Source organism: Durio zibethinus, chromosome 24 (genome assembly GCF_047325235.1).
Source record: "Durio zibethinus cultivar Kanyao isolate XHJ-2024 chromosome 24, ASM4732523v1, whole genome shotgun sequence".
NCBI classification, from domain to species: Eukaryota; Viridiplantae; Streptophyta; class Magnoliopsida; order Malvales; family Malvaceae; genus Durio; species Durio zibethinus.
In genome coordinates this window covers 5,620,239-5,692,327 of record NC_143185.1, presented here as the reverse complement: position 1 = coordinate 5,692,327, position 72,089 = coordinate 5,620,239, and the positions used below count along the sequence as shown (strand labels likewise).

Here is a 72,089-nt window from a genome sequence, read left to right as displayed (position 1 = left end):
AGAGCTTTTATGTTTGGTTAAATGAACTTATCTCACACAAAAGACTTTTACATCCAATGAATACTTGGAATCCAGGGATACTATTTTGGTCGTGCTTGCATCATCTTTTTATAAGCGCTATTAGAGCCAAGCTCTTGAACTCCTAAAAGCGGTCACACTTCACACTTATATAAGTAGATCCTATCAAGAGTGTTTCATAACTATAACACTCTAATATATTTATGTTATGTGTTTATTAAGAGTATAACATCATCCTTCTTTATGATTATGGGTAGCAAACACATTACTTGGGATGAAAACATAAGATTATAATGCTTGCAATCATATACAGATGATATACTTTATTTCATTGAACTCGATACTTGACATTATACCAAGTGTTGAGTTGAGTTTCTATAATGGTTGACTTTATAATATAAGCCTGAAACTCACCCCTAAATTTGCAATATAGCTATGTTAATTTTCCATACCACATGCATGGTGAAACTTTCATACTAATTTTATATCTTGAAAATTCATAAACCAATATCTCACTATGTATTTATATTCATTCTTTAAAAAATGCTCTTTTCATAGTAATTCAACTATTAAGAATATATTTTGTACAATTGTAATAAATTCTTTTAGTTCATAGTAATCAATTTATCTTTTCTTATCATAATAATTTCACATTGATCCATTTTATATATTTTTTTATATCCCAAAAAATTAATGTCATTGCCACCAAATTGGAACCATACATCATATAATTTTTTTTCACCAACTAAATTATTATTGTAAAGATGCTTCAACGTCTTGGTGGAACATGACATTCTTTTTGCTATTTTTCGTAGTCTCTTGTCATAATTAATTCAAGACTTAAACCTTATTATGTATATACACTAAAATAATTAACATGACTTTTGTTAACAAATTACAGATGTTGAAATACTAGGTGAAATATTAGGTAGAGGGACATAATAAGAAGCTATGTAATTTCTTCATGCAAAATGTATTGATGAAATTATATTCAGTTAATTGATTTCGATAATGTAAAATGTAATCAATCATTAAGTTTTATTACATCTTCAAGATTTATATAACAATAATTTTTTTGTATACCAATTAATCAAGTGATAAGATGAATAAAATTTCAAGAAAGGTGATGTTGTTACATGTCTGGAAAACTTTTTTCAAATTTTCAAGTTTTCTCAACCCCATGCATTAATATAGTTTGAGTGCCAAACGAATATTTAACCATTTTTTTAACAATGGTGGTGATTAAGTAGGAGTTGATTGTAGAGTCTGGGTATAGTCTTTAGGTAATGTTTGGCTTAGGCAATGATTTCAGGTGCTGATAATGGTTTGAATGTTTTAACTTAGGTGGTATTGAGTTGTGAATGTTTGTGTTTTTGTGGGTGCTTTTAGTGAGAGAGACGAAAAGTGATTTCAGTGAGAGAAAGAGAAGAGTTAAAAATAAATTAGGGTTTTTATTTTAACCTTTTATAGATGGAGGCAAAAAATTGGTTTTACCGTACTGAGTATTTTTTAAAAATTTTTAAAAATTTGCAATCTATTGAAATGCCATGTAAAAGTCACATTTATTATTAAAATACCATGAAAAAGCCACGTATGCTTTGTTACATGTCAAATAAGCTTTCCATCTCTATGTTAATTTGAGAAAAAGGAAAGTACTAACTTTTAATATTTTTGTAAAATTTTTGGAGAGAATGTTATAAACAAAAGATTTAGAGCTGAAATTTTTAAAAAATTATAATTTCAGCCAAAAGTTATAATTACCTCTTTTGTAAACATAAGAATGGAATCAAATTGAAGGATTAAATATGGCCAAACACAAAACGATAGGACCTAAAATGGACATAAAAAGAAATGGGAAGTTCAAAAATTAAATTCACAATTTGATTTTTGACAACTTTTTTCGATTTTCCTTTTTTAATTTTCTTTTTTCACTTTTCAATCAAAGAGATGTAGGCAATTTAGGTTACTTTATCCTGTCATATAGCAATTAGTAGTTCTTTTGTAGATTATGTCGGAGAAATGAAATGGAATAAGTAGTGTAGGTTTAATCATCACTAACTTTTCCTACAAAAAGGAAAAAGACCTAAGGGTGAGTAAAAATCGGTTTGAACCGACTAAATCAGTTAAAATCGAGTGAATTCGATTAAAACGGTTCGATTCATTTAATTTTGTTATAATCGATTTTTTAAATCGATTAAATTGATTAATTGGGTTAGTTTTTGATTTTTAAATTAATAACTAAACTGATCGAATTAATCAATTTTCTAATAAGTAAAAGTGAAAAAATTGAGATAAATATTTTTATTTATTTTTTTCTTGTAAAATATTGTTGAAATTATTAAATTCTTTAGTCATTTAATTTTAATGATACTTGAGTTTTAATTTTATTAAATTGAATTTGTGGTTAAATAATTATTCATAATAGAAAGAAAAATAATAAAAAAATAAATTATTTAACTGAACCGACCGATTGCTCACCCCTACAACCACCTAAGTTTGTCTATAGTATTGTGTCAATTTATCGCCCTTATTTTAAGGTTATGATATATAAAAAAAAATTAAAAAAATTATAAAATTTTAAAAAAATAATTAAAAATGATATAACATGTTAATAAGTCAACTAAAAAAATATAAAAATAAATTTATTTTATTTATCTAACAAATCAAAAATTTCAAATTACATATTTTATACTTGTTTTCATCTACTCTTACAAACAATAGCATTAAAATAAAACTTCAACTATAATTATGTCATAATATCATTTTAATAAATAATATTTTGTTATTTCTTCATTATTGACAAATAACAATATTACAATAATAATTAATACAAATTTTAGTATTCATCTTAATAGTTTTTTATTTGTTTAGTTTTAAAATATAAATATTTTATGTTGTCTTTTTTAATTTTAAAATTATTTTATAGTTATTTTTGTTATATATTTTACAATTTTATTTGAATGATTTTTCTTTCTAATCTTAAAAATTTATTAACATAAATCATAAAAATGAAAACTACTATTGTACTATTTTATTTGTATGATTTTATTCATAGATACTTTGATTGTAAATTTTGGTGTCTTTTTATTTAAAAAAATTCAGCATATTTGAAATGTCCCTCGATCAAGATGTGATTTTTTTTGCAACTACAAAATATTTTTACTATGGAGTAGAAAATAAAATTACTATACAAATATTTATGTTAATTTCTTAAGACTAAAAATGATATAATGATAGCTTTCAAATATGAGAAAAATCTTACTGTTCCTCTTACTTGTTTACATTAATAAATTTTTTATTATTTATTAATTATTTTTTTTATATATTTATAAAAATAATAATTAATTAAAAATTTACATTACTAACTTAATTAAATATATTATAATAAAATTTTCTTACAGTTGTTTGTCGTTTCTGTTATGTTTAAAATTACCATATTTTTTTCTTATCATGTTAAGACACTTTTTATACATGCCAATGATATGAATTTTATGTTTTTTCTCCCATGTTTAAGTTTCAATTATTATTTATTAAATTTTTTATATATTTACATGAATAATAATTAATTAAAATTTTACATTGCTAATTTAATTATTTACGTTATAATAATATTTTCGTACAATTGTTATTATATTCTAATAAATTTAGAATTGTCATATTTCTTTTTTACTGTGTTATGACACTTATTTCTCATTTTATGTTAAATGAGATGAATTTTACACTTCCTTTCACTTGTTCACGGTACCTATTTGTTTTTTAAATTTTATCTATTTTTTTATATATTTACAAAAATAATAATTAATTAAAATTTAATATTGCTTACTTAATTATTTATATTGCAATAATATCTTTTTACGATTGTTTTTGTCCTTTACGTTTGGAATTGTTATAACTCTTTCTTAGTGTATATTACAACACTTTTTACTCATTTTATATCAAATGATAAAAATTCTATGATTCTTCTCACTTGTTTATATTACCTATTTATTTTTTAACTTTTAGCTATTTTTTTATATTTACAAAATAATAATTAATTAAAATTTTACATTATCTATTTAATTATTTACATTATAATAATATATTCTTATAGTTGTTCTCACTTTTTATTACGTTTAGAATTGTTATAGCTTTGTCATAGTTTGTTATGACACTTCTTACCTATTTTAGAGTAAATGATACAAATTTTACGTTTTTATTACTTGTTTATGTTACCTACTTGCTTTTTAATTTTTAGTTATTTTTCTTGTATATTTATAAAAACAATAATCAATTAAAAGTTTACATTATCTACTTAATTATTTATATTCCAATAATATTTTTTTAAGATTGTTTTTACCTTCCATTACATTTAAAATTATCATAACTCTTTCTTACTCATTTTACGTCAAATGAAACAAATTTTATGTTCCTCACTTATTTGTTTAGTTACTTGTTTGCTTTTTAATTATTAGCTCTCTCTCTCTCTCTCTCTATATATATATATATAATAGTTAATTAAAATTTTACATTGTCTACTTAAATATTTATGTTATAATAATATTTTTTTACGGTTATTCTTATCTTCAATTACGTTTAAAACTATCATCACACTTTCTTAATATGTTGTGACATTTCTTACCCATTTTATGTCAAATAATACTACTTTTTATGTTTCTTCTCATTTGTTTACATTACTATTTTTTCAATTTCTAGCTATTTTCCTTGTATATATGTAATAACAACAATTCATTAAAAGTTTACATTGTCATCATAATTATTTATGTTATAATAATACATTTTTACTTTTTATTATGTTTAGAATTATTATAATTTTTTCTAGTGTACTACGATACTTCTAACCCTTTTTACTTCAAATGATACTAATTTTACATTACTTCTCACTTATTTACATTATCAATTTGATTTTTAATTTTAGCTATTTTTCTTATATATTTATAAGAATAATAAATAATTAAAATTTTACGTTATCAATAAAATTATTACCTTTTCAATAATATTTTTTTTGGCTGTTTTTACTTATCATAATATTTACAATAGTCATAACTCCTTCTTAACATGTTACGATAATTTATATCCATTTTATGTTAAATGGTACTAATTTATGTTTGGTTTTAATTGTTTACGTTACCGATTTATTTTTTAATTTCTAGCTATTTTTCTTAAATATTTATAAAACAATAATTAATTAAAATTTTATGTTACCAATATAATTATTTATGTTACAATAAATATTATTATGATTGTTCTTAATTTTTATTATGTGTAGAATTGTCATAATTTTTTTAGCGTGTTATGATAATTCATACCCATTTTACGTCAAATGATACTAATTTTACATTTTTTTCACTTGCTTATATTACCAATTTATTTTATAATTTTTAAGTATTTTTCTTATATATTTACAAAAAATAAATAATTAAAATTTTATATTGGTAACTTAATTATTTACGTTATAATAATTTTTTTTATGATTATTCTTACCTTAATCATGTTTATAATTGTCATTACCTTTTCTTAGTGTGCTACAACATTTTTACTCATTTTATGTAAAATTATACTAAATTTATGTTTTTCTCACTTTTTTACATTATCTATTTGTTTTTCAAATTTTAACTATTTTCCTTATATATTTACAAATAATAATTACTTAAAATATTATATTGACAACATAATTATTTATGTTACAATAATATATTTTTATGGTTGTTTTTATCTTCTATTATGTTTAGAATTATTATAACTCTTTCTTAGTGTGTTACTGACATTTATTACTCATTTTACATCAAATAATACTAATTTTACATTTCTTTTCACTTGTTTACATTATCAATTTATTTTTTAATTTTTAATTATTTTCCTTATACATATATATGAAAATAATAATTAATTAAAATTGTACATTGCAATCATAATTATTATATTATAATAATATATTTTTATGATTATTCTTATTTTTATTATGTTTAGAATTATTATAACTCTTTCTTAGTGTTTTACGATATTTCTTACCTATTTTATATTAAATGATACTAATTTTACGTTTCTCACTTGCTTAAATTATCAATTTGTATTTTAATTTTTAACTTTTTTATATATTTATAGGAATAATAATTAATTAAATTTTATGTTGTCAATATAATTATTTACTTTATAATAATATATTTTTACGGTTATTTTTATTTTTCATTATGTTTAAAATTATCATAACTGTTTTTTAATATATTACGACATATCTTACCTATTTTATGTCAACGATAATAATTTTATGTTTGCTTTCACTTGTTTACTTTATCAATTTATTTTTTAATTTCTATCTATTTCCTTTAAATATTTACAAAACAATAATTAATTAAAATTTTACGTTGTCAATATAATTTTTTATGTTATAATAATATATTATTATGGTTGTTCTTAATATAATTTTTTATGTTATAATAATATTTTATTACGGTTGTTCTTACTTTCTATTATTTAGATTTATCATAGTGCTTTTTAGTGTATTACGACAATTAATACCCATTTTAAGTTAATTGATACTAATTTTATGTTTATTCTCACTTATTTATGTTACTAATATGTTTTTTTTAGCTATTTTTCTTATATGTTTTTTAAAAAATAAATAATTAAAATTTTATGTTGGCAACTTAATTATTTGTATTACAATAATTTGTTTTTATAATTGTTCTTACCTTTAATTACGTTTAAAATTGTAATAACTCTTTCTTATTGTGTTATGAAATATTTTTCGGTTTTACACCAAATGATACTCATTTTATGAAACCTATTTGGTTTTCAGTTTTTAGCTATTTTCTTTATATATTTAAAAAATAATAATTAGTTAAAATTTTATGTTGCCATCATAATTATTTACATTAGTTTTTTATGACTATTCTTATATTTTATTACTTTTAAAATTGTTATAACTCATTTTTAATGTGTTACGATACTTTTTACTAATTTTCTGCTAAATGACACTAATTTTATATTTCTTCACACTTGTTTACATTATCAATTTATTTTTTAATTTATAACTATTTTCTTTATAGATACAAAAGTAATAATTAATTAAAATTTTATATTACCATCATAATTATTTACGTTATAATAATATAATTTTGTGTTTGTTCTTACTTTTTAATATGTTTAGAATTGTCATAATTCTTTCTTAGTGTATTATGATATTTTTTACTCATTTTATACCAAATGATATGAATGTTATGTTTCCTTTCGTCTATTCATGTTATCTGTATTTTTTTACTTATTAGATTTTTCTATATATAAATTATAATTAATTAAAATTTTACGTTGCTATTTTAGTTATTTACATTTTAATAATATTTTTTATGGTTGTTCTTACATTTCATTAAATTTAGAATTATCATAATTTTTTCTTAGGTGTTACGATATTTTTAACATATTTTATGTTAAATAATACAAATTTTATGATTTCTTTCACATGCTACGTTAATAATTTTTTAATTAATTTTTTTCTAAAATATAATTTATTTTACATTAATTTTCGTTCTTGGATTTTTTAAACTATTTTCTTATGTATTTATAAGAAAATAATTGATTTAAATTTTATGTGGTAACTTAATTATTTACGATAAAATAACTTTCTAATGCTTCTTCTTACATTCAATTATGTTTAAAATTTTCATAACTCATTTTTTAGCATGTTAAGACACTTCTATTCCATTTTATATAAATTGATATAAATTTTATTTTTTCTTTCATTTGATTATGTTAATAACTTTTGTTATTTTTATTTTAAAATATAAATTCTTTTAAATTAATTTTTTTTCTTTAAAAGAATTTTTATGTTAATATTTTTTAATTTCTTTATTTTTAGCTATTTTTGAAGATACCAATTACATTAAAAAATTTTTAACAAAGAATATTTTTAATTATTGTGTTTTTATTTTGAAGTAATTTCATAAATATGTAATAAAGTGAAAAATAAAAAACTATTACAAAAAGTGCAAATTATTTAAATTATATATAATATTTTATAAATTTTATTTTACAATTTCATTACTTGAGAAGCAGATTTTAGCCTTTTCTACTTTAAAATTTAATCAATAATTGATTTTAATTATATAAATATAATAATTATTGTTTGCTAAAAGTTAAAAAAACTTAAATTTACTATAAAAGTCCCCCAACTGCCTAATCAAGTAAATTCCCAGAAATGTTAGCAACGACTGAGGAATAGGGCTGTCAAGTGTTAATCCGAATGTGGCGGAGGCACGTGCCCTCTTTCACAAGTTGACAAGGTTAGAGTTCTCATTCATTGCTGACACATATTCATATTACAAATGATTATTATAAACTAGACAATTTATAACTTTTCCCCTTTTTGTCTCATTTGAGTTACTAAATATATCTAACACCTGAATATTTGAATCAAATATGTGAATGAAAGTATGAAACTCATGCATGCATCACCTAACTCGGCATTTAGTTTGGCAATAAAATCTGCAACCCTGAAGAAGGAATTGATAATTGCATTAAATTTGAATTTAAAACCTAACTCGATTGTTTATGAAATTATTTTTAAAAATTATTATCTGGAGATTTACATTTTAATATTTATAATTTATTTTTTTCTTCATTAGTTAAAATTGTTTTAACAAAAAAAATTTTTAATTGAAATTTTATATAATTTAAAACAGTTATAGTATATATCTTTGACCTCACCTACTCTTCCACTGAAACTAAATTAGGTGACAAACTTGTTAGCTATATCTAATATTCTCTTCGTGCTATCTAAAAGAATGGTAGGTAACTACTTTTATCTTCTTCTCTGATACCATAAAAATTTAAAATAAATTTAGCTTTACTAGATCCTTCACTTAATTGCTGTGGTCTGACAATGGGTTTAACTACTGCTGAGTATCAGCCATTGCTACTCGGTCTCGACTCCCATGCTCGGATACCCGATTTGTCGTCTGTTGCAGTCGAAGAGTTTCTGCAGCACAGGCCAGTTGCACTTCGATGGTGGCCAAGGCTTGTGGCGTGGGAGTCCAGGCTTCTTTGGCTCCTATCTGGGGCTTCTATTGTTGTTTCCATATTCAATTACATGCTCAGTTTTGTCACCTTAATGTTCACAGGACATCTGGGTGCTTTAGAGCTTGCTGGTGCTTCGATTGCTAGTGTTGGTATTCAAGGTCTTGCCTATGGGATTATGGTATATTCCTCTTGTCAATTTTTTTGGGTTAATATGTAATTTGACCCTTGAATTATATCACTTTTTACAATTTGGTACTTAAAAAAATTATATAATTTACTCCAAACATTAAGTTTGTTAATAATATACTGACATTACAAGAAAATCATAGCATTTATTTTCATTACTAATGTCTGTCATGACTTCATTTTACCTAACACCATTAGTAAATAGTGCAAAGTGTTTGATGGAAGCAAAGTTAAAAGATCAACTCATGAAATTTTTTTATAGGTATTAATCATGAAAAATGATATAGTTAAAAAAACCAATTTACATGTTAACCCTCTTTGTTTCTGTTTAGTTAGCTGCATGTCTACTTGTCTAATGCTTCCCACCTTTACTGCACATGAAAAGGAAATAGTAAAGGAGAGTTCCAAATGCATTTCACCTTTTTTCTTTTTATATCCTTTTTTATTTATTTTTTATAAGTAAAATTATTTAAATATCTTTTTTACAAGTTTTCGGATATCCACTATTTTCGAAAAGTAATAACACTTTTCAAAAATATATTTTCGAGAGGGGAAAAGTGAAATTTTATAAAAAAATTACAAAAAAAAGAATTTTGTTAAAATTATTATAAATTAGTGTAATGAAAAAAATTATTATTAAAAAATCATAAATTTTAAAATTAATAAAAAAATTTACTTTTACTTTTTTTATTTTAGAGAAAAAAATCTAATGAAGTTCTAATAAAATATTTTATCTCTTGATGTTATGAAAGGTGGTGAAAGAATTATTAGATTTGATTAACATATAAGAGTTGAAATTTTTTAAAATTGTATAAGTAATACTACTAAATACTACATAATTTTATCAAAATATAATAAATTAATTGGAGAAATCCATTGTGATAAGTATATAGAGAGAATTCTCAGGGAATTCAGTTTAATTAAAATTTTAATAATTGATATAAAAAATATTTATTAAAAAATGATAAATTTTAAATTTATAAAAAAATTTATATTTACTATTTTATTTTTAATTTAAGTAGGATCTCATAAGATATTATTTTTTCTTTAAGATAAATAGTAAAAGTAATTTTTTTATTAATTTTAAAATTTATGATTTTTTTCTAATAATAAGTTTTTTTTTTATTACACTTAGTTATGAATAATTTTGATAAATTATTTTTTGTAATTTTTCATAAAATCTTTATACCTCAAAGTATTTTCGATAAGTATTGACTTCTAGAACATGCATTGCCAAAAGTTATACAACTTGTGTGAATGGTATTTAAATAATTTCACTTACAAAAAATTTCAAAAAAAAAAAAAGAGATATATAAAACAAATGAAAGTGTATTTAGAATTCTCCAATAGTAAATAGCTATAAATTACAGAGCAAGTTCATATTAAATGGACCACAACTTCCAAGCTTTGTTACTTACATACTAATGGTTTTTTTTTTCTTTTTCTTTTTCTTTTTGGGGTACCTCAAAATACAGTTAGGCATGGCCAGTGCAGTGCAAACTGTGTGTGGACAGGCCTATGGGGCAAAGCAGTATTCATCAATGGGAATCATTTGTCAAAGAGCAATAGTCTTGCACTTGGGAGCAGCAGTCCTCTTAACATTTCTGTATTGGTTCTCTGGTGACATCCTCCAAGCAATAGGCCAAACCGAAAGCATAGCTCAACAAGGCCAAGTCTTTGCTCGAGGTTTGATCCCTCAAATTTATGCATTTGCCATAAGTTGCCCGATGCAGAGGTTCTTGCAAGCACAGAATATTGTAAATCCTTTGGCATTTATGTCCGTTGGGGTATTACTCGTCCACACTCTTCTCACCTGGGTTGTCGTCTATGTCTTGGACTATGGCCTACTGGGAGCAGCTCTCACTCTCAGCCTCTCATGGTGGTTTCTTGTTATCGTAAATGGGTTATATATTGTTCTGAGCCCGTCTTGCAAGGAGACTTGGACTGGCTTATCCTCTCGAGCATTCTCAGGAATTTGGCCTTATTTCAAGCTTACTGTTGCTTCTGCTGTTATGCTTTGGTATGTGTCTGATTATTGCAGCTTACTACTTCAATGCGTATTGTCTGTTTCTTTCTTTTTGTCACTAGTTTTTAGATATGGTACATTGTTCTTTGTCTGATTTTAGCTTAAAATAATGTAGTCTGGAGATATGGTACAACCAAGGATTGGTGCTTATATCAGGGCTTCTTTCTAATCCAACAATCGCACTAGACTCCATTTCAATTTGGTAATGTTAATGCCCTTGTTCTCTCCCTTGCAATTAGGTCTACCAATTCGACTATTCATATTTATCTATCTCATGTTAAATAGGTATAAAATATAAAAGTTATCATATCATAATTCATATCAAGCACATGATCAAACATAAAATACATTTTTTGGTTTTATTTATATAATTTTGGTTAAAATTTTAAATTATACATTTTTCATATCATTTATATATAATATCATTGTGTTATATTTATAATGGCCGAGTTTACTTGCAGTTTTGCTTCCTTTATGACAGCAAATCCTAATTGAATTCGTTTTCAGCATGAATTATTTGAACTGGGACATGCAATTTATGCTAGGCCTCAGCGCAGCCGCCAGGTTAGAAAGCTCATCAAAGATTAAAATTAGATATTTCATTACATTGACACTTGATAAATTTTCTTATTGTCACTGAATATGGTTACATTTTTATCAATTGGCCTTTGGCAGTGTTCGAGTGAGTAATGAGCTAGGGGCAGGTCATCCAAGGGTAGCAAAATTTTCAGTGTTTGTGGTGAATGGGACAAGCATCCTTATTAGTATAGTTTTCAGTGCAATTGTATTGATATTCCGGGTTGGATTAAGCAAAGCATTTACAAGTGACTCTGAGGTTATAGAAGCAGTTTCAGACTTGACTCCATTGCTTGCCATCTCTGTTTTCCTAAATGGCATTCAGCCTATACTCTCAGGTAATCATTGGTAAAAGAGACCAAACATATTCATTCAAAACAGTTCATGAAATGAACTCGAAATTTAATTTAGTTAGTTCGTATAGTGAACCTTAAGAAGTAGCATCCAACAAGTTTGGAGTTTGAATTACAATATCTATAACATTTTCTCTTATTTTCATACTACAGCTTTTTTTTAAAAGAAAAAAGGCTTAAAAAACAGTCATGAATTGTATGCATGACCTAAGGTTTTAGTTTTGTTTTTTTGGGAATTTCAGGGGTGGCAATAGGAAGTGGATGGCAAGCAATTGTGGCTTATGTAAACCTGGCTACATATTACATTATTGGTCTCCCAATTGGATGTGTTCTTGGATTCAAAACTAGTTTAGGAGTAGCAGTAAGTTGATTCTCTGCCCATTCTCTCCAAATCTCTTATAAAACTTCCCAATTAACAAGTAAATTTGTGATGCATTTTGACACTTTTCAGGGAATTTGGTGGGGAATGATTGTTGGAGTTCTTCTACAAACAGCAACTCTTATCATTCTCACTGCCAGAACCAATTGGAACAAAGAGGTAATCTAAATTGCAATAAACACTAACCAATAATGTAATTTATTTGAAGTGTCCAAATAAAAACTAGAAAGAAAAGAAAAAAGAGTAAAAGGACCCAGTGTGAGATCAAATTTTTGCCAATTTAATTGTATAGTTTTTACATGCAATACTACTTCTGTTTTTCCAGCTTCTGATTTGAGCCATTTAATGCAGCCTAACTTATAAATTATATGTAATGGACAAAAATCATGCAATGTATTTCTAAAATATTGGTCTTTAAGTTTCAAATTAAATATATATATATATGTAAGAACTTAAATTATGTAATGTTTGTGTAGGTTGAAAAGGCTGTTGACCGCTTGAAGAATTCAGCTAATGAAGAGACAGACTCGGAGACAGGAACATCAGGAACACATTAATTTCTTTGTTTTCGCATCCGTCTCTAACCTCTTCCTACAATTTTGAATTTCTAATTTTTAAGCTTTTTTATTTCTATATTTTTGAGTTAAGCTTTTATTTTAATATAAAAATTATAAAAAAAAACTTCAAATACTGAGGTTCTAATCTTAAACTTAACTATACTCATATTTTTGGGTTAAATCAATGCCTCGAGTATCTTTTCTTTTTCTTTCTCTCCCCTATCCTTTCTAGCACTTGTACATGAAATGACCTGTCTCCTAAATCAAATGTCATCAGTTTGATTTGTGTTTTTACTATTTACTATTTATTTTTTTTATTATAAATGGAATGTAAAAATAAGAAATAAATAGCAAAAAATAAAAACACCAATCAAACTGAACTTTACTTGTTTTTGATAAAAAAAAAAAAATAGAAAACATTAGAACCTGAAATGAAATTTGATGAACAAATAAGTGGAATCCAATAAAATGCAATTGTTCTAACTGTAGATAATAAATTGTCAAAGTTGAAAATTAATCTTTGTATGTTTTAAAGATTTAATAATCCCTTTGCCACAATTTCAACAAATTTAATTTTATAATTTTATCAAATGAAGCATTGAGGACATGGCATTATATGTGAATTTCTTTTGTCAGCTAGCTACATTATCTTTCTATCAGTTTTTTTTTTTTAATTTTAAAATATTATAGTCTTAATCAGAAAAATTAAAAAATTATTTAAGATGGAGTGACCAACTGATAAAAAAAATGTTCATGTGGCCAAAATAATGTAATATCAATAATTATATTGGTTGAATATTCACAGCATTAAAGCCGAGGCTTTGATTTAGTGATTAAAAAAAAAAGTTCTGGAATTTTAAAATTTTGAAATTAAATTTTATTATATGTATATTTATTTTAATTTTATATTATATTTATCTAATTATATTTTAATTTGTTAGTTGATTATTTAATAATTTTTTATATATAAATATAAAATATGATTATAATTATAACTTAAAGTCTTCCCCAAAGTTTTGGTGCATTACCTGACTTTAGGGACCAAAGTCAGCCATAAAAGTCCTCCATGTTCCCTTAAAACATGGGATTTAGAAGCTCAATTGGCTTTATAAATTAAACTTCCAATTTACGGAGCAAAACACGGAAACAGAACCAAAAGAATACCTAGTACGGAATTTCTTTTTGAAAAATTAAAGCCCACTGCCAAAATCCCCTTTCCAAATCCTTTGTAGTCTCCGTTCCCACCACCATCACACTGTCATTGCCAAACAAAGAAAAAAAGAAAAAAGAGAAAATCCTACCAAACATCCCACGACCATTGAAAAAAAAAAAAGGACTACGATCCAAAGCATCTTCCCAAAAACAACAAAAAAGACAACAGTTACGTAGATACCCATTTTTGTTCAGTCTCATTTAACTTAAATAAAATAATAATTATTATTATACATTTTCATTTATTTCTTCATATACCTTTCAACTTTTTTTTTTTGATTTTTTTTAATACAAAAATACAATGCATTTAATGCACTGAAAATCCTTTGCCACTGTCTAATTTTGCAAAAAGGAAAAGCCCAAAGTTTTCAATGGTGATTCAAAGTCCTTCTGAGCTTTGGAAAAAAAACAACAAAAACTTTGAAATTAGGAGATCTCAATTCTAAAAAATCTAATATTTGAATCCTAGATAACTTTATAAATAGAGTTCTTTTCTTGCAAAAATTTTAAGGGAATAAAACCCAAAAAAAAAAGACACAAAAAAAACACAGAAAAAAACTCAAAAAGAACAGTACAAAAGAGATAAAAAAAAACACAAAACTTAGGAAAACACTGTAAGAAAAAAAAAAAAAACACAGAGTAAATTTTTTTTAGGTTATTGGGTTACAACCATTAAAAAAACACACACAAAATAACAAAAAATCACAATCTCTTTCGAATGAAGGAACTAGTAGCAAAAAAAAAATGAAAATCTTGAATTGAGCATTTCTTTTTTTTTTTTTTTTGGTAAAACTAGTTTAGGAAAAATGTTTAGAGGATTAAGGTCATGTTTTATCCATAGAATTATCTTGCAAAAATTTTAAGGGAATAAAACCCAAAAAAAGAGAAAGACACAAAGAGACAAACACAAAAAAAAAGCCTAGAGAGAACACTATAAAAAAGAAGAAAAAAGCATAGAACCTATGAGAACATTGCAAGAAAAAATTAAAAAAAGAAACAAATAGTATTTTTGTTAAGGTTACTAGGTTGCAACCATTAAAAAAAAACACACACACACAAAAGAAAAAAAAATCACGGTCTCCTTCGAATAAAGGAACTAGTAGAAAAAAAAATGAAAATCTTGATTTAGGCATTTCTAGATTTTTTTTGGTAAAACCAATTTAGGAAAGATGTTTAGGGGATTAAGGTCATGTTTGATCCATAGAATTATTAATAATATAGGATGCTAATCATCATAAATCATGTTTAATTTGTATCTAAAGAGATGAATCAGGATTGTAAAATTGCAAAGAGAATTAATATCCTCTTGGCATAAGATAATCATCCACAAGTGGAGAAGATTATTTTTAATTCATAAATTAAACTTATATGTCCAATTATACTTTTAAAAATTATATCGATAATTTAAATTGTATAAATTTTGAAGAAGGATAATTTTGACAAATAAATAAATTATCATATTCTAATCCTTTTATACATCAAACACAAAATAAAATGATATTATTTAATCTAATCTTATTCATAATATTATCTTATCCTATTTTATCATAATCTTGTATATCAAGCATAATATAAAAGGATTATATTAGGAATTTTCTAGATATTTTTTTGAATTTTTTGGATTGACCAAAATATGGGAAAATATGAGTTTTTCGATGGTCATTTGAATTTTTTGACTAACGAAAACTGGAAAAACAGTTAGAATCTGGAAACAATTTAAATTGTTTAGCACCAATTAAAGTTTTTGGTGACAACACAGCGACAACCGACTGAAAATTGGGAATGCATGGGAGTCGATGAAGGAAAAAAATTTCTAAAGAAAAAGGCTCTAAAGGTAGAGAGGGGGAAAAGGAAAATTAAAAAAAAAATGATTTTCGCCTTTTATAATAAGCCCACCTAAATGACGTCGTTTTGGAACTTGGATCCACACCCGACCAGCTCCAAGATCTATGCATGGACTCACACCTAACCCAACCTGGTGGTGAGTTTTTCATTTTCATTTTTTTTAATTTAATTTTCATTTTTTGATTTGATTTGATTTATTTTATGTTATTATTTATTTATTTACTTATTTATTTTCTTTTTTTTTGGGTAAATAAATAAATAATGGTAAAAATATAAAATTAAAATAAATGGTAGATTTATTAAAATAAAAGTGAATAAAATCTTAAAAGTATAATTATAAAAAATTTGAATTAAGTTTTTTTTGCAAGAAATTATTTTTGTTACATAATAATAATAATAATAATAATAATAATAATAATAATAATAATAATAATAATAATAATAATATATTATTTGAATAAATATTCTAAAAATGTAATTTTTAAAGAAAATTGAAAGAGTTCAATTTTCTTAATGCAAGTAAGAAAATATTTTTAGATTTAACTGGTGAGTCAGAATAATCTAAAAATTATTTTTCACTAAATAAATATATATTTAAATAATAATTAAAAAATACAAATACAAATAAAAGCATTTCTTTAAATAAATCTCTTAATTATTACTAAAAATATATTTGTGGATTTCACTAAAAAGTTGGCATAATTAAAAAAATTAAATTATTTTTACTAAATAAAGATTTATTTAAATAATAAAAAAGATGAAAATAATAAATAGTAAATAATAACAAAAAGTAAAAAATAGTTACAATAAAAATTAATTAAATGTTCAATTAAATCTCTTAATTATCATCAACAAAACATGATTTTATTTAAGATTTCGTTAAAATGTTAGGATGATCCTAAAATGTATTTAAAATTTTTTGGATTTCATCGAAGAGTCGAGATAATTCTAAAATCAATTTAATAAAATTTTGGAACTTTGCCAAAGAATCGAGATAATCCTAAAATTAGCTTAAATAAATAAATAAAATATCCTATAATGAAATTTTGACAATTTTGTAAATAGTCAATTTTTTTCAAAATTCTTCTAAATAAATATTTTCTATAAATTTAGCAAAAGTGTTAGAGAATTTATATAATGTAAAAAATAATGATAATTTTTCAAAATAAAAATATTTTGGATAAATTTTTTTTTTAAAGGAGTTAACTTTAAATATTTTAAAAGATCATATCATTAAAATTAAAAGGATAATATATGTCTAATTGGTATTATTTTTTGAACAGACGACGTGAGGGTGTTGATACTTTTTTCACTCGTAATTGTACTCCTGGATCCAATCTTGATTTCGTAAATCAAAATGTCTTTTAGTAAATCTTAATTAATTTTAAGTTTTTTATTAAAAGATTATGTTTTTAGGTGGCCAATCACACCCTACAAAAAAAAGATTGGTGACGATTTTGAAAATTTTCATCAAGTCTAGCAATCGAGTTTCCTTGATGAAAAATCGTTATAACAGCTTTGCGACTCCATTGGAAACGCAAGAAAGTCAAGCTAAAAATTAAACATGTGTAATCCAAACTTTGATTTTGATGATTTTTTTTATATTTAATTTTAACTTCTTACCTCATCTTAGAATAAAAATAAGATTAAAATAAAAAAAGAAGGTAAAAATATTTAATGGTTTCATTTTGTTTTGTTATGTTATTTTTCTTGTTTTATATTGTTGCTAATTAGATTGTTGATTTTATTAATAATTGCTACATTCCTTCACACGTGCATATTTGCATTCATGCATGAGCTCTATACCCGGGCTTTCAAATCTATCTTTTTTTAGGAGGTAGTCGAGTATCTATGCTTTCGTGAGGTTATAATGCCTCCACTTAGGCTAATAAAATACTTCCACTCAAGTTAAACCCTTTCCATTAGCAACCCATTATGGGTGAGGATCGAGGGCCTTACTAGTCCAAAGTGGACGACAGTGAGGATCGATTTGAAAACTTTTTTAGCTTTTGTTAAATACCAAACCTTGTATATAGTGAACCTTAAGAAGCCAATCTTAGGTAGAACCATACCATTTTCGTAGATTATACCCTAAATTAGGACACAGAAGAGAATATTTATTTTAATACAATTACTAACCCTAATTTATTTTGATTTCCTTTTATTTCATGATTACGCATCATCATAAACACTTGTATATAGGATGTACTTGTCATTATGCCAATATTAGTCAGAAGTTCTTTTATTTTACTTTGGAAACACCATCATGATATTCTTAGCTACAAAGCCTGTCGTGTATGAAGAGGCTAATGTAATGATAACTTTATCATCAGAAACCCAAAGCAAAATGAAAAACTGTCTGAAAGAATCTAAAAAGGAAAGTTTGCCTAAAAAAATTAAACTGGGACTTCAACAAAATGATATCTCTAAGTTGGTCGAGATCCAATACCGTGTAATAACTCATAGGAAGATGGATTTTGAGGAAAAATATGATCATATTACTTTACTCCTTGAGGTGTTTATGAAAAATCAACTAATAAGGGCTTCAGTTTAGTTTTGGAACCTTGTTTATAGATGTTTCATGTTCAATGAGATAAATATGATCCCTACAATTGAAAAGTATACTATATTACTATGGTTGCTCTTTTTAATCTAAATAAAATCTATTAGTGAGGTCAAAAACTTGGATCTCGAAATAAACTTGCCTATATAATGGAGATCCTTACTCAGAATATAAACTCATATATCCTAATAAAAGGTAAAAGTGATTGCATCTCATGAAAAACCTTACTCGATTACATCGTTAAACACCTAGAGGATGAAAAGGCATGAGAATAATAGGCAATCTATGGTTAGTTCATTTTTTCAAAGATCTTAGGGCACATTAATTATCAGTAATTGATTTTCTTGAACAAGAAAGAGACAAGAGGAAGAAAAAAGAAGAGAAAGCATAGAAGAGATACAAAAAAGAGACAAAGAGGAAGAAAAAAGAAGACAAGAGGCAGAGGCAGATGAATTCCTGCTGGACGTAGCAGAATTTTAGGATATCGTCTTTTTTGGTCAAAGACCAAAGGGCATCATGTTAATAGCCCAATAGATTTTTAGAAAATATATTCTATTACCTTCATTGATAATAGCTAAAAACATTGTCCGTATATTATTATTTCAAATTCCTGAGTGGTCCACAGATTTCAAGGGTTGGAAGTGAGAAATACATGTTAAATGCACTTATAATGGTCTTCAAGTCTCCACAAAAGACTTTCCAAAAAATTGGTTATCAGAAGGTATCCAGATCAAGATCCTATCTCCTTTTTGCCTGAAACCTTGGCGTAGATATAAACAGATGGACAACAAAATCTATTTGTTTTTTTTATACTAACAAAAACTTTTAGATAATTAAATCACTATCAAAAAAATTGAGGGCGCTTCATAGGGTGTGCACAGTTACTTTATATTTAGGTAAAAAGTCATTTTCAACATCTTAAGGGTAAATTTCATCCTACTTATAGTAATAAAAACAAACCAATTGAAGAATTTTGCAATGTTGAGTGGTACAAGGAAGAGTGTGTATTGATTTTATAAAATCTCAATGCTTAAGTTATATGAAGGGCACCATGGATGCCACAAGAAGCCACATTGTACAAGTGTAGTGATAAGCCGTGGATTCCACTCTTAGGACTGTGGGAGGTATAAGCTATACTTTGGTAATGGTTCATCGATAATTGGGGTCAATGCCATTCGTTCCAATGACTCATAGGCTTTAGAAATTAGAATTATCTTTTGAGGAGCTAGGATTTCTTAAAAAGGTAAAAAAATTATCAAAGAATGAAAATAGACTTGGAAAGTAAATCGTAGGGGCTATATAGACAAAGCTACACTTAAATATCTAATATGGAAAAAGTAACATGTCATAAGCAAAGTTGGTCTAAAAAAAAAAAGATCGTGCCACCAAAAAGAAATCTATTATGAAGAGGTCCTTAAAGACATGAAGATTATGAAGTGTAAATTTGAAAAAAAGAAAAAAATGTGGGAGCTTGAAAAGAAGAGACTTTAGCATGAGATCAACAAGTGAAAAGATAAGATTAAGGAAAGTGAAGCAAAATTTTGAAAGCTTGAAAGAGAACAAGAAAAGATGTTTAAGTGCATCATTTCGACAACCACTGAGTTTAAAAATTTTTAAAAATGCAGAACAGCTTCAGTCTAATATGTTGACTAAGGAAAAAGAGCTTAGCTAGTCTATAGAACAAAAGAAGATACTACAAAGTCTCCTGAATGACTTGAAATAGCAAATTTATTATCAACGTAAAGCCATTTTAAGTCTTAAGAGAAGAACGAGATCAATTTGAACTTAAAGCCAAAGAAGCACAATATTGGAAACAAGAATGTTTGTTGAAGAAATCTTAAGCCACTCGCTTGGTAGAACAAATAAGAGAAGTTAGCTTCAAAGCAAGAGACATTGTCGAATAAGCTAAACAGGTAAAGGAAAAAAGTTTGCCCAGGACAACATAGTCAACATTTGACCAATTTTTTAGATAGTTCTTACGAACAGTACAAGGATGTGGAGAGCTTTTTTTAAAAATTTTAATATTTTAATGTTGTGGCGAACTCAAGATTGTAATGTTACCATTTGAATAATGTGATGTTATGATGTGGTGTTTCAAGTTTAGACTTAAAATCTTTTACAAATATTAGATACATAACAAGCACATCTTTTGCATTCATGCATCATACTTGTGTTTCATTCAATGTTAAATTATTTTTAAAAAAAATGCATCATGATTAGAAAAAGAAGGCCTTGAAATAACAAATTTTAAAGAGTTTCCCTTAATTCGATAAGGTGTAAGGACAATTAGGCCATCAGGAAACATGGATCAAACTACTTGATAATGTTACAACACTCACTCACAAGCAATAATCACGAAAAATAAGCAAGTATCTAGAATGAAAAAGATGGAAAAAGTTTAGTTTGAGATGTAGGAGTAGATGATTATGTCTTAATAAGAGTTGATAAAACAAATGACTAGGTCTCAAGAAGAAACTCGAAAAGAAATGGTTGCAATGATGGACATGATAAGGAAAATAACCAAATAAAAAAGGGGTAGCTGAAGAAGTGACCATTGAGAAAGAACCTCAAGCTCAAGAAAATATTAATGACAAGGAAAATCCATTATATCCACCAAGATTCATTCACACTATGCTCAAGCTTCTCATCAAGTGCATCCACAAATGACACAGCCTGAAAGGTAACTATATACTCAGTTTAATTTACCTCCCTTTATGGTTCAACCATAGAGTAAATGACACATGGGTCTAAACATTATGACAAGTAATATTAAACCCATTATGGTCCCAGATTTAAATGATTTAAGGGAATAAGAAAAACTAAAGAAAGGCACGTTGAACAATCTTAGAATATAAAGGCATAATAGAAATTTGATCCCTTGGAAGAAAAGCTATTCCATGACAAGATGCATAAAGAAATAAAGGTGTGTATGAATGACATGATTGCCAAATCTCATGAAAAAAAAATCATCTAGCTAATCTTAAAAAGTTATTTGAGAGATTAAGAAAGTTTCAACTTAAGCCTAATCTGGCTAAATGCACTTTTGACGTGATCTCAGGAAAAGTACTTGGATTTATCGTCAGTAAAAGAGGAATTGAGGTGCATCCAAATAAAATATGTGCCATCTAAAAGCTACCACCTCTGCACACACAAAAGGAAGTAAACAGATTTTTAAGGAGGTTGAATTGTATTGCTCGTTTCATTTCTCAACTTACAGCTAAATGTGACCCCATATTCAAGATTCTTCGAAAGCGCGGGCTAAGAGAATGGGATGAAAATTGTCAAATGGCATTTAAAAAAGTTAAAGAATATTTATCAAATCCACTAGTATTAATGTCATATGTCCCTAAAAGACCCCCTCAATTTGTATTTAACAGTACATGAAAAATTAATGAGATGTGTTTTGAGGCAACATAATGAAATAGAAAGGAAAAAACAAGCCATTTACTATCTGAGTAAAAAGTTTACCGACTACAAGTCTAAGTATTTACTATTAGAAAAAATATGTTGTGCACTAGCTTAGACAACTTGTTGACTCAAATAATACATGTTGTACCATACCATTTGGCTCATTGTAAAGCTAGATCCAATCAAGAACATATTTGAAAAGCTTTCATTATTGAAAAAAATAACAAAATGGCAAGTGCTACTCTTTGAATATGACATTGTGTATATGTCTTAAAAAACAATCAAAAGAAGTGCTATTGCTGAATTTTTTACAGAATGCATTCAAAAAGATTATGTGCTTGTGATATTAGATTTCTTATATGAAAACTTAATGTCTATATTGCACATAAATGAAGAAGAGTATAATAAAAATGTATGAAATATGTATTTTGATGGCGCATCGAATGCTTTAAGTAGTTTTGATATCTCTAAAAGGAGATTACTACTTAATCACTACAAAACTAAGTTTCAATTGCACCAATACTATGGTGAAGTATCAAGCTTGTGTTATGGATCTTCAAGCTGCTCTTGAAAGGAAGGTCTATACATTGAAAGTTTATGAAAATTTTGCCTTAGTCATAAACCAGTTGTGAGGAGAATGGAAACCAAAAATTCAAAGTTGGTTCCATAGCAAAAGCACATATAAGAATTGATCAAAAAATTTAAGAATATTTAGTTTCATCATTACCTTTAAAAGAAAATTAGATGATTGATGCTATGACTACATTAGTAGCAATGTTCAAGCTAAATGAAAATGCTGAAGTCCAATCCATCAAGTTGAGTTTGTGAGAGAAACCAGCTTACTGTTCAAATGTTAAAAAAGTTTAAAAAAAAAGTTAATTAGAAACCATTGTATTCTGACATATGACAATATGTCAAGTATCAGTAATACCCAGAGCACATATGAGAGAATGATAAGGGAACTTTGAAAATGCTAGCGATAGGTTTTTTCTGGATGAAAAAATTTATATAAGAAAAGTAGAGACCAAGCACTATTGAGATGTGTGAATACTACTGAAATAAAAAAGTTGCTAGAAAAAACCCACGAAGATGTTTGTAGAACTCATGCAAATAGCCACATGATGACTAAGCAGATCATAAGAGCAAGATAATATTTGTTGACAACGAAAAAAAATTGTATCGACTATGCTAGAAAATGCCATAAATGTCAAATTTATACAGATAAGATACAAATGTCTCTAACATCTTTGCATGTTATATCGACACATTGACCTTTCTTTATGTAGGTAAAAGATGTGATAAGGCCCATTACACCAAAAGCTTCAAATGAACTTCGATTCATTTTAAAAGTGATCAACTACTTCACAAAGTGGATAGAGGCGGCTTCATATGCTAATGTGACTAGAATGGTGGTTTGTAAGTTTATCAAGAAAGAGATCACACACCGATATGGACTTTCAAAAAAGATCATTTCGGATAATGCTCTTAATTTAAACAACAAAATGATTAATGAAGTATATGCTCAGTTTAAAATCAAACACCAAAAATCAATGCCTTATTGTTCGAAGATGAATGGGGTAGTCAAAGTAGCTAATAAGAATATATAGAGAATTATTGAAAAAATGACAGATATGTATAAATATTGGCATAAAAAGCTACCATTTGCATTGTATGCTTATCAAACTTGAATTCGCATATCTATAAGAGCTACATTATTTTCATTAGTAGATGGGATAAAGGCAGTATTGCCTATTGAAGTTGAAATTCCTTTCTTTCGCGTTCTCATGGAAGTCGAATTAAAAGAAGCTAAGTGGGTTCACGTTCGATATGAACAGTTGCATCTTATTGAAGAAAAAAAAACTAGCTATTTTTTGTCATAGTCAACTGTATCAAAGAAAAATGATGCAACCTTATGACAAGAAAGTTCACCCTCGACAATTTCAAGAAAGAGAAATTATTTTGAAATAGATTCTTCCCAACCAATAGGATCTTCAGCTAAAATGGACTCCTAATTAAGAAAGCCCATGTATGGTAAAAAAAAACATTATCTGGTGGGGCATTGATCTTGGTAAAAATGAATGGAGATGATTTACCAAATCCAGTTAATGTCAATGCAGTAAAAAAGTACCATGCTTAAAAAAAAATGAAAAGGCAACATGAACTAAAAAAATATTTGAGTTGAAAACCTAAAAGGATGACTTAGATAAAGAGGTATTGAATAAAGTGTGCTAATTCTCAATATATGCCAAAAGATCTCATTGGTTTGGTCTAACTTGGTTTGTTACGTTTTTGAAAAGTCAAGAGGCATTAGTTAAGAGTTTTCAAAAAAAAAAAATCCCCAATGAATTAGTTCATTATGATCTAAATATTCATTAGGTGATTACTTATTTTCCTTGTTACATCTTTCTGAATGATACATTAAATAATTCTCTTTTTTATTGAAATAAAATACACTTTTCTTTATTTTTCCTTTGTCCTTCTCATTAAAAAGAGAAATGTGCAATGTGTTATAATTGTCATGAAATTCAAAAGATGATGAATGAGTGACAATGATCATGAAAAGCACATTATTTTGAAAGAAATTTAAAATAATAAGCAAAATAATAAAGAACAAAGGTCAATGAGAAAAAAAGCTTATAAGTCCTAAAAGTGGTAAACATTGAATATGGGAAATATGGAGAGAAATCTTTCAGCTGTTGGAATACATGTGATTTAAAAAGACAAGGAAAACAAATAATGAAAATTTTCAATGATTAAAAAAGATGACATAAAGTGAAAAAAAAAAAAATGGTCTCTTCATTTGTATCATGATCATCATTCATTGCATGACATTACAAAAGCATGAAAATGTCATTCATGCACGCATATGGCACAATAGATATAAGGGTCTAGGACAATCTAAGACCAACAAAAGGAAAGTCAAAATAAAAAAAAGATGTAAACTTTCTATGTAAAGGAATCATTCAAATACCATAGCTTCTATTTAGTGAAATCATTCGAGTTTCATACCCTCTACTTAAAGGAATTTTTCAAATGCCATTGCTTTTCAAATTTTTAATTTAAAGTTTCATTATCTCTGGTCAGATGAGTTATTTAAAGCTTCATTGTCTCTAGTTAGATAAGCAATATTTAAAGTGTCATAGCCTTTGGTTAAAGGAGTTTCTTTCAAAGTTTCATAGCCTCTGGTCAGATGAACTTTTTTAATTTTAAGAGCCTCTGGTAAGAGGATTCGATCAAAATTAGGCATAAGACATCTCAGATTTTTAATTTCAAGTTTCATTGCCTCCAATTAGAGAAGTCTTCTTTAAAGTTTCATTGCTTCTGGTTAGAGGAGCCTTTTTTCAAGTTTCATAGCTTTTGGTTAGAAGAGCCTTTCTTAAAGTCTCATAGCCTTTTTTAAAGTCTCATAGCCTTTGGTTAGAAGGGCCTTCTTTAAAGTTTCAAAACCTCTAGTTAACAAAGCTTTCAAAAAAAAAACTTAAATTATTCGATAGTAAAAAAAGTAAAAAAGAATGTGATGTGCTTTTGTGTTTTCTTTCTTTCTAAAAAAAAGATGGACATCATGTTCATCCAGATAAAATGATTATCTTTTTATATTTGCCTTATTCTTAATTCTTAGAATAAGCAAAAAGGGGTAACCATAAATATCCATTTTTTTATCTCATTTAACCTAAATAAAATTATTATTATTATTATTATTATTATTATTATTATTATTATTATTATTATTATTATTTATTTCTTCTGACACCTTTTAGTTCTTTCTTTTTGATATTTTTCTTTCTTTTCTTCTTGACATTTTTCTTTCTTTTCTTCATCTTTTACACAAAGCCATAATATTGAAAATCCTCCATCACTGCCTAATTTTGTAGAAAGAAAGAACCAAAAGTTTTCAATGGAGCTTCAAAGTCCCTCTAGGGCTTTGGAAAAAATCAATATAAATTTTGAAAATCTGGGATCTCAATCCTAGAAAATTAGAATTTGAATATCAGAAAGCTCTATAAATAGAGTTCCTTTCTTGTGAAAATTTTAAGGGAACAAAACCCAAAAAAAAGAGAAAGACCCAAAGAGAAAAACATATAGTAAACCTAGAAAAACCACTGCCAAAAAAAAAAACATAGAACCCAGGAGAATACTGCCAAAAAAATTTTAAAAAAACATAAATAGTACTTTTTTTTAAGGTCACTGGGTTACAACCATTCAAAAAAAAAAACACAAACACACAAGCAAAAAGAAAATCACAATCTTTTTCGAACCAAAAAAAAAAAACCAAAAATCTTGATATGGGCATTTTTAGATTTTTTCTTTTTTTGGCAAAACTAGGTTACGAAAGATGTTTAGGGGATTAAGAGGATTATTTTAGGATTTTTTGGGTTTTTTTTAATTTTTTAGGTTGACTGAAATGTGGGAAAAAAATGAGTTTTCCAGTGGTCATTTAAATTTTTTTGCCATAGAAAACTGGAAAAATGGTCGAAATCTGAAAACAATTTAAATTTTTCAATGCTAGTTGAAGTTTTCGACGGCGACACGATGACGATTGGCTAAAAGACTGGGAATACATGATGACCGATAAAAGGAAAAATTTTGTAAGCCCACCTAAATGATGTCATTTTAGAGCTTGGATCCATGTTGGACTCGTGCCAAATCCGCCGTAGACCTACATTTGACCTAACCTGGTGGTGAGTTTTCTTTTTTCTTTTTTTTTTATTTTTTGATTTTATTTTTATTTTTATTTTTTGATTTTATTTTGTTTTATTTATTTATTTGATATTATTTATTTACTTACTTATTTATTTCTTTCATTTTATTTTTTTCGAGAAATAAATAAATAATGATAAAAATCTAAAATTAATATAAAAGGTAGGTTTATTAAAATAAAAATGAATACAATCTTAAAAGTATAATTATAAAAAATTTGAATTAAGTTTATTTTTGCAAGAAATTATTTTGTTACATAATAAAAAATAAATAAATAATAAAATAATAAAAACAATTGATTATTTGAATAAATACTCTAAAAATGTAATTTTTAAAGAAAATTGAAATAGTTCAATTTTTTTAATGCAAGTAAAAAATATATTTTTAGATTTTGCCGGTGAGTTGGGATAATTTAAAAATTATTTTTTACTAAATAAATATATATTTAAATAATAATAAAAATAAAAATATTTCTTTAAATAAATCTCTTAATTATTACCAAAAATATATTTGTGGATTTCACCAAAAAGTTAGGATAATTCAAAAAAATTTTAATTATTTTTACTAAATAAATATTTATTTAAATAATAAAAAAGATTAAAATAATTAATAGTAAATAATAACAATAGTAAAAATTAATTACAATAAAAATTAATTAAATTTTTAATTAAATTTCTTAATTATCATCAATAAAAATAATTTTATTTAAGATATCATCAGAAAATTAGGATGATCTTAAAATTTATTTAAAATTTTTAAGATCTCATCAAAGAGTTGGAATAATTCTAAAATTAATTTAATAAAATTTTGGGACTTTGCCAAAGAATCGAGATAATTCTAAAATTAGCTAAAATAAATAAATAAGTAATGCTATAAAAAATTTTGAAAATTTTGTAAATGATTGATTTTTTCAAAATTTTTCTAAATAAAGATTTACTATAAATTTAGCTAAAATGTTGGAGAATTTATATAATGTAAAATATAATGATAATTTCTCAAAATAAAAAATATTTTGCATGAAGAAATTTTCAAAGGGTTAACTTTAAATATTTTAAAAGATCATATCATCAAAATGAAAGGAATTAATTGGCACCGTTCTTTAAATATGAGACGTGAGGATGCTAATATCTTCCTCACTCGTAAACGTACTCTCGAACCTAACCTTGATTTTACAAACTAAAATATTTTTTAGTAAATCTTAATTAATTTTAAGATTTTTATTAAAAGATGATGTTTTTAGGTGACTAATCACACCTTACAAAAAAAAAAATTAGTGGCAACTTTAAAAATTTTCATCAAGTTTAGCAATCGAGTCCCCCAGACGAAAAATCGTTATGATAAACTAAACTCATTCCTTTGGAGCAGAGAATTACAATGCCAAAAGTATAAAATATATATATATATATATTGGTCAAAACTTCAAGGCATGATCTATGTCGTTTGAGGCCATTTTTTGTGAAACAGAGGTCGGATCTGTGTTATGCGAGTTGAAAATAGCAAATGGGTGATTTTTAAAATTTTTCGACCATTGGCGACAATAATCATGACCGTAAAATGCTGTCGACCAGCTATATTTTTAAAGAGAAATGAAAAGTATTTGGCAAAAAAAGAGAGTAAAGAGAATGTGTGAAAAAAAAAGAATTTTTTTTTTACTTTTACATAAAAAAACGAAAAAAGTAAAACAATGCTATTTTAGGAGAAAAATCCATGTAATGACTTGAGACCCAAGTCAGAATCCGCACAATCAACCTAAAAACTCATCGCTTTGAGTTTAATTAGTCCAAACCACCTTGAACTAGCCTGAATACTCTAAACTGCTTTAAACCATGCCAAACTGCTTTAAACCATGCCAAACTACTTTAAACTGCATCGAACAATGCTAAACCAGTTAAACCGTTCCAAACCACTCTTAACAAGTTTAAACACGTCGAATCAATTGGACTACCTATGAACCATTTATCGAGTTAACTGGGGACATTTTGGTTATTTTTCATAAATTTTTTTTATTTTTTGATCAAAATTTATATTTTTATTTCTATTTTTATATATTTTATTTTATTTTTGTGTAAACTTTATTAGGAAAAATAAAATAAATTTGGAAAATGGTAAGGAAAAAATTGAAAGATCAATTTTTCTTAGAACAAAAATTTGAAAATATTTAAGAAAAATTTAAAATATCAATTTTTCCTAAATTCTTTAAAATCAAAAATAAAATAAGATAAATAAATATAAATTTTTAAAAAAATTCTTCAAAAATAAAAATAAAATAAAATAGAAAAAATAAATTAAGGAAAAAGTTAATATAAACTTTTCCTTATAATAAAATTTAAAAACAATGTTAGGGAAAAATTGAAATATCAGTTTTTCCTAAAACTAAAAATAAAATTTTTTGATCTTCTAATAATGGAATTATTAGAAAGTTGCAATGGTAATTTCTACATAAATTCTCAGGAAGATATTATTTTCTAAATATTGCTAAAATAGTAGAGTAATTAGAAATTTATCTAATATCAAATATTTTAATAAAGAAAATAATTAGTAAAAAATATTTTTTAAAATCTAATGATGAAATCTCTTCAAGAATATCAATAGATATCTTGAATATTTATGAGATTAGAAAATATTCTTAAATTTTTGCTAAAATATTAGAGCAATTTAAGAATAATTTTTTATATTAAATTTTTTTAAAAATTTTTTATAAAAATATTGTTAGGCTTAATAGATAAAATAAAATTAATTGATACCATTTTCAAATAGGCATTATCGAGATTCTATAATTTTTTTTATATATAATTTTGCTCTCAAACTTAATTTTGATTCGTAAATAAAAAAAAATTTTAAATAAATTTTAATTATTTTTAAAATTTATATAAAAATAAAATTAATAATCAATCACACCTAAAAAATAATAACTTTTAATTATTACATCTAACTATCGAGTTCTAGTACATTATAACAATAATAAATCCTAACGGTCAAAGTCGTGCATGCATTTTCTGCATGAACTACCAGAACTGGAATATCAACTTTATTTTAGGCCCTAGCGCAGCTGCCGGGATGTCGTAGCAAGTTGTATATAAAATAATCATTTTTTATATTTTCAAATTTTACTCAATTAATTTACATATTAACTTTTTAAACAGAGATGTTTTTGGATAAAATATGAAATAGGTAAAACATTTTTTATCTCATTTTTTATGTTTTATGTTATATATTTTTATATTCATACCTACCTAATAGATATTTCAAATTCATTTTCATTCATATTCTTATAAGTATTTAAAGGTATAAATAATTTTTGTATCCTTAATTTTTTTAAAAAATAAAAATAAAAATTATTTTTTACCTTTTTTATTTTTATCGTACACATTTATATAATTTTTTATAAATATATATTTTTTAAAGACAAATATATTAATTTTAATTCATCTAAAAAATTATTTATATTATTAAATAACAAATTAATTTATTACGTATATATATATATATGAAACTGATAAAAAAAATGTTAATTATCTATCTTCATATCCATATTTGATAAAAATTTAAAATAATCATCTACATTATTTCAAAATTTCATATTTATCCACATCTTTATCTCTATCTCCGTTAAGGGCAAAAAATCAAATATTTTATTGGTTTGGATAAAATTAAATCTCAATTTTTTAAAAAATAATTTCTAATAAATTTACATTTAAATCTTAATGTCAGCAACTCAACTTTCTATCCCTAATTACTATCTCATTTTGTAAAAAATGAAAAAAAAAAATTCATTTGAAACTCAGCTGCATATTTAATTGAAATTTGTTCGTCATTTGTAATTAATTAAAATTCTTTGGGCTATACTGGACATGACAGCGTTCGCGTGAGCAATAAGCTAGGAGCAGGTGATCCAAGGTTTACCAGATTCTCAGTTGTAGTGGTGAATACCACAAGCATTTTCACAGCCAATTGGTTTGATACTTCCACAAGCAAGGCTTACCAGATTCTCAGTGCTGAGCCGCTGAGGTTATAAAAGCAGTTTCGAATTTGACTCCACTGCTTGCAATCTCAGTTTTCTTGAACAACCCATACCCTCAGGTGACATGTTTATTCAAATATTAGCTTGCTAGCTACAGACCACACCAGCAACCTGGCTCAAAACTACCCCTCTTGTATTTCCATATAGTTTTTTTTTTTTGTCATGTCCTGGAAATTTGTCAATTTCAGGAGTGGCCATTGGGAGTCTGTTTGCGTGCATGCCTCTTGCAAATGCACACGTTAAATCCAAAACTTGGTTGCAAAATTATAATATTCACCACTTCAAACCTTTTTTTTTTTTTTTGAATTTTGGTATTACCTCAGCAGATAAATCATATTCACATGAAGATGCATGGGACTTTTTCAGCATGCCCACATTATATATATATATATATATATGCCTATATGTACATATTTTGCAATGAAATGTGATTACCTATATGGACAGGGGCGTAGCTAGGAAGCCTGAAAAAGGCCATGGCTATCCCAAAATTTTTTTTACATCATGTAGCAAAATATCTCATTCCACTAAAAATAATTCTTGATCTTCTCTTTCTTAATAAAATTACTATTTGATCCCTCCTTTCTCATATTTCTGATTTCACCTTTGTATATGGGCGCAAGTACTATGCATTTTTGATTCATCAACACACATATACATCAATGTCAAATCAAGAAATAAATAAAAAGAACAGTAATACCACTTTGGGGAACAGATGTTTTATGGTGCATCTTCTAGAAGTAAAGCATAACTTATAAAAATGTATAACATGATAAGATTAGCTGTTGACAACGTTTTAAAAAAGAATGATGCAAAATTTACCTGCTTACCAGTTGAACACCCCCCCCCCCCCCCCTATTTTCTTTTTCTACGCAAGCGGGCGTGGATAAGTCCACCCAAAAGGAGGAATTAGATAACCTAAATTTTCAAGTATTTATGTGTAATAATATTTTTTTTTGTTTGAGATTTTTTTATGTTCGATAATCATTTTAGATCTCAATTATTTCGTAATCAAATCGAATCTTATAAAAAAAATAAATTTTCTCAACAATTATTTTTTTTATTCATAAAATTTGAAATCGAACTTTTTATCATTCAGATCAATAAACGTTGATACAATAATATTGAACATTAAAAATATCCAATTACTAATTGCAATGATTTTTAATTTAATCTACTAATTTACTTACTTTAGATAAATCTAAACAAAGTTCATAATTGTCTTTATTTATGTTTCTAAATTATAAAAAGGGAAAAAGTTATCTTTGTAACTAATACTGACAAGTGACAATAATAATAGTTTACTTAAGTATCTTTTAAACTTTTTAATCTTTTCATTGAATATAATACATATAATAATACATCCATTTCAAACACATACTTTTTTGTAAAGCCAAAAATAAGTCAATAAGACAGATGATTAGTTTCCTTAATAAATAGGGTATTGATTAATGGCCCCTGAGTTCTTATGTCCTTTTTGCTTTGTGCATGTTATTCCAATTATTGAGATAATATTTTTCAATTTGTGGTTTAGGATTTGATTTTTGTGAGGGTTTTATGATTTATTGCCTTTTTTGGGTAGGAAAACAAGTTTGGGCCCTTGATTTTTTCACCAACTCTAAGCACGCTATAACACTACCAAGTACCTTTTAAAGGCAAACATACTAGAAGGAGGTCTACTGAATGGAGAGAGATGACTTCCAACACAGATTTTGCTTTAAATAATGTTTGATTGCAAAATTTACTTTAAATGTGATGGTATTCTTTTATGTGCAATTCAGTCATTAGTTGCTGAATTTAGACAACAATTTTAATTAAAGCAGCACAAGGAAATATTACCATAGGACTGATGATTAAACATAATTTATCAACCACGATGATCAAAATAAGATTTATATACTAGCCCCAATTGAGACCACTACTAAAAACCTCATCCATGTACAAAGCAGCATGATATGAAAATTCGAGGATGCACAGGATGATGTAGAAAATATAAATGGAACCTATTTGTGATATTAGCATCACTTAAATGATAGATAACAACATTATCTCTCGGGATGTTAAAAAAAAATACATGAGAAAATTCAACAATCTTTGTATAGTTCCTCTTTGAACAGTGGGCGGAAGAACATTCGATGCAACTCATGATTTTCATATGTAATGAAACATGAAATACCCCTCTTTATCTTTAGTTACAGTAAATCAGTAAAATAAAGATCAAAGCAATATGCAATTGATATATAACCAAGAAAAAGCAAGAATATATATATATATATATATATATATATATATTACTTCTAAAACAGCAAGAAGCATGCTAAGCAAAATATCATTGGAAGACCATTTGAGAGCCCCCTACTTCTTTTCCTACAATTGAAGCAAAACATCTGCCATTTCCTCTCTCTTTTTGATCTGATTTTCCTTACAAATTCCATTTCTATTTGACTTGATCTCCCTTTTAATGGCAGCGACTGGCAATGAAGCAACTTTTAATAAAGAAACAGGAAATAGTGTGCAAAAGAGCCGTCACTGTACCCAGGAGAAAGTTGATATTTTTATAGTTACATGTACAAATTTTGCTGCAAAAACTAGAGAAAATAAGCACATAAGTAAATAAGCAAACAAATAAACATCATGAAGTAGAAAATATTGAAGTCTAATACCTGAAATATATGGGAGCCAGTCAAAGGATAGATCTAAAACTTTCAATAGGGTCTGACTCTTCAAGCATCGAGGCTGCCTGGAGGCAATCTATGGCATCTGCAATGCGACCATCATCTTTATGTACCATACCTAAGTAATGCCAAGCCTTACGGTTGGTAGGTTCAATCCTCAATGCATCAGAGAGTACTGTTCTTGCCACAGGCAATGAGTTCGAGCCCAACTTGGACAACATTGCACCAATCAGTACCTTGCATGGAACGTATGATGGTTCTAGCAAAGTAGCATTGATATAGGCAGACATTGCTTCTTGGATTTCTCCACGCTTTTGACACATAAAACCTGGAATATACATTAAAGAAACTATTAATACCGAGATAATTATCTAGAATGTGCCCCATTTATTTCACCATAACTATCACCCTAAATGTTCCATTTTTAAAATTTAAGAAACCAATTAATAAACTGGTTTATTGGTAAAACTCACAACAAATTTAATAATACTAGAAAGTAATATCAAAACTACCTAAAAGGTTAGCATTTCAATAATTTAGTTCATGTGTATATCTCATAAACAGCACTGATAAAGAAAGACAGAAAAAACTAGTTCTTCATTAGCAAAATCCTACTCAAGGCAATGAGTATTGCACAAATCTCCACTCCGTTTCATTATATTGGAAATGAACCTTTTTGTGCTCGGACTAAAACAACTACTCAATTATTGAGGGCAAACAATTTGGATTTGAAGACCTAGTTATGCAGCATGTTTTATATGAGAAGTAGATATAGACCCTGAAAGTCACTGGCATTCTTGTTTACCTGGTTAAGCCATTCAATTGAAATCCTTCATATTATTTCAAGAAAGTCAATTCAATCAATGCTATGCAAACAGTGCAACTCAAAATGCGTTTCCTAAATGGGCTACACCATTCAATATTATGTTTTCAATCAAATCTCTGAGAAAACCTTTAGGAACTATCTGAGTGGCAATATTATGTTGCCTCAGGTAAATACTTCTTTAGAAGAGTTGATAGATCGACAGAGTGATCAGATCAGAGTCAAACTAAGTTTCAAATATGATTTCTTCAATTTTAAACAAAAATGGCTTGAGAGTTAAAATACCATAACAAAGAAATAAACAAAGAAAAAAAAATAAAGCTATCTAAGATTTATTTTGTAAGAAAAAAATCCTTCTACTTCGATTACAGCACAAGCCTTAAGGCTCTATTTTGTAAGCAACTCGTGCCCACAACTAATTGACTTCCTAAACAATGATAGTAATTAATAAAAACCAAAAACTATGACACTTAATCTGATATAGTTATATACCTAACAAATTCTAAGACATAATAAAATGTTGTTACGGAAATCAAATCAAAGACCACAAAAAAAATTATCCTAAAATTACAGAATGAAAAACCAAGCTAAACATTCCTAATCTTTTTTTTTAAATTCTTTAGTTAGCCTTTTCAACATTAAGGACTGTAAACCTCAATTGCATCACAGTGGCAACCCAAGTTAACCAAAGGAAGTTTTAGTTTAGCCAAGAAAAGTTTTGTTTATATTATTCACTTCAGTCACAATCTTGAAGATAATTAGACTTACAATAAGTAGGAAGAGTTCCATTTCATAGATGGGATAACTGTTAACCATCCTCTAGTCATCATATTATAAAGTAGTGCACCATGCCAACCCCATAATCTTTCTTAAGCTATGCTAGCATTAAAGTATAACAACAACAACAACAAACTAAATCTTATATCTCATAACTCTAGAGTCAGCACCACGAAAGGTAAAAACTAAAAGAATCATATTAGGTCGTAACTTTGAATCTTCTTACACCACTCATTTCTATCACATACAACCTTTTCACCTATTTCCTTAACCCTCATATCAGTTCTTATTACCTGCATCCATGTTTTTCATGATCTATCTCTAGAAGTTTTGATCTCTCCCAAATCCAAAAACTCATTTTTCTTAATTGGTGCATAGATATACCTATGATTCACATGTCCTAGCTTCAAAGTACATAAAATTTAATCATGATAACGTGAATATTTTGACATAAAAAGGGTAGAGAACCCATTATATCTTTGGCAAAACAAAATAGAATAAGTTGTGGGGTGTTATTCTAAAGGATTAATGTCATGAATAAGCCCTAAATTATAATGAAATATTCAATGTCACACTTAAACTTTAAAAATCTTTAATGTGATATTTGAATTATGAATCTGTTAAGTAATGTGGTACTTGAAAAGTTATTTGTCCGTCATGTAATCTTTTGAAGATATCTATAATAGGGGTGAGTAACACATTAATTAACAGATTCATAATTCATGTACCACATTAAAAATTTTTAAAATTTACATATCACATTAAATATTTCACTATATTTTAGAGACCATTCATGACATTAATCCTATTCTAAACAGTTCTTAGACCTAAAAATAAAAGCTCAAGAACAATATATGCTCAAAATAAGTCCAAACATTATTCTCCCACCGTTCTGCAAAAGCTGGAATTACAAAAGTTCTTTTGAGTTGTTGCTTTTGCTACTTACTTTTTGCCTTTTTTCTTTTAGAAGAAAAAAGCAAACATTGCTCTTGGGATACAAAAACAAAGTAGTACTTTTGAAGAATTTAAAACATTATTTTCATGGATATCAAAACACATGATTCAATTTTAATATGATTTTATTCCAAGTGAAGCAATTATGTTTGAATTTCTTTTTTATTCATTTCTCATTTTAATCATAAATATGATTTTTTTTCTTTTTATTATTTGCTTGTAGCAACTTCTGAGGAAACAAAATGCAAATAGAAAGAAACAACCAAATGGAGCTTAAAAAATCTCTGACTTCAAGTGCATAGGATTTAATAGGATTATTTTAGCTGGATAAGTTCTAAAGAAGACCAACATTAAAACAGACTGCAGCTTCGATTATTAATGGGTTTAATCTGGATTTTTTTCTGACATATCTGTCATCTTGTCAAGAGAAGTTTTATCCCAACCAGATGATGAGACAGATATTTTAAATGTTTGGTCAACATGTCGAAGAAATGTAGTAAAAGTGGCAGTAGCTTTTATGTTCTTTATATCTTATGTATTCTGAACCATTTAGCCTATTTTATAATAGTAGAAGCACCTATGATTTTTACCAAATCTATTAGTTCTTCAAGCTCATAAGCTTGTCCATGAGAGCTGCTCCCATAAATAGACAAGCAAATTTATTAAAATATTATAAGCTTACCACGTAGAAAGTAGAAGAGTTAAAAGGTTGGTTCATTCAGTAAAATAAGGTTTCAAATCTTGCCTTCTGTATGCAGCAGTTCTGCAGAATACTGTTTCATCTCTCTGGCTTTTCTCAGACATATTTCTACATCCTTCCAGTGTGAAAGACTAGAATACAGATTCGCAAGACCATGCCAAACTTCAAATTCATTTACTTTATCATCCTCAACCTATCAGTAAAAACAAAAACATAGGGTTAATCTAGAAGCAAAATGACCAAAATATCAAACATTTATAATATTCATCCCAACAGAACTAAGCCTTAACCCTGGGCTGGGCCTAACCCAATTTTTTGTTATAAAGGAGAAGAAAAAAAAAAACAAAATCAAACAAAATATAATAGCGAGGTAATGCAAACAGAAAAAAGCTAGAAGTACAACTAAGATAGAAAACAGCAACGTCATCAAAATTCCAATATAGAGCATTTTAAACAAAAACAACAGTATTAAACTAAGCCTTTCCGCCCCTTTTCCCACTAAATGGGGTTTGTCCAAATGGATCCTATTATGCAATTGTAAACTGTTCGGATCCATATCCTTCATATGATCAGTAAAAGCAACAGCTTTTCTGGTAGTTTCCAGCAATGACCTCTTTGGTCTTCCCCTCCCTCTTTCAGCAAGGCATCCTGAATTAAGTCAGAACTCACTTCTTAGAGTAAGCTTCTGTCTCACATATCCAACCCACACTAACTCATCCTCATTTCTAGGCTTGCTATACATACAATCCATTTTAATTTTATATTTTATAACCGTGATGTAGAACAAGTAGGGGAAAGAGATAGAAAATAGAAATTTAGATGGAAAATCAGAAAATACGAGCAATTAGGAAGTAACAGAGAAAATTAGGGAAGAAACAGAAGAACTAGGGAAGAAAACCACAAAGACTCGGGAGAATACCAGAACGAATCAATAGAGGGAGAAAATCTCAATAATCAATATCTCAGAATATTCATCATCCAAAACCCAATCAGAACTAAAATATCATATGTATTTATAAGCTAAGACCTAAACCTGCAAAATACCAAAATAATGCTAAGACCCTAATACTTGGAAATTAAATAAAATACTAACCAATATAGAACAAACTAAAAATTGCCTAAATTTATGTAAAAATTACAATCAAACTTGTAAAGTATAAAATAAAGTCCTAGATAACGTAATCCCTCAACTAGTATATTTCTATCCTCCATCAAACCATGTCATCATCCCTCATATATCACACAGAATTGCCTGACAAGTATGAAACAGATGAATTCGTGGTATCTGCTCTAGAAAAAAGCCTCTTCAAAGTGCATTTTCTCATGAGACAATTATGTAAACTCATTTTCACTATAATTTTAAGGGTGAGCTTTACAATGAACAACTTGATACAAACTCTGATACAAACTCCTGATGTTTGAAACTCAAAATCAACAACATAAATTTTAATTGGTAAAACAATCAAAGCACATTGACTTCATACCTGGCATATTTTGTCTAAAAACAAGAATCTCGCTTTATCAGTTCAAGCAACAGAAAGTGATATATCAGTTCAAGCAACAGAAAGCGATATACTGAACTCAATTGCTATGTAAATAGTGCAATGTAACAACCTATGCCACTTGCATACTACTTGCGTTTACATCTTGCATTAGGGACATTTAAAAGTAGCAAAAACCAAGCATAAAAACATTCATAAGAAATATTATTAGGAAAAAGCTTTTTCTTTCTTGAAACAAATTAAGAAGAAGAATCTGAATTGAACCTGAGAATCAATTCTTATAGGACCAAATGATTTTCTTTGGGCCTGAACCAACGCAAGGAGGTAACGATAAGTTTCAATAGCATCCATGGGTCGTGACTGGGCGATCTCCAGTTTTGCTTTCAGCCTAAGCAGTGGTCCTTGCTCCCATTTCGCAGTCTCATCCAAAGCAGCATCAGTGACCACCTCAGCCTCTGAGAATCGCTGTTGAGCAGACAAAACTAGAGCAAGCAATCTCCAACCCTTTAATACAGAGCCACCAGTTACATCAACGTACTTCTTTGCATAACGCAAAGCAGCACTCAAGTTCCGCTGCTCCGCATATTGAACTCCCAACTCAAAGATTATATCAGCATTGTCCTGCTCAAAAGAAATTGCTGCATCTAAAGATTTCAGCGCTTCAGACTGAAGACGGGACCTTTCGAAGTCTGAGGAAGAAACTCCAGCTTGCTTTCCCAAACAAAGACCTAACATACAAAGACCAACACCCTTCAGATGTCCATCCACCCCTTGTGCATTATTGATTGCCCTCTGTGCATATCCTACCCCCTCGGCTGCAAGATGAGAATCCTCACTACAGATCTTGGCAGCCAACAATAATGCTGTGAGATCATCAGGCCGTTCGTGTTTATGCAGAGACTTCCTCAATAGATTCAAGGCAGCCTTTTTTTGTCCTGAACCACTGCAACAAAGAGCTAAGATATTCCAACGGTCAATACGATGAAATAATCCAGGCTTGAGCTCTTCAAGTTGCTTTGATAAAACAGAAGTTTGGCTGCACAAAGAAAGTGCATACATTAAGTGATCCATTACAGATGGATCCCACTGGATCAAACCCTGGTGAATCTTTCGCATAAGAACTATCAAAAGCAGAATAGCCTCTTCCAAATTATTTTTTGGTACATAGGCATCATCAATTTGAGCACCTAAACTAGGAGGACCAGCCTCCAACCCACTATGCAAGAGAAAAACTGCAAATGCTTTCTGAATCCGTGCACAACAATCATTGTTCAAGTTCCATAGATGGAGAAGAGCGCGTCTATAAGCAGACATTGCTTCTTGATAATTACCAGCCTGCTTCCAAAGCTCTGGAAGTAGCTCAACGGCGTGACTAACCGTCTCCTGCAATCGATTCTCAACTTGCACATCAGGTATTCCTTGAGGAAATATCCTCCCCACAGCATCAAGCACATTTGTACAATCCTGAGCAGCCTCTACAAACCCAATGAAAACATCAATCAACTATCTTTTCTTGAGGTATAAAAAGGATAAGAAGGTAGCTCTCGTTCCACTCTAACTAAGATTGGAATATGAGACTTACAAGCTATAATTTTTTAACGCAAAAGAAAAAAAAAAAAACATAAAAGGAAGGTGAAATGTGAATCCTTGGCAGTACCAGCAAATCTTCCGAGCTTTTGAAGGGACTTGGCCTTCAAGTAAACGCCTTCAAGAACGAGGCTGGCAGCGTGTTGAGAAACAGCAGGCTGCGAATCACGATTACACGAACTTTCTTATTAGAAGAATAGGAAGAAGAAGAAGAATAAGAAGAAACAGAAGAAGGATTAGAATTCTCATTAACGGAAGGTTGCAGCCGTTGGATTGCAGCTTGCAGATCAATCCCATCAAAAACCCGAAGTGCCCCTTCTACATTTCCTCTTTGATACTCTAACTTTCCCAAAAGGGCCCTCGCTTCCTTACAAAACAAAAACAAAAAATAAAAATTCTCCCACACAAAAGATAGATATTGGCATTTTGAACAACAAACAAACAAACCTCAAAATTGAGGGACAAGCCTTCGCGTAAAGAAGATTCAGCCTCTTGAATATTGCCTTCATCGAGTTTAGCTTCGACATCGGTTGTTGCCATGCGAACCCCGTTGGCACAAAGTTCTCGGACCGTAGCGCATTCTTGGCTTCGGGCATCATCATCCGCCATTGTATAAGATTTTAGATTCGGTATTGGATCGGTGGCCTTTAAGCTTAAATTTTATTTTTTTTTAGTCTCTACATTGTTCAGACATTGCTGTTTTTCTGGTTGGTTTAAGGATCTGCAAAACAAGGAAAGAAAGAAAGTCAAATGTATTAGGATCGGAGGAGGGGACGAAGGATTCGGATCCGTTTGCGGTGCAAGGCCAGTCGCACCGTGTCTTTCCTTTCTTTTTTTTAATCACATTCACGCCTGTAACAAGTGCGCCAAAAGCTTAAATTTATAAGAAACAAAATCGTAAGTAAAGGGATATTCCCTAAATAGCCCCTGAACTATTGTATCTTTTCTAATATAGTATCTAAAATAAAAAAATTTTAAACCGATACCTATATTTCATTTTTGTTTATTAAGTTACCCTAATCCTTAATACTGTTAAAATAACACTGATGTGGCCATTAAATATGCCATCAGAGACCCAACCAAACTACTTTTTGTCAATACCTAAAAACCTAGTAACCATTGCCATCACCCTCCAAATAGTCATCGTTCAAACCAAAACAAAAAAATATCCACACATTCCTCACTAAATATAAAGATGTCAATTTTATTCATATTTAATGAAAATTTTAATTTTTTATTCGAATAAGAATGGGATTAGATATTATATTATGAGTAAAAAAATAAGAATAGTATAATTTTAAATTTTTATCGGATATGAGGATGTGGATAGGGTAATATAGCATTTACCTTGTATTTGTATTTTATATATATTTTTTATATTTTTAATATATAAAATTTTTTATTAAATAATATAAATTATTATTTTAAATAAATTAAAATTAATATATTTTTATTGAAAAATTATATTAATATATATTTATAAAAAATTACCAAAATATATAAGATAAAAAATAAAAAGCTAAAAAAATTTTAGTTTTTAGTTTTTTTTTAAGTTATAATTATGTGGATTACCGATACCCATTAAAAACTCACAATGATAGAGATAAGAATAAATTAAAAATGCCCATTGGATATGAAAATAGGTATAATATGAAAATCTGAGAATGAGAAATGCTTTACCCTACCCATACCTTACCTAATGACATCCCTAACCAACGAGTGAGGAAGCAATACAAAAATAAAAAATAAAAAAATAGCAAAATAAAAATAGGTTTTCAAATGGGATTTTTTTAAAGATTAGAATGGGGATTTTTGAAGGCAAGGTTGAAAAAAGCTGTGTAAAGTTTTAATTTGGGGCTATTTTTCTTTAGGTTTATATTTTGGGATTTTCAAATAAAAAAGGAGAAGGTTTAAAAAAAAAAAATTTTTTACAGTAATATGGTTCAAATTAGCAGTGGTGCCTCATAATGGTGAGGAGATTTTAGGGAATTCAAAATGATAGGATGGAAAAATAAAGAAAAGTGAAAAATATATTTAAATTTTAGCCGATTTTAAAAACAGTAATGTGGTTTAGATTTAGGTTAAATTTCAATTTTTGATTCTAAATCTAGGTTAATCCATGACTTTTAGGGAAAATATATTTTTGAGGAAAGGAAAAAAAAAAAGACTTAAAGAAATTAATTGGAAATTTTTGAGCAAAATAGACATCAACTAGTAGTGGCAAACGGTTGATGACTACAATACTGATAATTTGAATGGTCAAAAATCTTAGTGAGAAAGGATCTGTCGTAGAAAAAGAAGGAAAAAAAAAAGGAAAAAAAGGAGAAAGATGAGGAAAAAAAAAAGATAGAAAGAAATAGAAAAGGAAATAAACTTTTTTATTTTAAGAAATAAATTTTTTTAGAATTCTTAAAAAAATGATTTTTTATTTTTTTAATTTTTTTAATTTTTTAAAAATGACATATGACAAACACATCATTATTATATAATAACCACTTGTTTTTCATGTCAGTATTTTATTGCTATATCAGCATTTATTCTGGTTGAGATAATTTAATAAACAAAAATAAAGTTTAAGTTTCAATTTAAACTTTTATAATTTAAGTACCACATTAAAAAAAGTACAATATTTAGGGGCTATTTAGGGTATTATCCCATAAAGAAATTTTATTAGTTTTTGGTTAATATTATGAATGACCTATAAATTATAATAAAATATTTAATATGATATTTAAATTTTAAAATTTTATGATTTATTACTTGAATTATAAATTTATTAATTAATACTGTACTCTCAACTAATGTGACTAGTTTTAAATAATGACACATGAAGAAATAATTTTTTAAGTATCACATTAATTAATAAATTCATAATTTAGATTATACATTAAAAATTTTTAAAATTCAATATTACATTAAATATTTCACTATAATTTAAAAATCATTCATGGCATTAACTTTTTTTTTCTCAAGCAATACTTTTAATATAAAAAATTAAGATAAAATTTATTATATTATGAATCAATATTGAATTTTACTTATTCATAAAAAATTAATTTTATTATTTTATTTTAATTTGTTAAATTTTATTATTATAAAATAATAAAATTGATGAAAAATTTTAATTGCCTATTAATAAAATAGTATGTTAAATATTCAATTCCGTTATTTTTTTAATCAAAATCAATTAAATTGAAAATATTCCTTTAAATATATATTATATGAAATATTTCAATTTTTTTAAAAATAAAAAAATTAAAAATAAACTAGTAAAATTTCATAATTGGAGTGTAGTAAATTTCACCTTTATTTCAATATAAAAAAAAAATACTACTATTCACATTAAATTATTCTTAAGCAGTAAAATAAAAATAATGAAATCTTTATTTCAGAAAATAATAATAATAAATTCTCTTAATTATTCTTACTATTAATATATTAGAGACGACTTTTCCCTTTTTAAAAGGAAAAAATAGGTTTTAACTATTAAACCTGTTTAAGTATTTCCGTTCCTATAGAAACGTCTTTAAATACTACGCAATGATAAGACATGTAAACAAATATAAACATATTTATATTTAGAGTGCTTCTATTGACACCATTTTTTTTTCTCTGTATATCCCAATTTTTTAAAAATTATATTCTAATAAAATTATTTAATTATTCTTTTCAAAAAGCTTTAAAAGCTTATAAATATATCAATCCAAAAACCTTTTAAAACTTCTAAATATATGAATCCGGAAACTTTTAAAGGTTTTTAAATTTTTATATTAAAAAGTTTTTAAAAACTTTCGACTTTAATTAATAATATCATTTAAATGGTTTAAAAATCTCATTAAAAATATCAATCATTTTTCCTTTTCATATAAATTAAGAAGAAATTCAAAGACCTGCATGATGTAATTAGGTGCTCTTCTTATTAAAGCTATAGATTTTGACTATCAATTTATGAATAAATTTATAATTATTTGAACCATATTGTATTTTTTTATAATATTGTAGAAATTCTTCAAAATATAAGATTTCTTTTTTCTTAACTAAAATTTTGGATTTAGGATTTAGAATTTAATGTTTTTGAATTTAGAACTTTTTCTTTAATTAAAATTCTGGATTTAGAATTTAAAATCTAGAGTTTTTGAATTTATAATTTAAAGTTCAGGGCTTTTTGTTTATAATTTTTTTTGGATTTAAATAACTTATATGAAAGTCCATAAGTTATATAACTTATTAGATACACATATTTTATTTGACTTACTAAATATGAATATCCATTATGTCTAAAAAATGAAAAAAATAATTAAGTAATTTTATTTAAAAATAATTTTGAAAAAATAAAAAGATGTAAACAGAAAAACAAAATGCATTTAGAAGCTCTCATATTTGTTTATATCGTGTCAAATAAATTAAAAATACCAAAATTATATCACAATTTATATTTTCACGATAACATAAAACACATTTTTTGAATTTTATCAAAATTGAATATAATTTTCATTAACATTTTAAATCATCTTACTTCTATATTTTGTCGTATCCTATTAAAATATTTTTTTAAATTACATCATGTTTAAAATTATACATGAGGACAACACTTTCTTAGAGATATAAATATTATATATATATATATATGCATTTGAATAAATTGTTATATATATATATATATATATATGCATTTGAATAAATTGTTACCTTAAAAACATTTAAAAAATTTTTTTTGATAGACTGAAAAGGAGTTGCGTTAACAGGGAAAAGAGGATATTCTTAGGTCCCAAAAGCATCCCACATATATGTATCTATTCCAAACCCTAAGTTGCCCATAAAAATAGTACTAAGGAATGATCATAGAAGACTGCATGGAATAATTTCAGAAGCCATAGACTATCGCCACTATATATTCTTTTAATCCTCGTTCTCTCTGCATTTTACGCTCACTTTATGTTCGGAAGCCAGAAATTTTGACAATTTTGAGATTTCCACTGAGGAAGTGCACGTGTGAGTTTGATGCTGTTCCTTCTTGCACTCCAAAACTCTACCTATACACGCCCCTAGCGCTTGGTTTAGTCACTCCTTCAACAAGCCTATACATCCAACGATCCAGCATTCCTGTTTTAATATCACAGAAAGTGTCATTTATTAACCAAAATAAGATCAAGAAGAAGGCATATGCAAATGGCAAATATCTTCTAACTGGTAACGGTTTGAATAAGAGATTTTTTTTATTTTTTATTTTGGGTACATAGGAGGTCACAGCTTAGGAATAGGAAAAAGATTACAAGTGCTGAAATTCAAACTCCGGATATAACTTTTTAAGGGTGATCATATAAACAAACTGAACTAAACTTCAAGTCAATCAAATATTTGTTTCCGCATGAAACTCTAAACCTTTGAAATAAAGGAACCAAAAAATGTGGAGTTAGAGTTACTCAAAAGGTTCAAATCACAGCCAAACCCAGATTTGAACTTGTATAAAGTATTAAATTACAGCCAAACACTACATGATAATTTATTTTGACCAGCTAAGATTCTGCAATTTGACCTAATCAAACTTTAAGCAGCTTATAAACAACTTTGGATCGTTTAATAAGGAGAAAGGTTGCAAACCTGTTAAAGCAAACGTTCCACCCAATACTGCACAAAGTCTAGTGATGAAATGGAGAAAGCTTCGGCGCTCTTCTTTTATTGTCACAGTGATTGGTGACAGATCATACAAAAAGTAAACAGCTGAACAGAAGGGTAAAGTAATTAGTAACCACCAACCAAAAGCAGTTATAATGTTTACAAAGTCACACTTCCAACCAACCTGGCCATGTCCTATCAAACTCTTTCATAGTGGAAAAATATTCTGAAACAGAGAATTGATTTGTTGGCAAAATTTCCTTTGAGATATATCTGTACTCAGTAGGGACAATCTGCAATATAGTAAAAAGAACACTTGGATGAACAGAGACGTCAAGATTAAAACAACTAATTTCTGATGTCATAGAAGAAGATAGAGGCAAACCAATGATAGAAGTAGTATCAGTGAATGTACTGAAATGCAGAATGAAACAGCTTGTTACTATTTTAACGAACTGGACGCAGTTCGAAAATTTGCAGCATATTTTATAGGGAAGTAGAAAAATTGTAAGAATATACTATGAAACTATACTTTAACAAGGGTTTAGTGTTTGGTGCATGAAGATAGAGCAGCAGAATGTAGCTGGAGATGAAGACCTAGCAATACTTACAGGATGTTGCAAAAGAAAAGAATGGATAGGTACGAAAAATGTAGAAGGGTCTCCTTTTAAGTGAAGGATGAAAACGATCAAAATGTAACAAGGTATTCTTTTTGCTTTGGAGGTAATTTTTTGAACCAATCAAAAACTTTATATTGTGCCTCTTCCCAACCAATCATACAATGGCATAGTAATTTTTTGAACCAATCAAAAGCTTTATACTGTGCCTCTTCCCAACCAATCATACAATGGCATGGTAAGAGATGATATACAATCAGATGGTTATGTGGTAGATGACCACTAATATTTGGGCTCAAGCACTAAAAGAGAGAGAGAGAGAGAGAGAGAAAGCTGAGGAGGCTTTAGCTCTATTTTATAAACATAGTCAACCAATAAATACTATGCATAATTGGACCATTTACTAGATCACCAAATTCATCAACCAAAAGACAATCACCCAATCAATTTAATGCAGAAAACATGGGTGATCAATTTGTACACTCCAGTTGTAGAACTGTTTCAGGAGGGACAGTTCTAAGAGATATTTGCCTAATGTGACTTCCTTGAAAAGGCAGAGACATATTGCCATAAATCTTTGGTCAATAAAGAGAATGCTCGAAATTCAAACCTTTATGTAATACTTGAATGTTCCACTTGTGTCATGCAAAATCCGCACTGTACCATCAAGCGGGTTGTGAAGTCCAGGATATTTTGGCCCGAATGATAAATCATGAATCATATGACTTACATTGACATGTGTTGCTCCTCCAAAGATCTGTGAGCAAAGAAAAAAGGACTTCTACTTAATTTGCAGATGATAAAGAAAAAGCCATGTCAAAAAGAAACTAAATATGACAGTGGTATGGATATCCTCATAACTCTAAGCTCCAAGAAACTAATAGAGAAGATATTGTGTAAAAATCTAGCACATTCTTGCAAACTAAATTTTGAATTTTAAATTCCAAACTCTAACCAAAATTTCAAATCTTAGGACAAAATTGTCTGAGAGAACAAGACCTTTCTCTTAAGCCTTGACAGATCTTAAGATCAGAACAAGGTACTTATATTTGAATGAAGATATCAAAATCTCTAAATAAAGTCATTTATTGCCTTTTTTTTTTCTTCTGTATTACTGGAAAATTTTCAACCTAAAACCTATGCAGAGATCAAGACATAAGCATATTCAAGGATCAGAGGGATAATTCACTGATTCACACAAGCATGACATTATAAATTCAAGGAAAAAAGGAAAATGCTCGCTGATCACCAAAAGTGCCTATATTGCCTAATAATACCGAATTCAATAGATTGAAAAGACCAACACTTTAGATCATAGCCTACAGGAGAAATAAATTCCAAAATAAATCAAAGAGTTTGGAAATTTACAAAATCCCCTGATCAGATATTCAACCACAGCATTGTGTTCAATCATCTATCTCTGGAGTATGTGTGTTAAAAAGTAATGATTACAGTAAATTCAGAATTGAAAGATACACGTTAATGTATCAAGTACTTTGTGTCATAGCAGTTCAAGCTTTGGACAATGATATCTACATCTCCATAGTACTTAAAGTAACAAATGTCCCAAATGGAAAAGGATTTCAATCTCCGAACTCAATGTAATACAAGTAATACTTATTTTGACTTGAATTGATTTCTTTTTTCTTTTCATTAGTTAGGGAGAGAGAGGAGGACTTAAACTAGGGAACTTGAATATGTTCATCTATTTTGAACTTTAATTCCCCTTCAACAGCAATAACTTGATCTAAGATTCCAATCGAAATGGTTTAACCTTTTCACAATGAATAATTGGGACAAAAGAATTTATCAACTAAACATATATGTTTTAAAAGAGCTGGTTGAATTAAATTCAACTCCTATGCAATGTATATAAAGTAATGAATAGGAAAACCTTATGCTACTAGTTATCTTGATGATAGCTATTAACAATCTAATGCATTAAAAGCAAAAGAAAAAGGTAAATCAGTCACATGCAGGTAATGATAGTGATTTTATTACATTTCTTCAAAATTTAAATTTTGAAGGTTTTTCACTAGAAGTTTTACGAATATAAACCTAATTATGTCGTAGGCTAATGGTATAATAAATATTCATTATTTTTTTCCATTAAAAGACAAAAATTAGGGTGTTTCTCTTATAGTAATTCAAATTGGTAAAAACAATCAGTCATGCAATTCACTAGTCAATCAAACCCCAAAAACAAGAACCTGCCCAATGAACTTCCATTACTCACAGACACATTCTAACCAAGGCAACGCTGAATACATGCATAATTGAGGATATGACATGAAATTAGATTACTATGAGAAAAGTTGCTAACCATTTGAGCAACATAAATGTTTAACCCATGGACTGAAATGTGGAAGTTTCCAGCTACCCTTTGAACATCTAATACCCCATAAACCTGCAGAAAATGTTGCATTAATAGACAGTTGTCCTTTATATTCTTTCATTTTTTGGGAACCCTTTGAGGGCCCCAAAAATCAAAACTCATTGATTAGTTAAAAGGCTTATAAACTTAATAATTAAGGAAATTCTATAGGATAAATACCCGGCATCCTTCTCCATTGGCCAATGCTTGCTTCACCTTCTTAATCATATTTTCAGCTTCTTGATCGAAGCCGAGTGCATGAAGCTTCTTATCAGCATCAGCATCATCGTGATGTTCCTTCTCATCATCTGGTCATGTTCACTACAAGAAATTATTTATGATTTGACGCATTACATGACCACCATTTTTCTTTTTCTTTATATATATAACACATGAACCATAAATGACCTAAAAAAAGTTGTGACAAATCTATATCCATAGATTTATGCTTTAATGAATCCTAACAGAAACAAGCACAACCCCAGATTTATCTAAATAAATTCTGCTGAGCAATTAGGTCATTTTGACAAAATATATTCATAAAAAATCTAAAACTTGGAAAAGTGGCTCAAACACATATCATAAATATGGCTTAGTAATTGATCAAACATGCTTATGCATCATTTTCAAAGTGACACATCTTTCATTGAAGGAATCAAGCATGGTTGTTTTAGCATTTAATGCCTTTTTACATGGTGTTTTTAACTTATAAATTCAAATGTTCCATGTTTGACCAGAAGAGCTTCTCAATAACAGCAACAAGAAAAGAAACAAATTAACATGTTGGTGAGGATGCAGCTGAAAAGTTTGACCTTTTGCACCACTCAAATTTAGTTTATTAAAAAGCCTAATGACCTATACATTGAACCCCTATCACCAGAAAGAAAGATTCCCCTTGTCGCTAAAGAAATGAGATCAAAAACTGCAACCCAAATAGACACAATCTTCCCAGATAAGTACATTCTTCAATGAAACTTCACATAGTACTGCAGCATTTCATTAACAATTATCCAGAAACATATCTGTAAATGACACACCCAGCCATAGTTCACAGCCTAATCTACAAAATTTTAATTCTCAATGAAGGATTCCATGAATCCGTTACCTATATACTTATAATAGATACTTTAATACTTAAGCATATATCATTACTCCCCATCCCCTCTTTCCAACTTTTAAGATTCCCAACATCTTTGGCATGCTCTAAGATGTCTGGTATCAGTAGAGGGCAACCCTTGATAGAGACATGGTAACAGAGGATTATTTTAGGGAAAAAGAAACATTTTATGTGTGTTTAATGAAGAAATATATCCAAGAGAAGCAGAGTTCTTGGTACAAAAGTTTGGAGATGGAAGCTCAACTACTAAGCTAGCTGCTTTTGCATGAATGCATCTTGAGGGGAAATCTGACCATTTGAAATCTCCAAAAAAGAGAAAAATTCATATGAATCTAACCTTTTGGTGCCTTTTATTGTTTTGTCTCTCCCCTTATCTCTCCTCTCCACCCCCCAACCCCAAAAAAATGGGAAAAAGAGAAAAGGCAGAGTATTGACTATCAGCAACATGGTGCAAATGATGTTGCCTTCATGTTACATATAATAATGTCCAGATAACATAAACATATATTGTGAACATGGATGAAGCCCCAAAAAGATAAATTAAATTAAAAACATGAGGTAGATGTACAACACCAAGGACAATACCATGCTTGTGAGCAGCATGCTCCTTTTCGACAAGGTCAGACAAATATTCAGTGCCAACGATATGACCGTGACTGTTCAGGCGAAGCTGCAGGAAGTCTAGCATGGTTAGCCATATAATAAACAAGGAAATGTAACCATAAATCCCACATTCATTTCTAAAGGAGGGAGGGAGGGCCTCTTAAGAAGAATATTGCATTCATTAGTACACGATTATCATCAAGACAATTAAGTCTTGCTGAGAAGAAGAAATTGTCTTACTTTCCATATGTTAGTATCAAGATCCACTTCGTGCTTGCCTGACATGTCAATGGCATCTACACTTACGACTGCAAAAATAATATGATAGATAAACGACCAACAGTCAATAGTCTAAAGAAGAGATAGAATCAAAATGTGCAAATAAAAGTAAGATTTCATAAAAAGAAATGTACTAACCATCACAAGGTAATGAAGGAAATGTCATATTAATGTGAATTGGAAGTGTTTCTCCACGTTTCAAGTCTACAGACATCTGCATAATACCTGTTCAGTTAGATCATCTCAACTAACCTTAATATCATACTACTAATGACATCACATCACTGGTTACAGAATTCCCTTAGAGGATTAACTCAACTAGAAAGGTTGAAGAGGAAATCACCTCGTTAGAGAACTTATGTTGCTTGGGTGCTCTTATTATAGAAGAGATTTTAGAAAAGCTGCCTTCATTGCACTTCAGGTGTGCTAGGCTTGGAAAATAACAGCATGTTGAAGTTGAAAGTTGTAGAACAGCAGAAGGTTTCACGGTTTATGTTTGAAATAAGGTTTGAATAAGTGGCGGTTTAGTGACATGGATTAGTTAAAATCTTATTGCATAATAATTGTATACAAAAAATGTTGGAATTGTTGTAAATTGACTTTAGTGTGACCAGTATTTGGCAGATCATAAGTTTAAGTAGTTTAGGGGAATATATAGATGTGAGTGCAGAAAAATCAGAAGACAGCAATGAAAGCATTTAGAATATTATTGAATCAAAAAGAAAGCAAAGAATTAAAGCATTCATTGTCTTGAAGAAGACCCCTACCCAAATGAGTATCCAACAAACAAGCAAATAACTTGGATGCCATGAAGAGAAAGTAGGGATTGCCAGAGAGAGGATAAACACAATTCTATCCATAAACATAATGCATACACAACTTACATAGATAAAAAAACCACCAAATCACTATAGCTAAAATTACACGAGCAAGATGTGTTCTATGGCAGCATCATTTACATCCCCCAAAGTTTGGCCAACCATTCTAATTCCTAGGTGCCATACAATATGAGCATATTTAAGCTGCAGACAAGTCTGATGAAAACTTGTTCTAGGCACAATAAGCCTCTATTGCAACCTTTGGAAAGAAACAGAAGCTCAGGACCTCGAAAATCTAATTGCAAACATTGTAAACATTTTAATTCGAGTTGATTCTATAAAATATAAAGAAATTCACACAAGGACAATGCCATTAGTCCATCCAAACAAATTCATCCACAAAAATAGCAACGCTAGTTAAAACTAAAAAAATGCAAACCTGATGAACAGTATACGTTGTAAGATAATAGGTAAGCTCGTGAAAGAACAGCATGGCCATTATTGCTAAACCAACGATCGACACTATAATAAAGAATTTTACCCAAAAAAAATTAATAATAGTTGTAACAAATAAGTAGCATCATTTTGGAGTTAAATAGAAATAAAAAAATTGATAATTCACCTAGTGCTCCCGATTGCGTCTTCTGCAACAAATGTTCCTCCGCACGAGGAAACGCATCCAGGCTTTTTATAGCTTGCTTCATGCCCATCTTCTTCGTTTAATCTATTTTCTCTGCGAAAACCCCAAACAAAAGGTACATGAATTAATCAGAAACCTTTAATATTCAAATCAATTGGTTTAAATCAATTGTCGCACTTCTAACCTAAAAGAGATTAAAACGAAACTAAGATTTAGGGTTCGTTATAAATATAAAATGAATTCAGGAGCGAGGAAAATTGAATTTGCAATCAGCGAACAGAGAAGCAAGAGGAAGGTCTCGTAGCAATAAGAATTCAAGTAGTAGAAAATGAGGAAAAAGCGCATACCAAATCAGGAGATTGGGCTGCAGAGAGGGTGTTTTTTTTTTTTTTTCTTGTGTTTTTTGAAAAGCAGCTTCGAAATTTTCGTAAGGAGATGAGATGGATTTCCGTTCGCAGTCAACTCCGACGGCAGTAGCCACCTGGATCTTGTTCTATTTTTCCTACTTAGTTAAACTAAATAGAATTTTGCTTTCACATTGCTATTCGATATAAGACAAATTTTTTTACTTAATAGTTTTTGAAATTGTTTATATATTTTTTTTCATATCTTAATGCTACAATTAATATACCATAATAAAACCGATTTCCAAATTATTTATATATTAATAATTAACTTTAATTAAACAATTTTTGTTCATATTAATCATATTATTATTAAATCAATTAAGATTCCTAAAAGTTTACTTATTATACTCTTCTATTTCATAAATATTATTTTAATTTGATTTTTGATGGTTACATTTTTTAATTTTTATTTTATTTTATTTTATTTTATTTTAAATATATTATTAATTATATTATTAAAAATACTTAATGACATGGTTTTAAAATATATTTTGTTATTTTATTCTTTATTCTTATCCTTTTTTTTAATAAATCATTTTTATTTTGCATCATACTTTAGCTAAAAATCACTTTTATTTTGCATCATACGTCTTGAAAAAAACATTTTATATTTAATACTGCAAACATCCACGTATGAATTCATTAATAATTTCAAGATTTTTTAATTTTAGAGGTGAAATATATGAAAATAAAAATGAGATAAATCACAAATACATTTCATAAAAATTCAAAATTACACATCATTAGCCATCCTTACCACCACATCTAAGTATAAATCGTAATTATAGTGCGATAAAGAGGGAGAAGTTCAATTATATAACGTTAATTGTGATACAGTGAATCTTTCCCACCACCAAACGAACTTTAAGAATGTATTTGCAAGAGTAATTTATAAATTTTGAAAAAATTTAAAGTGAAAATATTTTCAAATGTAGTATTTCCAAATGCTAGTATTTGTAATTATTTTATTTAAATAAACAATTTTAAAAGAAATTTTAATCTATTAAAATTTGATGAAATAAAAATAATTATAATAAAATAACAATATTAAAAATAAATATATTTATATTTATATATAAAAATATACAATGTGTTTGATTAAATTTATAACAATAAATATGTCTAGTTACCAACCCAGTTTGAGGGCAGTGTCCTGTTCGAAATTCACTTTCAATTCATAGGTAATTACATTGAATTGAATTGAAACTTAAAAAACAGCTGAAAAAAAAATCAAATGGATTCTACCACTCAGGCATGGCTGGATCCTGACCTCAACCTTGTTGGTTGTGCCAAGGTAACTCGTCTGAGGTGACCCAAAATTCAAGTGAACTTAGAAACCCGAGTGATCCAAACTTATTTTGTTTCAGCCATTCGAAACCTTGAGAAATTAACAAGAAATGAAGAACCTATAATTAATTTTATATGAATGAATGCAAAAAACAAATGAAGATTTGTTTTCTAGGCATTCTGAACTTGCTTCAACAGCCAAGCTAGGTTAGCACAACATCATCAGAATTACCAAGAACTATTTATAATTCATTCCATCTTTTAAATGATTTCACCCATCCACTTTGTGCCTCAAATCTTATTGTCCAAATGAACTATAAATTATAGATACTTAAAATAGTTTCAAATTGAAACAGTTAACCCGGGTGCCAAAAATTTAAAAAAAAAAAAAAAATCAATGACAGAAAAGTCTTAGGAGATAATCTAATCCAAATTCCACATTACACTGTAACAAGATGATCTAAACATCCATCAAAGAAAACCAAGAGGGAAGGCCCTTGTCAGTGTGTTCAAAGATTAAAAACAAACCAAAACAATGGTGAAATGACACTCATTCTGAAGCTACAGCTTCCAAAGGTTAATGTTCCAATTGTTTGGTGAGTATGTAAAACCCCCAAAAATCAACCACAATTAGCTAAGTTCCACAAAAATAATTTGGACGGAAGGAACAACTCAACAAAGACAGAATTGGGGAAGTAAAGACATGAAAACTTAAGCAAATATATTTTGGATAAGAGTTTAAGACACAACACCTGTAGGAATGGATTGAGAAAAAGAAGACACGGTGGATGGGACAGTTTCCCCAGAATGAATCATTTTATGAAATCCTATTCACAATACATGATCAGACAGGAGATTTTATTGCTTCACATATAATTAATTTCAATATCAACGGCCAGCATCTGAAAATATTCCCATTACAATAACTAGTAAATATTAGTTGACTTAAAGCTTAACAGGAGAGGGGAGAGTAAAGGGAGTTGGGGTTCTCCCTCTTCCCAACAAACTTTCACGTGCCACAAAAGAATCCTTGTTTATCAGTAACTGTTTCCCACTGGAAGCTGTCACTTGAATGGCGCCTTCTTCCCTGCCATTCCAAAACAAATGTACATGAAAACCAAAGGTATCGTAGGCTACAACAGCCTGTGGATAACATCCTAGTAAACGGGCAAGGCAATGTACCAAGCACCTTAGCAGCCTCGCAGGTATCAGTAATCGAATAGACATAGCACCTGAAAAAAGAATCATGTTGATGCACTGAATGCACTTTTTGTCATCAAAATAATGCGATAGAGCAAAATGATGATAGGGCCTCAGAAAACACACAACATCAGCCAAACTTTATAAACTCCATTCACAAAAACTACTTTTGGGAAGTCACTGCATTTTCCAAAGCTTGGCTTTTGGAAGGCACCAAAAGAAAAGTTAGGGGAAAACAATAGAGGAAAACAACTTCCAGATCGTCACTTCCCTCTGAAGCCCAAAAAACAAGAAATAATCATTGTTTTAGAACAATGGTCTCAGACAGACCTTCCCCCCTCTTCCCCACGTCACATTTCTTTTAGATTGCCAACTTGGCTTGTCACCAATGCTCACCGCCTGCTTCCACTGGTGACAGCCATCTTTTCCTCCAACCACCAAACTCAAAGAAAGAAAACACATTACCCACCATCAAATTATAACCGAAAACCGCAAAGAAAATACAATCCAATGCCAAGGCAAGCAAAAATGAATAACTAAAATCATGATGGCATTTGTGTTTGCTTGTGTTTTTTATCAATGAAATTCATTTATTTTCTTGAGGCATGGCATCAGCCAAACAAAGACTTGGTAATCTCAATATTATCAGCCAAGCATATTTAGTTAACATGTATATACTGCAAGATCTTCCATGAGCTAAGTTTGGATGAGAACTGTAGCATACACTAGCCCATCAACTTTACATTCTATGCAATGGCAGTTTTCCACTTCTACAAGACAAGAAACCAAGAACAGAAGAGAGAAAATTCTAATATCTAGTAATTGTATGCACACTAAATCTAATCCACTACAATTTTGAACGCTTCATGAGAGAAAACCAATTTCACACAAACCTGAGTGAGGATTAGCATTAAGAATACATAGAAAATTATGTGGCCCTGGGCAATCTTGCAAAAATGTATGTACTTCAAGATTGAAGGGTAAAAACTTAATTTCAAATTGCAAGAAAAAGGTGCAAAAGAAACAGAGAGGGAAAGTTCCTAGCTGTGTTTGCCTATATCATGTTTACCTTAAAAGAATTTAGAAGGGTCTTCTTCCAGTGCTCTGATCATCATCAACATTGGAGCCCCCAAAGTTGCTAAAATGACTAAATTGAGAATCACCATGGCTGCCACTGCGTTGGCCTGCACGATTGTCACCAAATCCACCAGAACGACCAGAACCAAAGCTCCCAAAGCCACCAGCATTTTGACCAGATCGATTGTCACCAAATCCACCTGGATTGCCTGAACCAAAGTCCCCAAATCCACTAGTACGTCTAGTACCAAAGCTACCAAAGCCACTAGAACGATCTGATTTACCCAACTCTCCAAATCCACTTCGATGACCGAATGCAGGACCACCAAAGTTTCCAGACCGATTATTAGAACCAAAGCGACTAGAGCTAGATCCTCCATAGCCTCCCATGTCATCAGAAAACTGACCACCCCTACGACCAAATCCAGGACTCCTATTGCCTCCAGGACGGCCAAATCCATATTCTCCTTGTCTACTAGAACGACCAAAACCTGTATCACCATATCTACGATCTCGTGTACTTCCAAATGACCCAAATCGACCACCAGTACCCATATCATTGAACATGTCTGTGCTCCCACCATCAATCTCAATCCTAGGAAGCTAGGATAAATTAACAAGTGATCAGTCCATGAGTTCAATCCATGAAAACATAGAGTAACATAGCAATCAATGTCAAATTCATGTACATCTTTCAGGTACAATACTCATAAGCACTACAATCATAAACATGGGAATTTGATTGATTATGTACATCTCCATCTATCAATATGGCTACAATTGACATCAATCCAACATTTAAACCAGCATCCTTCAACTGAAATTAGAACGGTATGTGAGCCAGCAAGAACAAAACAGATAATAAAAAATATTTTTTTTGCTGAGCAACATAAACTCTCATCCCTGTACAATGGAAACCTGGCATGTCCAATAGATCCATATAAGAACTTATAGTCTATGCATCAAAGCTAAGACAGAGTGATTCATTTTAAAACAGCACAAACCTCAGTGCCAAGAGGCTTGAGTACTTGACTAAGAACAGTTCCAAATATTATCACCCCCCCTCCCCACAAAATAATAACAAACCTTTTGATCATTCCCTCCAGTATATTGGATGATATATAAAGTTATGTTAAAACTTATAATTGTTTTCCAAATCCACAACTAAATCCAAACCAGTTTATAGTAAATATACTATTCTCTAATTATTTAAAAGCCAGACCATGTATTAAACTAGTGAGGGAGGCAGGGCCAGGTTAGAAAGACAGCTCAACATTTTCTTCTTTTCTATGGTAAACTTTTTTCCTTCTTTACATTCTAATGATGATTTTGATTTTCAAATGGGGAATAGTGGGTCTCAATGGTGGAAAGAAACAAGGATCTAGTAAATGGAAGCTTATAGATACTTACTAAATTTAGTTAAATACTTAAATTTCTATTTTAGGAAACTTTTTTCATTTACTGCTCTATTCTCACCAAATTCAAGAAAAGACAATACATCACCTTAACAAAAGCCAATAGGAACTCATTAACATTTCCCAAGAAACAAAGGCTGAATCTCACACCATCCATGCTTTAATTCCTTCGGAATTTGAGATTTGAAAAGAAAAATGACATGTATAAAGCATTAATTGAAGCTTGACTACTTAAGACTAGAAATTTGGGGCAAAACTTTAAAAGAAGTGCTTTAAGAATCAAAACAGATTGACCAGTTTGACCAGGAACTGGTAAGGTCTTTTGTTCAGAGGATATTATTAAACTCGAACCAGAAGACTGATTAAAAAGGGGACAAAAACAGGGGTAAAACCAGTTTTGATTACATAAGAAGAAAAAAGGCTGAAATAGCTTTAATGTTTTAGCCAGCTCCACTTCCAAAAGGCTAAAAGAGTCTCAACCTTGATTTTTTTTTTTTTTTAACTTTTGCCAGCCCTACTTAAAACACTTTCACTTTACCTTTTAAAACTTCCTTAACTTTCCTAACAAGATCCGAACATATGGATTATCAAAGTTGTAAGAGATATTAAAAAACCATGGTTGTAACCCCCCCTCCCTCCCCCCACCAGAAAAGATAAGGGAAAAAGAAAAATTGAAAACAGACATGCACATCAAAAGGGATACAGGATAAAACCTCAGAAAATCTACATCCTACTTCTCGCTCAATAACCCTAACAGCCCTACTCTGCTCTTGAGTGTAGATAAGAATTGCACTTCCTTTCCTTCCAGCACGACCAGTTCGGCCAGTTCGATGAACAAAAGTTTCAGACGTGTTTGGAAGCTCATAATGTATTACCTATGTAAGAATATAAGGTTAATGAGAAACATTTAAAAGTATAATAAGGAGAAAAAGTTAGTGGCTTAAATGGGCCTCAGACTATTCACTATATTAATTATTGGACATCAAACATCAAATACTATAAGCTTATAAGAAAAAATGGCCTCATATACTAGTTTTGTATAACTTCAAAAAGCATGAACTGAAGCAAATGAAGGGGAAAGAAAAGCAAGAATTTAGTGCAATTTTTAGAATCCACAATATCAACACATGCAGAAGCCTTCTTTAAAATGATGCTAGAATATACAAAACACAAGCATCATGGGAATCATCACAGATTCCAAAAGAGAATAATACTTAGAAAAATCATCACTAGTAATTAGCAGTTCGGTGACAAAATAACAGCATGATTATTTCCTTCATAACTTCCTATTTTAACATACAGAATTTTCTAAAGATGTCTGCATGATTTGTATTATTTCAACAATTAGCAATTATGGCCCGATACAACAAAAATGCCTAAGTAAAAGGCCAGCAAGCAATTGCAAACAGAAAAAGGCAAAATATTGTAACCAACTACAATAAACCATAAGATAAATTTTTGCAACAGTGGATAGGAAATCCATACATCACAAATCATTTAGAGCAGATAAAATCTTCTAGGATGTCACATTGTACAGACTCATAAGTAGCTTATCCTTAAAGAGGTACCGTGACTAGGAAAACAACAAACCAGACACATATGGCATCATGAGCCGAAAATATCAATTTATCATTGATAGTCAAATCAGAAAACAATAATGTCTAATAAAACCAGCTAAAAATGGCTGAAAGCAATGAAAGAAAATAATACGTAAAACTAACCAGGTCAACACTAGGTATATCAAGACCGCGAGCAGCAACATCAGTAGCAACTAAAATATTGAAATGCCCATCTCGGAAGCCTGAGAGAGTTCTCTCCCTCTGGCTTTGTGAGATATCGCCATGCAAAGCCTCACATCTAAAGTTTCTTGCCATGGCATATGCCAGCCGATCAGCATCACGCTTTGTTTGAGTGAAAACAATACACTTTCCTCCTTTTGCATGCTCCTGACAAAAAGGATTTGTGAGAGAAGAAGAAATGATAATCAAGCAAAAACTATAATGTGTTTCAAATTGGTCCAAAACTGAAATCAAAAAGAAAAAAGAAAAGAAACCAAAGAGATAAAACTGCCAAGCAGGAAAACAGACAAACCCTAATGTCATGATCCTTACTGTTATTAAAGGACCAAGAATTGATGCTTTTCCATGCATATCTGCTGCAATCGAATATAAGGAAATTCCTTCTGCCAACTTTTGATCAGATTCTCCAACCTGCAGGTGCACATAAGCCACAAGAAATAAGCAGTGCTATTTGTATGTATCTTTCCCTCTACCACAGCTTATCTTCATCATTAAAAAAGAAAAAGAGAAAGAAAAAATAAAAATGGATTTCATCCTTGATTAAATGTTAAAATAATTTTAAAATAACCAAAATTTCAGCAGCGGCATATGGATTACAATTTCACAATTTTTAACATGCTAAGCACAGATTTTTAGATCCCTAAATTTCCATATATAGAAAGCACTCACCAAAGAAAGCATCAATACAATAGGAAAAGATTTGCTTGAAACAAATAGATGGGATGAACCAATTACTAGACGCAAGAAATAATAACCATGAGCATAGGAGATTGGTCAAATGTAGATATGCATGCTAACCAGATCAATAGTTAACGGATTTTTCAAGTGCTTCTGGGTAAGGCTTTTGATCCAATTAGGCATTGTTGCTGAAAACATCATGCTTTGACGATTTGCAGGCAACCTCTCCAATATGGTTTCAACATCCTCGGCAAATCCAACTTGAAGCATCTGATCAGCTTCATCAAGAACAAGAAATTGAACCTCTGTTAAGTTGAGAGCACCTCTCTTAAGCAGATCGATAATGCGGCCAGGTGTACCAACAGCTACATCAACACCATAGTCAAGTTGCCTCATTTGGCGGGAAATTGGTGTACCCCCATAAACACAAATTGAATCCAAGTTGGGGGCAGACTCATGAAATTCCTTCTCAACTTGTTTAGCAAGTTCTCTTGTTGGTGCCAAAACCAAGCACAAGGGGTTTCTACCACGTCTGCATAATTAACATAAAATGAAATGTATGATTAAAATGAGAATAAAAATTGCCCATAATCAACCAACAGTTCAATCTTTCATGTGGATAAAAGAATCAAATTAAACCAATAAGGTTCCGTGCAACTGTAGGCTTGCTATTTACTTCTTCTTCCTCAAAAGTTGTTAAAAACTAAAAGTAAGCATTAAAAAGCTAAATTATGGTAGTATCATATTATAACAATTTGATAAAAAATGAGCAAATGGGTAAAGCGTAAAACAAATTAAAACATAGTTTATTCCTAACAAAAGCAAAGTTATACATTTCGCTATGCCAAAACCTTTTGTAACCAAAAGAACCTTTTTAACTTTTCATTTCGAAAGCAAAACAAGCAAGTAGCAAAAGTTACAGGAAACTTAAGGGGGTGCTTGGTAGAATAAAAGAGTTGATGAATGGATAGGGGGAGTGGGAAAGTGATAAGAAAGAAAATAGAAAAAAAATTTATCATTTCCCCCTTTATTCACAAAAACAAATCATTCCAAATTGAAAAGATAGGGGGAGAGAAAATAAGAGAGTTGTGAGCAAGTATTCCATACTTTCATAATTACAAGATAGTCTATCATGTTTAGATTTTACCTTTTATCCTAACTTACAATGGATATAATGTTAAAATAATATAATTTTTATTTTTTTCTTTTCATTTTTCTACTCTACCGAGAGAATGGATGGAAAGAAAATTATATTTTCTTTCAATTCTTCCATCTTTCCTGCCAAGCACAGCAATGGAAAGAAAAATATATATATTCTCCATCTTTCCACTTTTCTCATCTTAAAATTTTCCATCTTCTCATTTTTTTATCACCCAAGCAAAGTCTAAGAGTAAGAGAAGGAAAACAAAGTAGACAAACCCATGTTGAGCATTGTATCGAATGATTTTGTCCATAATAGGAATCCCAAAGGCAAGCGTTTTGCCTGTCCCTGTCTTAGCTCGTCCAATCATATCCCTTCCTCGCATTGCGGGTTCCAAAACCGCTCTCTACAGTCGAAAAACAAAGGAATAAAAAAAGCTCAGGAAATTTAACTCTTTTTGTTTCGTTAAAAGCTAAGAGACTAAAACAAAAGTCAATATATATTTAATTTTACCTGGATAGGAAATAATTTGGTGATACCCCTACTTTTCAAAGCGGAAACAATCTCCGGAGCAATCCCCAGATTACAGATCTCAAGCCCATCACCTCCCTTCTCTTCATCATAATCCTCGACGGCATACTCCGCCTGCAAGCAGGGCGATGCCCTGAAACTCAACGGCCCTGATTTGGCGTGGAAACCACTAGCCGCAAAGCCCGGCAAGCCGGAGAAGGGCTTGAATCTGTCAATAAAAAGAATCTCAGCATTTCTAGTGGTGGCTGCTGCTGCTGTTGTTGAGGGGAAGTGGTGAAGGAGAGTTTGGGCGGATGCCGCGAGGATCCGCTTGGAGGCAAAAGAAGCTGTGCGTTTTAAGACGATGTTCATTTTTTTCTCTGAAAAGTTGTTCTCTCTAACAGTTTAGTAGAGACCTTTATTTTTTGGGGTTAGGGTTCTAGATATGCACATTGGCGGAGGAGGGGTTTATGACTTTGTAATTAATTGTATTTTTATTTGATTTTTATCATTGCCTATATATTTGTTGGGTCTCCCGTCCTCTCGTTCGGCATTAGTTTTGCAAGAGGAGTGCTTCTAGATGCCTTTTTTTTTTTTTTTTTCACATTATAATTTTTTTAAATTTTTTTATAAATAAAATTATTTAATTTTTTTTCTCACAATTTTTTAAAATTTTAAAATTTTTTTAAAATTCATATAATTTTTTGAAAATATATTTTGAAAATGTCAAATCTTTTTGGACATAGATTTTAAAAAATTATAAACATTTTTTGAAAATTTAACTTTTAAAAAATTGATTTTCAAAAAAATTTATAATTTTTGAAAATTTTATTTTCAAAATTTTGTGTAAAAAAATAATTAAGTAATTTTATTTACAAAAATTAAAAAAATAAAGTACAAAGAGAAAAAAGATTGAGACATATTTAATAGCATTTTTATAAGATTATACACTTGCAACTATAACTATAAGTACTTTGAATTTTTAATTTTAATGTTTGGAATTCTAACCATTTCAACAATTTCAAATACACTTACAACTTTATTTATGCCATGGCAGGGAGGTTAAAATACCAAACCATAAATGGTTTCTTCTTAGAAAAATTATATGATAACATAATAGATAACATTTTAAGATTTCACTTATAAAATTAAAAAATTATCAATCTAAAAATAATAATAATAAAATGAAATAAAATAGAGTTTTATCTTCCTCAAATCTGATCCATCTTTATATATTTTTGTCACAATGTCACTTCGACTTTGATTATTCTTTTTAATAATTGACACTAATTTGAAAAATATTCAAATAACATGCATCACCTCAATTTGTCTCGAAATTTATTTTTATTAGAAGTAGACATGTAGCTTCGTTGTCCGAAGGAGTTAACAATTTATTACAAGTGATAATTTAGCAATGAAATAAATAAAAAAAAGTATAATTTAAGCCCAAGCTTGAATAAAAAGGTGTCAAATTTTGTATACCACACATGATAAATAGCTTTTAAAAATAAAAAATTTATCCGACGATTAAATAAAAAGTTAATTTTACTTATAATTTTTTTTATTATAATCATACTGTCATTCAATTCAAATAAAAACTTATATAATGATTCAAAGCTTTTAATTTAGTGATTAAAAATATTTGAAAAAATATCGAAAGTCTGATTGCAAATCAGGTCTCTTCCCTTTCTTCTTACTTGTATTAAAATTTTATCTTTTTAACGTAATCCAAAAAAAATTTTATATAGTGATTTATCATTTATAAGTGTGAATTTTATATAAAATTTTAATGAATTTTATATAATTTTAAATTATTATTAATTAATTATATGTGATATGCTACCTTAAATAAAAAGTAAACGATGAGAATGAAGAAATATAATTTAAAAAAGTAAAAACCAATTGTAGATTACGTTTTTTAGGTATAAATTACGTTTTCTAAAAAAATCGTAGTTTATATATGTTTTTTTTTTGTTTTATCCGATTTATAACATATAAATTATTGATTTATTTATTTATTTAATATATAAATTATTCATTTATCTTTTATTTTTTATTATTTACATTTTAAAGTAAAATAAATAATTTACATGTGAAATAGAATATATTTTCGTTAAAAACATAATTTTTTTATGTAGACTACATTTTTATATAAAAAAAAATCTAGTATTTTTTGTTGTGGATTTCAACGATTTATATGTTAAATAAATATATAAATATATTAAAAAATTAATTAATTAACATGTTAATTAAATAAATAAATTTTATATTAAATAAACCAGCCCTCATTTCCATAATTTTATTTTTCAAAATGAAAGTTGAACAAATTAAAAAAAAAAAAATGGAAGAAGTGTTTGGGAGAGTTCCACTTGGCTACGAACGGGAACTCCCTAACACCATTTTTATTGTATAACTAGTGCGGGCAATCTAGCTTCTTAATTTGTTAAACATTATGCAATTTCCAATCATTTTAAGCATCAAATATATATTTTTTCATCTTATGTGCATAAAAAAAGAATAATTCGCTGCAATTAATTATAATCTTTAAAATTGGATAAAAATAAAGGTTAAAGATAAGTTAAAAGCAAGAAATGTCATGAGATAGTAAACACAGATAACAAAATTAGTAGCATGTTTGTTATTTTTTTTAATCAAAGTAGTATGTTTTATGAGTAAATAAAATATATATTTTTATATGAATTAATTATAGTATTATGTAAATTTATGAAAAATAAATAAATAATGTATTAATGAGAAAACTATTTGATAGTGTTTTCTCATCGTTACAAGCATAGTTCATGTCATGGCATGACGTCGATGACATGATGTACAACTTAAAAAAATAAAAGACATAATATCCTCTATGCATTAACTCCAATCAAAGTCATAATAAAAGTTCTTTATGACAACTTGCTATTAATTAATTTTTTTTTTTAGATAACTTGTTTCAAGGAATTCAAAGCCGCAAGTTTAAAGAAAAATCTAAATGATTGAAATCCAAATGAAATTGAATGACTAAACATTCAGATAAAAGTTTCCATCAAGCTAAACTTTGTGGGTGAAACTAAAAGATTTAAGGACATCCTTATTAAAGTGGTGAACTATAATTAATATTATCAAGATTTGCCCTTAAAATTAAAGCCACATATAATGTCGAGGAATCAAATATGTAATATTATAATTATATTAAAAGTAACCTTGAAAAAAGCATTTGGAAAAGTAACTATAGAAAAGCATGTATGAAAATATTGTATTGACATGAAAAATACTAAAATAGAGCATTAGTTATATTCATATTCATGTAGGACATTAGAAAATAAAAATAAAGTAAACTGGTAAAAGAGATCTCTGACTTAATTTTTAATTAATGGATCCAATTAATGGATATCAACAATTTTTACTGCAACCAATCTCAATTATTGAAGGAGATAAATGAATGAAGTTGGAAAAATTTTCAAGCATTTCTAATTTGATAGTGCCCTTAATAATAAACAAAACGTTCAACAAAATAAGACTCTGACCTCTTTTAAGTTAAGCTAATAGCTTAACAGCAATTAGTTTTTTTTTTTTTTTTATGCATTGTCTTATTTCATGAAGGTCATAATTTGGTAGTGCGTAGCATAATATAGTAATACACTTAAGTTAGTGGTAGTATTTGATTCTTGAAACAATCATGTGATGAAAAATATGAAGTATATAACCAAATGCAACAAATTTTATTGTTTTAAATAATATAAGTACTTAAGATTAAATGCCCATGGTTTCAAAACTCGAGATGCATGTTAAAAACAAACATAAGGCTATATAAAAAATTACAAATCTCTCATTCTTAAAACAATCCTATGGTGACAAAATATAAAGTAACCAAATGTAATAAATTTGCTTTTCTTAGCAATATAATAAAATGCTTGTGATTTCAAGCACTAAAGATGCAAAATTACAAATTCCCATAAATTAAACCTAAAACCAAACTAAAACTTTTAAGGATAAAGAACTATCACAAATCAAATAACAAATATTCATATTATAACCTTTCAAAGAAAAATCCAAAATTTACCAAAATCAAGTAAAAGAGAATATGAAGCAAATCCATTAAAAAAAAGAATATGAGAGAAAAGGAATATACAATTTGCCATATGCATCTTAATGAGCTTAAATTATTTCTTTTGTAAACTTCGTCTTTAAAATGCATCAAATTCTAAATAAATACTGAAAAAATATATTAGAGGCATAAAAGTAAGATACATAAATAAAATAATTTTAAAAAATAAATTGCTTTTAAAACTTTTTTCAGTGTATATTTAGAAAGTGTAAAAAAAAAAACTATCAAACATGATAATGAGTAATTAACAATAGCAAGTCAAATTGCCTAAGAGATTGGCATGTTGAAATTGTGTTAATAATAATGCTTAACACCTAAATTGATAAAAAAAAAAAAACTTGACCTTATTTTTTGTAAGTTGAACATTTTCTTTTGCAATCTTTGAAGTTTGTCTCTCTACAATGAACCTTCCTCTCAAGCACTCCATAGTCTTCAATCTATCATTTATTTCCATTTAATAAATAAGAACTTTAACATGAAATGAATAATTAGAAAGTATAAGTCCAAAGGCTAATAAAAACAATAATTTAATACAATATTAGTCAATAAAAAGAAAAAAAATTATTACTCTTTGGAAAACATAAGCAACTAAAAGATGCATTATCAACAAATGTCAAAATGGTTAATTTTAAAGGTTAATCAACTAATCAAAGGAACGTGCAAGAATTTTTCTTACCTCAATAATATTAGTTCCAATAAAGGAGACCAGCTCAATTGAGAGTGATAACTTTGGATCAAAATTTCAAAAAGCTGTGACAAAAGATAAATTGATTATTATTATGTGTTTTGGAAGTCATTTTACTTACATTTGAACTAAAAGTCCCAGATAGCTGCTACCAAAATTAAACTATCATTCTTCATACAATCAAAATGATTCTGTTAATCATTTTGGCACCTAAGTGACAATTAAAAAGACAACTAAAAATTCAACTTTCAAATAAATCATTTATCTGATCAAATAAAAATAAAATACTTTTGGTTACAATAATAATTTTGTAATGAAATCTAAATAACAATAAATTAAGTTCTCCTTATGGTTTTGGTTTTCTTGATTGGCCATATCCATAAAAAAGTTAATAAAATCAGCCTAAAAAAGTAACAAATAAAATTTAATAACCTGAATAAGTTGTTACCAATATTTTAAAATGATGGAACAAAATTAATATAACATCAGCGACCACCTAAACCATATAGCACATCACCACGGGCACTCTTTAATGTCATGCCTTGTTCCATTGTAATATTCGTTGCGAGCTTATCCTGAGGAAAACAAGAAATAATGAAAGATTGTGTATATGAAATTAATTAAGTTCAAAATTAAATAAATTAATGAATAATAGCAACAAATTTTGTTATCCCTACAATATTTCTATGGATAAGTTCTGGAGCTTGAACATGATGTATTGGTGAGTTGTAATTGGTGTGTTCTTCCAAGAAGGAGAAGCTTTCTTGGTGCATTAATTGCATCTTTAAACTCTTCATAGGTAATTGAAGGAACTTGATTAACAATCTCTTGTGTTGCCTAATTAAAAAGTTTTTTATATAAAAAAAATGCATAAAAAAGGATAAGAATGAGCAAAATGACAAATTTAGCTCATGCACTTACAGGATTTATTATGTCAATAACCATGGACCTTAGTGAATCCTCAAATTTCCTTCTAATAAAATTTGGAACCTTTACCTATAGAAGTCCTAAAATCAAGAAGTACAAAGGACAAATATGAGCACTTAGCCACACATAAATACACATAAATGGACATATTCTAAAACATATAAAGCACAAGAAAAGAAATCAAAACAGTAAAGGAGAAAGTCATACACCATTTTCTTCTTTCATATCAAAATTCACCGATTGGTTGTTTTGCTTTAACAAATCTCTAGTGGAATGACCATTTGAGTTTATAAGAACAGATTTGTTAGGCCTCCATGATTTGAAACTTTTTTCTGTAAGAAACCAAATTTACTCTAAATGAAAATTACACATAAGATTATGTTCTTAAAGTGGGAGTGGAAATAAATTTATTGTTTAAAATATGCATTTGTCTCATTATAATGTAAAACAATCATTACAATAGAATATGCTTCAAACCCATTTAACCTCAATAAACATGGCTAGCAATTTCATTCTCTTCACTTTGACTCTATGTATCCAAAGTCTTAAGCTAAAATTAGCATAAATCATGGAACCAAATAAATAATAAAATTGAGCTACCACTAAAATTTGAGGATAACTATGAACTAAGTCCCTCATATTCAAGATGTATATTATTACACCCTACATATTAAAATAGACATTTTAAGAAAAAACATGAAACAGTCTTCTTTTGATGATAAATGACATGGGCATACTTTAAGAGCATAACAAAAAACAAAGAGAAGAGAAATAATGATCAAAATCATAAACTGCTAACGAAATATAATATATTCAATTAGTTTTCTTTGATGACAGAAAAGAAGAAAACAACTAAAACTAGCCTTCTGAGCATTTAAGCATGAATAGTGTACAAATTAAGGAAAAGGAATAGAAAAAACATTGTACTGTAGCTTGTGAAATGATCTTAATGGCAATAGGTTGATCTTTGAGCTCACCCTTTTTACCTCTAGTAAAGCAAGTGTGACCAAAATGTCTTCATCTTTCTTTTTTTTTTATGCTCACAATTAGTTCTAAAATTCTTACCATAACCAAAACTCTTATCCAATGCTTGCTCTAGTTCAGTTCTATAATCCTCAGGATCAGTCTTTCATTTGGTTTCCCCCCAAGCCATTTTACCAATGACATTTTTATGTGTTTCATAGGCAAAGGTGGCAAAAATGACTGTCTAAAGAACCTCTTTAGCATTAAACCCCTTCAAGCCCTTCTCAAAAAAGGTAATACTCCTAAAGAAAACGGATAGAAAAACACCTCATGGGGGTATGAGCTAGGGCGTGGATTGTGGTTTGAAGATCTAGCTAGAGTATTCTTCATTAACAAAACATTAATAGCTTCGTTACCTGACTATATAGGCATTTGTTTCAGATCGACTGAAATCATTATTGTTAATGCGATAGCATTTGACGTTGTTGTTTCCTTTACTCTTGTTTGATTAACTTTGTCATAACACTGCCCCAACCTAAATTCTCTTGATCACAACAAAGTCAAAAGTCTACACATCAGAGGGTTCTAGCAATTTTCCTTCTCTCTCTACCTGATCTGATAAAAAAAGAAATCTTTCTAAATTCAAACACGGATGCCCTGTTAAACTAGCCCATAAAAATGCATGAATGCTTGCATTTTTTCACTCTGTTTGTTTGTTTTGATGCCTTTTAGAACATTCTTTTTGCATTTTAATTTTTTATCCAAAATAAAAACTAAATGTAACTGCATGTTAAGCCAGATGTTAACAATAAAAATTAGACCTATATCTTACTGCCATCTAGGTGTTAATACCATAATATTAGCCAATAAAACTTAAACTTTAAGCAAAACAAGCTCTAAAGCTAAATGGTTAAAAAAAAAAGTAATGGATAGGTGTCAAGGCCAAGATCTTTAAAAGATCTTTTTTATCTATAGTATTATTGATGTATTATTTTAATATAATTTTGATAAAAGTTATTTGTTAATATAAATTATATTGTAATTATTTTTAAATATATTATAATATTAATTAATTGCTCTATTTAATTTATTTAACAATATATAACAAAATAAAAAAATATTTTTACATATACTTCGATCAAGACAGGTAAATATGCCATTAAATCGACCTAAATTTTTTTTAATGGGTTAAGTATAAAAATGACCCTTAAACTATACACTTTCTGTTAGTTTCATAAGGCATAACAAAATTTGGTTAAACCTGAAAAATTAAAAAAAAAATTTTTAGTAAATTAGATCAAGTTATTAGGGTTATATAGTTATTTTGGTTATTGTCTTAGTTTAAATGGTTAAAACGGTTGGTTTTGTGTTTTAAAATTTTAAACTGAATAAACCAAAATACCTTATTGAAATCAAGGTAAATAATTAAAATAAAATATTAATAAACACCCATTTTTAGGTTTTTTTTGTTTGTTAAAACCTTAACTGCTCATTCATTTTCAACATTTTTTAATTTCCTATTTTCCCTCACTACCTAACACTATTTTTCTCCTTTGGACCCTGATCTACCTCAACGCCTTTCATAATCTCACCGCAACAGTCACCAATCTTCAGACTCCTTCATTTCACTACTTCATTTTTCAGTTTTCATAGATCTGAGTCTCACATCTCATAGTCACAAGCACCAACCATTGATCTTCCTTGCCACTAGTAAGTTTTCAACTGTTTGCCTTTTTTGGCTTCCCCTAAGGTCATCAAGCTTCTACAATGAAATTAAAAAATCAACAAACTTTCAAGGTTAGTTGAGATCTCTATGTTAGTCCTTTATCTAGATTTATTTCTATGTTGCGATTTTTTAATAGCATGACAGGTCTTAAAACAATAATCTGCTTTCATTTCATGGTTTTCATTTCATTTTTTCTAAGTTGGTTTTGCTTAACACCATTTCTCAATATTTTCACCCAATTCATTAATTGTCTTCCTTTTTTAATTATTACATAAAAGGTTGGTAAGTGTTTGAGTGATAAGTCAAAGCAAAACGAAAAGAAAAAATTTTCACTATTTCTCATTGTCTTTTACTCTATTTCCATTTGAAATTTGTCTAATATCTCAATAAATTAAAAAAAAAAATTGAAACCTCCAAAATAGAAAATTCATTTTCTAATTAAAAGAAAGGCAGTGTAATGTTGTTACATTATGTGCTTCCCTTTTGACCCATGCTAAAGATAGCAAGGTAGAAATTATTTTTCTATTGTATGGGTCATGCTTTTGTTGTAAGAGTTAATGCTTGTCACATGATGGAAGTCCCATGCTATAGTTTTAGCTTATGGTCAAAATTGTTTCTTCAGTGTGTGGTCTTTTTGTACAATGTAAATTATACTAATTTTTTTATCATAATTATATTGTTGGATGCAAGTAGTTAATTTTTATTGTTTTTCTTCATGAATGATTTTGAAAATTGCTTACATGTCCTAGAAATGTTATTCATTTCCTTGTGTTTATATATAGCTTAACTTTTTATTTTTTTTCTTGAATATGTAAATGAAATGTCTGATCAAAATTCGACACAAAAGAATGCTTAATCACTCCCTCAAATAGACACACATAGAACAAAAAATGAAATTGTGGTTGTTAAATTAAAAAAGAGATGACCAAACATATGGTTAGAGGTATGGGACTATTTCGTCAAATTTACTAAAGATAAAGGTGAGCTTAAAGCTAAATGCAATTATTATGATAGAAAATTTTATACTCACTTTAAAAAAAAATGAAACATTTGCATTAAAGAATCACATGGATTTTTGTATGAAATTTCTTCATGCTAATGCTAATCCTTCCCAAACAAAATTAGTTTTTAGCTTGGAAAGAGATAGGTATTTAGATAATTAGAAATTTGATCAAGATGCCATTAGAAGATGTATGGCTAAGATGATTATTATACATGAGTTACCTTTGAGGTTTGTAGAAATGAAAGGATTTAGGCATTGTATGTCTATTGCATGTTTTAGATTTTGAGTACCATCACAATGAACTATTGTTAGGGATTGTTATCAAATTTATATGGATGAAAAAAAATTTCTAAGGCAATTCCTCAAAATCATCTTCTATAAGAATAGTCTTACCACTAACATATTGACCTTATTACAAATAGTCAATTATATGCATCTCACGACTCATTTTATAGACAATGATTGAAAACATAACAAAAAAATATTAAACTTTTGTCCCATTTTTAGTCATAAAGATGAGGCTATGGTAGGGCAATTGAGAAATATTTGCGTGATTGGGAGATTGATTAAGTTTTTCCTATTACAATTAATAATGCTAGTTCTATTAAGTTGCAATCTCATACTTGAGAAAAAATATTTAACAACGCAGTAACAATTACTATAGGAAGCAAATATCTTCATTTGAGACCATTGTTCATATTGTTAACCTTATTAAGAGTGATGGATTAAAGAAAATGATTGATTCAATTACTCGTGTTAAAGAAGCAATTAGATATGTAAGATAATCACCCTCTAAGTTAGCCAAATTTAAAGAGTGTGTTACCAATAAACACATTTAAAGTAAGAGCTTGTTGTGTTTGAATATTGTACTAGGTGAAATTCCACTTACTTGATATTAGAACAAGCTCAAAAGTTTGAAAAGATTTTCAAAACATTTAATGTGTTGATCCTTACTATAAAAAATGAGCTCTTATCGGAAGATAAGGTGCCCAATCAAAATGATTAGGCAAATGTTATAAGATTATGCCTTTTCTTATAAAAATTTTACAAACCTCACAATTAGAGTTTCGGGTTCTTTATATGTCACTGTTAATAATTTTTTTGAAGATAGATATTTATGGTATTTTACAAAATTGGTAATTAAATGTTGATGTTGAATTGAGTGCAATGGCTAAAAAAATGAATGATAAACATGACAAGTATAAAGAAAATGTAAAGAAAATGAATATGTTA

The 72,089-nt window shown here is 28.4% G+C and overlaps 4 protein-coding genes across 13 annotated transcripts; 1 reads left to right on the top strand and 3 right to left on the bottom strand.

Moving 5' to 3' along the window:
- Positions 1-8,847: 8,847 nt before the first annotated feature.
- On the top strand, positions 8,848-13,404 carry LOC111316338 (protein DETOXIFICATION 41-like). Its single transcript, XM_022918325.2, has 8 exons — positions 8,848-9,208; positions 10,692-11,236; positions 11,358-11,444; positions 11,750-11,806; positions 11,918-12,156; positions 12,414-12,532; positions 12,623-12,709; positions 13,027-13,404. Exons 1-8 carry the CDS (start codon positions 8,894-8,896, stop codon positions 13,105-13,107), a joined length of 1,530 nt encoding a protein of 509 aa, XP_022774060.2. The 5' UTR covers positions 8,848-8,893; the 3' UTR covers positions 13,108-13,404.
- A 19,770-nt stretch (positions 13,405-33,174) lies between these two features.
- On the bottom strand, positions 33,175-40,726 carry LOC149511882 (protein NPG1-like). Of its 3 annotated transcripts, none has more exons than XM_089753952.1 (7): positions 40,320-40,726; positions 40,126-40,239; positions 39,943-40,030; positions 38,550-39,760; positions 36,829-36,976; positions 33,518-33,857; positions 33,175-33,442 (listed from the first exon to the last, which is right to left on the bottom strand). In XM_089753952.1, the coding sequence occupies exons 1-6, from the start codon at positions 40,479-40,481 to the stop codon at positions 33,538-33,540; spliced, it is 2,043 nt and encodes a 680-aa protein (XP_089610078.1). In that variant the 5' UTR covers positions 40,482-40,726; the 3' UTR covers positions 33,175-33,442; positions 33,518-33,537. The 3 variants fall into 3 exon arrangements, with proteins under 3 accessions (XP_089610078.1, XP_089610079.1, XP_089610080.1); XM_089753953.1 differs by having other exon boundaries at positions 33,300-33,433; XM_089753954.1 differs by having other exon boundaries at positions 33,305-33,442; positions 39,943-40,059; positions 40,098-40,239; positions 40,320-40,623.
- Positions 40,727-44,571: 3,845 nt separating this feature from the next.
- Positions 44,572-52,426, bottom strand: LOC111316772 (uncharacterized). 3 transcript variants are annotated; one of them, XM_022918900.2, is made up of 12 exons: positions 52,284-52,426; positions 51,919-52,029; positions 50,822-51,818; positions 50,617-50,692; positions 50,440-50,507; positions 50,182-50,266; positions 48,660-48,787; positions 48,429-48,512; positions 46,716-46,862; positions 45,673-45,781; positions 45,474-45,593; positions 44,572-44,975 (listed from the first exon to the last, which is right to left on the bottom strand). In XM_022918900.2, exons 4-12 carry the CDS (start codon positions 50,690-50,692, stop codon positions 44,902-44,904), a joined length of 891 nt encoding a protein of 296 aa, XP_022774635.2. In that variant the 5' UTR covers positions 50,822-51,818; positions 51,919-52,029; positions 52,284-52,426; the 3' UTR covers positions 44,572-44,901. The 3 variants fall into 3 exon arrangements, with proteins under 3 accessions (XP_022774635.2, XP_022774632.2, XP_022774633.2); XM_022918897.2 differs by having other exon boundaries at positions 51,736-51,818; XM_022918898.2 differs by lacking the exon at positions 52,284-52,426 and adding an exon at positions 52,121-52,145 and having other exon boundaries at positions 51,736-51,818.
- A 2,045-nt stretch (positions 52,427-54,471) lies between these two features.
- LOC111316771 (DEAD-box ATP-dependent RNA helicase 53, mitochondrial-like) lies at positions 54,472-61,943 on the bottom strand. 6 transcript variants are annotated; one of them, XR_002693404.2, is made up of 9 exons: positions 61,454-61,943; positions 61,219-61,346; positions 59,920-60,331; positions 59,434-59,532; positions 59,044-59,268; positions 58,036-58,197; positions 55,900-56,510; positions 54,813-54,862; positions 54,472-54,717 (listed from the first exon to the last, which is right to left on the bottom strand). XR_002693404.2 is itself a non-coding variant. In XM_022918894.2 (8 exons), exons 1-7 carry the CDS (start codon positions 61,820-61,822, stop codon positions 55,911-55,913), a joined length of 1,995 nt encoding a protein of 664 aa, XP_022774629.1. In that variant the 5' UTR covers positions 61,823-61,943; the 3' UTR covers positions 54,472-54,862; positions 55,900-55,910. The 6 variants fall into 6 exon arrangements, 3 of the variants coding, with proteins under 3 accessions (XP_022774629.1, XP_022774630.1, XP_022774631.1); XR_002693405.2 differs by having other exon boundaries at positions 54,820-54,862; XR_016333073.1 differs by lacking the exon at positions 58,036-58,197 and having other exon boundaries at positions 54,820-54,862.
- Positions 61,944-72,089: the final 10,146 nt, after the last annotated feature.

Coding starts and splice junctions, on each gene's coding strand:
- LOC111316338 (XM_022918325.2), top strand. CDS start 8,894: ATGGGTTTAACTACTGCTGAGTATCAGCCATTGCTACTCGGTCTCGAC. Junction 9,209..10,691: donor GTCTTGCCTATGGGATTATG/GTATATTCCTCT, acceptor CTCAAAATACAG/TTAGGCATGGCCAGTGCAGT. Junction 12,710..13,026: donor GAACCAATTGGAACAAAGAG/GTAATCTAAATT, acceptor ATGTTTGTGTAG/GTTGAAAAGGCTGTTGACCG.
- LOC149511882 (XM_089753954.1), bottom strand. CDS start 40,481: ATGGCGGATGATGATGCCCGAAGCCAAGAATGCGCTACGGTCCGAGAA. Junction 40,240..40,319: donor GCTTGTCCCTCAATTTTGAG/GTTTGTTTGTTT, acceptor TTGTTTTGTAAG/GAAGCGAGGGCCCTTTTGGG. Junction 39,761..39,942: donor AAAGCTCGGAAGATTTGCTG/GTACTGCCAAGG, acceptor TTGGGTTTGTAG/AGGCTGCTCAGGATTGTACA.
- LOC111316772 (XM_022918897.2), bottom strand. CDS start 52,006: ATGGGCATGAAGCAAGCTATAAAAAGCCTGGATGCGTTTCCTCGTGCG. Junction 50,508..50,616: donor TCCTTCATTACCTTGTGATG/GTTAGTACATTT, acceptor TTATTTTTGCAG/TCGTAAGTGTAGATGCCATT. Junction 50,267..50,439: donor TTGATACTAACATATGGAAA/GTAAGACAATTT, acceptor GACTTCCTGCAG/CTTCGCCTGAACAGTCACGG.
- LOC111316771 (XM_022918894.2), bottom strand. CDS start 61,822: ATGAACATCGTCTTAAAACGCACAGCTTCTTTTGCCTCCAAGCGGATC. Junction 60,332..61,218: donor CGATACAATGCTCAACATGG/GTTTGTCTACTT, acceptor TTAATTATGCAG/ACGTGGTAGAAACCCCTTGT. Junction 59,269..59,433: donor TTCTTGGTCCTTTAATAACA/GTAAGGATCATG, acceptor CCTTTTTGTCAG/GAGCATGCAAAAGGAGGAAA.